General features: G+C 32.9%; 3 protein-coding genes and 1 pseudogene across 4 annotated transcripts; 1 reads left to right on the top strand and 3 right to left on the bottom strand.

The window, feature by feature from the left end:
- Positions 1–10,913: 10,913 nt before the first annotated feature.
- On the top strand, positions 10,914–14,173 carry LOC143573692 (uncharacterized). Its single transcript, XM_077058503.1, has 10 exons — positions 10,914–11,005; positions 11,120–11,190; positions 11,273–11,322; positions 11,413–11,486; positions 11,581–11,643; positions 12,720–12,807; positions 12,884–12,946; positions 13,041–13,120; positions 13,205–13,276; positions 14,028–14,173. Exons 1-10 carry the CDS (start codon positions 10,974–10,976, stop codon positions 14,107–14,109), a joined length of 675 nt encoding a protein of 224 aa, XP_076914618.1. The 5' UTR covers positions 10,914–10,973; the 3' UTR covers positions 14,110–14,173.
- A 7,522-nt stretch (positions 14,174–21,695) lies between these two features.
- LOC143573682 (ABC transporter B family member 25-like) lies at positions 21,696–27,755 on the bottom strand. The gene is made up of 17 exons (XM_077058496.1): positions 27,646–27,755; positions 27,499–27,567; positions 27,366–27,401; positions 27,196–27,270; positions 26,162–26,286; positions 25,985–26,084; positions 25,722–25,893; positions 25,508–25,626; positions 24,760–24,870; positions 24,322–24,466; positions 24,100–24,232; positions 23,668–23,743; positions 23,502–23,567; positions 23,305–23,412; positions 23,121–23,228; positions 22,846–23,043; positions 21,696–22,068 (listed from the first exon to the last, which is right to left on the bottom strand). The coding sequence occupies exons 1-17, from the start codon at positions 27,721–27,723 to the stop codon at positions 21,865–21,867; spliced, it is 1,923 nt and encodes a 640-aa protein (XP_076914611.1). The 5' UTR covers positions 27,724–27,755; the 3' UTR covers positions 21,696–21,864.
- Positions 27,756–43,951: 16,196 nt separating this feature from the next.
- Positions 43,952–47,669, bottom strand: LOC143573662 (GDSL esterase/lipase 6-like). The gene is made up of 4 exons (XM_077058481.1): positions 47,289–47,669; positions 45,727–45,872; positions 44,569–45,061; positions 43,952–44,215 (listed from the first exon to the last, which is right to left on the bottom strand). Exons 1-4 carry the CDS (start codon positions 47,545–47,547, stop codon positions 43,980–43,982), a joined length of 1,134 nt encoding a protein of 377 aa, XP_076914596.1. The 5' UTR covers positions 47,548–47,669; the 3' UTR covers positions 43,952–43,979.
- Positions 47,670–49,168: 1,499 nt separating this feature from the next.
- Positions 49,169–54,912, bottom strand: LOC143573651 (GDSL esterase/lipase 6-like; annotated as a pseudogene). Its single transcript, XR_013142469.1, has 4 exons — positions 54,690–54,912; positions 53,773–53,918; positions 49,775–50,258; positions 49,169–49,416 (listed from the first exon to the last, which is right to left on the bottom strand). The product of XR_013142469.1 is annotated as a GDSL esterase/lipase 6-like (transcript).
- Between the last annotated feature and the right edge of the window lie 3,156 nt (positions 54,913–58,068).

The following is a 58,068-nucleotide window of genomic DNA, read 5'->3' as shown; positions in this document are numbered from 1 at the left end:
AAAAGTTAAAACTTGAAAGAGAAATTCAAGAGCTTAACAAAACAAAAAAATGAGTTCTATATCTCAAAAGCTAGAACAAATATTTGACAATCAGCTAGAGACAGGCTCAGCTGAACAAATACATGAACTAGTCCAACTAATGTCACTAAGTGATAAAGAATGCGAACAAAAATTTGCGGAAAATAAAAGTCTTAGAGACAAATATTTTCCAGAAAAGGTTTTTACAGTAAAAGAACCTAAAATTGAAAAATATATAACACCAGAACTTATAACTGAAGATGAAAGTTCTTCTGAAGAATATACTCCTATGTACAATAGTAGAACAAATAGGGCTAGTACAAGCTATACTAGCCAGAAAAAGAAAAATGTAGAATTTTCTATGCCTTATCACAAAGGTATACCAAATTCTAATAATGTAAGTTCAACCACAATTGACACTATTAAAATAGACTGTATCTTCGATCTTGAAAAAAGAAAAGAAGTTATAGACAAATGGAATACTGAGATTAGTCTCATTATCCAATTCAATCCAGAAGAGTTCTCTAATGCTAAAGCAGTTTCATTACTAATAGAACATAAATCTTTCGGAATTATTCAAGATTTCATTAAAGGTACAACCTGGAATGAAAATATGAATGGTATAGACCTCTTTGACGAACTAATAAACGCCATATATATGATGTTTTTAGGTCTTGATTTTCTTACAAATAAAGATCAAGAAAATAAAAAATTGCTGGAAAAAGCAAGACAAAATCTTATGAAAGCACAATTATGTGATATATGTCTTTTAGACAATTTCACTTGCTTATTTGAGCAAAACTTGTACAAATTAAGTACGGGTGAATATCATTCCTGGATAGAAGCCTACTTAATGAAAATCCGCATAGTATGAGAAAAAGCCAAAGAAAGATGGAATAAAGAAAAGAATTCTTTTACTATGCATTCCCTCGGATTTGCTACAAGAATTGTTAAAGAAGAAATAGCAGTCTATTGTGATTTCTCCAATAAACAAAAACAGTTAAAAAGATTTAACAAAAAATGTTGCAGTACTTTAACTGAAACACCTCAATTATCCTTTGGATGTGACCCACCCAGAGATAAAAAATACTTCAAAAAGAAATATAAAAGAAAATATAAAACAAAAAGAAGGTTCTGGAAAACCAAGAAGAAAAAATTTACGCCAGGTAAAGAAAAACCAAAAATCTGTCCGCAAGGAAAGAAAAAATGCAGATGTTGGATATGTTCTGAAGAAGGACATTATGCCAACGAATGTCCTAACCGACAAAAATTCCCAGAAAAAAAAACAAAGCTCATTTTAGAAGCTGAAGAAGAAGGATATTTTCCTTCTGAAAACATTTACGATGGGTATACTCAGGTATATTCATTAACAGTCAAATACGACTCTTCTGACGATTCTACTGACTCAGAATGACTACAACTCATAAGCGAGAAGAAAATGAATTAGACAAATTACGTTTTTGACAAAATATTTTAAAACAAGAGGAATTGGTCTATGCTAATATAACCAATCCCAACTCTATTTATATCAAAGGAAAAATTTTTCTAAAAGAATATAAAACGATAACTTTACATTGCTATGTTGATACCGGAGCAAGCCTCTGTCTAGCAAGTAAGTACGTTATCCCTGAAGAACTTTGGGAAAACACACCCAAGGACATTAAGAAGTAACTATAGCTAATGAAGAAACAATCAAACTAAATAAGGTTTGTAGAAATCTTATAGTTTACTTTTTAGGAGAACCATTTCCTATTCCTACCATTTATCAGCAGGAATCAGGAATAGATTTACTCATTGAAAATAATTTCTGTCAGCTTTATGGACCCTTTACACAATGGTTAGACAGAATATCTTTTCACCTTAATCAAAAAATGATTCTGATTAAGAAAATAACCAAAGCACTTGTGTTGGGAACCCCGATTTTCTTGAGTCAATGAAAAAAGATTAAAAAATAAAGCAAATACCTGGTACTAATATAACTCAAGAAGTTATAAACCAGAAGAAAAATATTTCATAGAAATACAAAAATATCAAAAAATAGAAGCACTACTTGAAAAAGTATGCTCAGAAAATCCCATTGACCCAGAAAAATCCAAAAACTGGATGAAAGCGTCAATAAAATTAATAGATCCTAAGACTGTAATCAGGGTAAAACCAATGAAATACAGTCCACAAGATAGAGAGGAGTTTAGCAAACAAATTAAAGAGTTACTTGAGCTAAAATTAATTGTTCCAAGTAAGTCACCTCATATGTCACCAGCGTTTATAGTTGAAAATGAAGCTGAAAAAAGAAGAGGAAAAAAGCGAATGGTAGTAAATTATAAAGCGGTTAATTCAGCAACAATAGGAGATAGTCATAATCTTCCGTGTATGCAAGAATTACTAACCCTCTTAAGAGGAAAAACCATATTTTCTAGTTTCGACTGCAAAAGTGGTTTCTGGCTGGTACTATTAGATGAAGAATCTCAGTTGCTAACTGCATTCACATGTCCTGATGGTCATTATCAATGGAAGGTAGTTCCTTTCGGATTAAAACAAGCACCTAGTATATTTCAAAGACATATGCAGAATGCTTTAAGAGGATTAGAAGATTATTGTACCGTCTATGTAGACGATATCATAATATTTTCTAACTCTGAGGAACAGCACTATTTTCATGTTTTATCTGTTTTAAAAACAATTGAAAAATATGGAATTATTTTGTCAAAAAGAAAGCAAATCTTTTTAAAACAAAGATAAACTTTTTAGGTCTTGAAATAGATCAAAGAACTCATTGTCCACAAAAACATATTTTGAAAAATTTACATAAATTTCCAAATACTTTAGAAGACAAAAAACATCTGCAAAGATTTCTTGGTGTTTTAACTTATGCCGAAAGCTACATCCTGAAGCTTGCAGAGCTCAGAAAGCCGCTACAGGTAAAATTAAAAAAGGATTATGTATGGGATTGGAAAGAAGCCGATACAGATTACATTAAAAAGATAAAGAAAAACTTAAAACGTTTTCCTAGACTTTATCTTCCAAAAGAAGAAGATTTTCTTATAATTGAAACCAATGCCTCAAATGATTTTTGGGGTGGGGTCTTAAAGGCAAAAACAGCTGATAGAGAGGAAATTTGTAAATACACCTCTGGAAGTTTTAAACCAGCTGAAAGGAACTACCACAGTAATGAAAAAGAATTACTGGCGGTAAAAAACACCATTTCAAAGTTTTCTATTTATCTAACCCCTATAAAATTCCTAGTCATGACAGATAATAAAAACTTCACTTATTTCCTAAAAACAAAAATTTCAGGAGATAATAAGCAAAGACGCCTAGTCAGATGACAAATGTGGTTTTCAAGATATTCCTTTAATATTGAACATCTTGAAGGACCAAAAAACGTGCTAGCTGATAGCTTGACACGTGACTTTCAAAATACATAAGCATTGACGTAATCCTTTTCTATAAATAGAATGCGTCTCTTTCGAAAGTTCATCACACCCTCATTTAGAAAAAGAATTGTGATGGAAGAAGAAAAAGAAAAAATCAATGCCTTACGCCTAAAAGAAAAAACTCTTTTAATAGAATTACAAGCTGTGCAACAGCAAATTGTGTTATACAATAAATTGCTTAACACCAAAACTGTAAATTCTGTACAGGAAGACGAAAGTCTAAAAATAGAATCTATTCCTTTACAAACGGCTAAAGGTAAAGAAAAATCAAGTCTGTTGATCCCTGATGCTTTGGGAAAGAGCATACATGAGGCAAAAGATGAGCCACAATCATCTTCTAGTCCGGAAGCAAACAGCTCCGGTAAAGACAACTCAAATCCGTTTACGGCTGATAGCTTGCCAAAAACTATTAAAACCACCTATGCTCAAAAGGTGACATATCTAGGAAATCAAAATTCAAGATTCTACGTCATTTTTTATGGGGACCACAGAGGAATTTATGCAGACTGGGCTATTGTCTCAAAATATGTCCATAATACATCAGCTCCCTACAAAAAATTCAGCTCCTTGTTACAAGCCCAACAAGAAGCCACAAGATTTTCTGCAGAATTTGGGAAAAAAGAAATTCCATTAAGAATTTCTATCTTTCCTACACCTGTAGTAAAGACGACAAGAACATCACCGGTTAACTTTTCAAACTTACCATTTGAAAGAAAATCAGAAAAAAGAATAGAGATTCAGAATGAAGAAATCGACCTAATAAGTTTGGACGAATTCCGATCAGTCTGGTCTAAAGCTAGGGCTCTTAGCCCAAACGACTTTGAAGTCGAAAATATATACACAAAAGACAAGACATCAAAAAGTCTATACAACTTCTGTCCAGGATCTGATCCTCATTTAGTTTCTCTTGCATTTTCTGCTGGACTAATTAAATGTATATATCCCTTGGCTAATTTACAAGAAATTAACTTGTTCACAGAAAGCATGAATAAGGCTATAAAAACCTTCAGAAAAAAGATTGCAGCTGCCAAAGATGCTAACATTTATATTGAATGCACCTCTGCGTTACCAGATTGGTATCAAGGAAAAAGCTTTCCCGCCTTACATTTATTAGAGGTTGGCTTAGCTAAAACAAGAAATGTCCAACCTTCCAAAGTCATGGAAGAAAAAGAAGATATCAGCAATTGGGTCTCCATTCGAGTTAATGGGTATCTGAAAATCTTAAAGACTCTTCAGCAGATTAAAGTTGGAAGTTTTAAGAAAATTAATTACTGCAGCCAAAACTGCATAATTACTAGTTACAGTGGAACCCCCCTACCTGTTCATGAAAAACATGCAATAGAGACCATTGAGCAACGAATCATTCTCAATCAACTTGATGTAGGTCCGGCCACTAAAAAATTATTGTGTCAAGAACTGGCACGCATAATAGAAAATCATGCATGTGAAGAGTGCAGAGAAAGTGACATCCTCTCAGACGAAATGATGGAGGATACACGTGAATTGGACCCTACACATGGGTTCATTGATTAAAAGCAAGCATGTGAATAAAGCAGGCAAAGCGACAACCTCTCGGTCAAATAATGGAGGACACGTAATTAGGACCCCACACGGGTTCAATTATGAAAATAATCACGTAAGCACTTACGTAAACAAAAAGAACTTTACGTTCATTGTTTTTCCTATATAATGTAAGAATTGTAAGGGATAGAGGCATTGAATACTCTCCCGAAAAATTTAATTTCCTTGTAATCTTAGCTATGTGTGAGTAAGCTCCCCCCTTAGGGGAAAATGATGTAAATATCTAGAAGTTCTTCCTCCGGGAAGAATAGTTATGAAATAAAATATTCCTTTTTATCAACATCTCTGAGTTTTGTTATGAAATCAGGAGTCCTGGAGTCATTTTTATTTCCGTCAAGGCAGGAGGCCATAGGAAGATAATGATTGGATTGATCACTCATCACAAAGGTTCAGAGACAATGGAGATCTAAGGTATATCTGTCTCATAACTGTTATACTTCAATGATTTTACTCGTTTTTTCTTAAATCAAAAAACTATAATCTTTGAAATAATTTTCAAAAATCATGAAAACAAGATATCCGCACTTTTGGTATCAGCAATAATTTTCAAAAGTCATGAAATAATTTTCAAAAATCATGAAAATCATGAAAACTATAATCTTTGAAATAATTATTTCAAAAATCATAAGACCATCCACCACGGATGGTCTTGGTAACAAAAAATGAGGAAAACCCATAAAAAATCAGAATCAAAAGAGTTCTTGTGCGTCACCTACAAATACACGAATCATATCGGGGCTCATGACATAAAATTGTCGCTTCTATTTGTCAACCGATAAATACAACTTGTTTAACACCCGTGATAACTAGCCACCTATTAAACATCAATCTTCTAGTTTTCTATTTCCATGGCTGCCCTTCGTCATCCAACTAATTCATAATTCATATGATTTCATCCATAGAAAATCAAGTGTTGTGATTGGCTGACGTATTGGTCACTTTCACAATATTGGTTGAACCACCTTATTATAGCGTATTATGTTTGGATACCTATGATACTGACATTATGAGTTATGATTCATGTGATATATGTAAATGTAAAATATTTTCTTGGTTGCAAAACATTCTTCAATATATGAAAGGTATTTCTTTTACATATGGTATTGGATATTGAGTTATGATAAAAAGAAAGAAAATAAAACATTATAGGTAGAAGTCGGAATATATGTAGACTACTATTTGTAAAACCTTTTTTAAATCATTTTCGGTACCAAATTTATTTCTTTGATATGTTAATTTTTTTAATTATAAGTTATACAAGTATTAATACTGTTTTGCAAGTTGACGAATTATTTTGTTTTAATTTAGAGCCGATGGTTTTTCTGAAAGCCACCTCTCTATTTTATTGGATAGAGCCTAGAGGTACGGTGTGCCTACATCCTATCCTTCCCAGACCCTACTTATAGCTTTGCTATTGGCGGGATCCACTGGGTATGATTGATTGATCATAAAGTAAGATCACATGTAGTGGTAACTAAGCACATAGGGGCGTTTTTGACACGTGACATTCCGATTGACTAGTTTGTAATAGGTGGCTAGTGGTAAAATGCCTCGTGACATCTTTTTAATCATTACACAATTATTACTTCTTAAAATTTATAAATATACATATAAAGGAGGCCGTTGTTAACTTTCTTACGGATCTGTTTGAAGGGAGGTTCATTTACGGCCAGTTGATATTCTTGTGTTTGGGTTAGCATGGGGAAACACATTTGTGCGGATTTTACATAAGTACCTCTCATTGTTGGGCTCAGAGACCGTGAGTTTGTTGTGGGTCAAGCTGAGTTGAACACGAGAAAACTTGTTTAGAGAACCAAGATGTATTTCTCCCATTTGCTTTTGATACATTTGGTTTTATGGCCACGGAGGCTATGAATTTTTTTAGCAGGGTTTAGCGTGCCGTGCATAATACTCTTTTCAGCTCCCAAATCCCAAAGCTTCGTTTTTAGTATGATTGACTTTGCTATTCAAAAGTGGGTTGCAGCGCAACTTTTTACTCGTTTGCCTGCCACTTCATTGTAATCCTTTTGAGTTTAATAAGAAATCATATAAAAAAATATAATAAAAAATATATATATAAATACAAATATACAGCAAAAGACAAAAATATGTGATTGGTCCAACCCCACCACCGTGTCTACACAACGAAGGGAACAAAACTTGCACCAAAACAAAGGGGCACAAACAATAGTGTTCACTGCGCTTTGAACCTTGTTTTAGACTCCAAAACAATTCACTGCGCGCGATCTAACCCTAACAATCGAACATATGTTAATGCGCCGCTGTACCCAATATTGTTGAGATCAGATTAGACCTGCCGGTTGAACCTGTTCATCCGGGATTCAGTCCACCGACCGGTCCGGTTCTATGCAGTTCGTTCGGTTCCCAGAAACCTGTCTATCCGAACCAGGTCGCCGGTCCGACCGGAAAACCGGACTAGTTGAATCGGTTTACTATGAATTTTTTTTATATATATTTTTTTCAGTTATAACCGTCATTTTCGAGGAAAAAATATTCGTTCGGTTGGACCATTAAACTGATTAAACTCGTTGTCCGTTCGATTTAATGTCCGATCCAGTTATGAAGACATTGGCCGTAACGCCACAGGTAAAAATATAACAAACAATTAAACAAGTTAAATTAAAAAAAACAAAAGTCAAATTTCCCGTCTCGGTAACCTATGACTACTCTCATTGGTGAATTAGTTTGAGTTGGGACACTATTTGAAAATAAAAAGAAAAAAAAAATCACCAAACTTAACCAAACTAGTTTTTCACCACAAACTAGATTGCCCATTACCATCATGGCCACATATCACTAAATTATTGGTTCACCTTTTAATTTATTTTTTCTTTTCTTTTCATACTAATTAATTTTAACACTAAAAATGTTTTTCCTTAATAACTTTTAATAAATAAGTTTTAAAAAAATCTAAAAACACAGTATTGTTTAGTTTTTTTTTTGAACACACAGGTATAAATTTTATTAAAAAGCATAGGATTGCAAAAAAATATATTTTTTAATATTGCAAAAAAAATTATTTTTTAATAAACTAAATATTAATTATTATTGATATACATTATCCGATACTTGTCAACTCCGTATTAGTTAATAAGATTTTCGGATAAAACTTATTATCTAAACAATCTAACATTATCTGATTATATAATTCATTATCCGACACTTGTCAACTTCATATTGATTATTGTTAAATAAAGAAATTATTTTTTATATTTATAAACACTTTTAATAAAAAAAACAACAATTATTAATAAAAAAAACAATTACAAATTAGATTTATTTAATAAAAAATATTGGAGTTTGGGTTGCTAATGAGTTTGAAATGTTTGGGTTTGGTTGAGTTGGATATGTGGAAGAGGGAGAAATTAATTTTATAATAAAGTTTGAGTTGATTAGGTTTGTGAACGGGAATGGTCAACAAACAACAGCTTACAACAACTACTACACAACGTACAAGCTTTCAAAGCGTATACCTTCTGGAACAGCTTATCTCCGGACAACTAATTTTCAAATTTCAAAAATATCTAAACTCACGGATATCCTCTACCGTCCGATCTACCCGCCACCGTTGACCACCTGCCACGTGTCCTCCCAATTTTTCAGGTTTTGTTGTTCTTATCCACACAAATTACATCCTTCTTCACTTCATTTTCAGATCTTCAATTCCTCTGCCAATTATTATTCATCAGGTACGTGCAAATTCGATTTAAATTGATATAATCTGTCTAATAAAATGCTTAGTTTTAGATTCCACTACAGTCGGTGTGATTTGTTAGGTTTATTAGGTGTTTGACGGAAACGTTACTTAGATCTGACTCGAGTATATTGATTATTAATTGATATAATATGTGTAATTGACTGCTATATATATGAATTATGATCTTCCGTTGTGTAATTGTTCGAATTTGTTGAGTTTACAGTAGATCTAGTAGTTCCGTTAGGTTTACTAGTGATTAAGTTTGATATATAGGTGTTACTTAGATCTAACTCGAGTATATTGATTATTAATTGATATAATATGTGTAACTGAGTGCTATATATATGAATTACGATCCTCTGTATGTAGATCTAGTAGTTCCGATAGGTTTACTGTGATTAAGTTTGATATATAGGTGTTAGACGGAAATGTTAGTTAGATCTAACTCGATTATATTGATTGTTAGTTGATATAATAATATGTGTAATTGAATGCTACAATGATATGAATTATGATCTTCTGTTGTGTAATTAATGATTTTACGGTAGATCTAGTAGTTCCGATAGGTTTACTAGTGATTAAGTGTGATATATAGGTGTTTAGGAGGTGACGTTAATTAGATCTAAGGCAAATTAGTTGTATAATATGTGTAATTGAATGCTATATATGAATTATGATCTTCTGTTGTGTAATTATTCGAATTCGTTTGAGTTTACGGTAGATCTAGTAGTTACGTTCGGTTTACTAGTGATTTAGTTTGATATATAGGTGTTTAGGAGGTAACGTTCCTTAGATCTAATGCAAACATGTTGATTGTTAATTGCTATAGTCTGTGTAATTGAACGAGTAGTTTCGGTACGCACGATGTGATGATATATATGATCCTCTTTTATGTATATATAATTATATAGGATTCCATTTGGTTTTATGTAGATCTACTGTTTGTGTTAGGTTTACTAGTGATTAAGTTTGATGTATAGGCGTTCAGACGGAAACGCTACTTGGATCTAACTCGATTATATTGATTATTAATTGATATAATAATCTGTGTAACTGAATGCGTAGTTTCGGACTTTCAATACGCACGGTGTGATGTTATATATGATTGATGTGTAATAATTGGAATTTGTTTGATTTTACGGTAGATTTAGTTTGGATCTAACTCGATTATATTGATTATTAAGTGATATAATAATCTGTGTAACTGAATGCGTAGTTTTGGACTTTCAATACACACGGTGTGATGTTATATATGATTGATGTGTAATAATTGGAATTTGTTTGATTTTACGGTAGATCTAGTTGGTCTGTTAGGTTTACTGTGATTCAGTTTGATATATAGGTGTTTAGGAGGCAAATTAGTTGCTATAATATGCGTAATTGAATGCTATATATGAATTATGATCCTCTGTTATGTAGACCTGTTAGGTAAACTGGGATTAAGTTTGATATATAGGTGCTTAGGCGGTAACGTTCCGCAAAAACACTGATTACCGTGTATATCTGACATAATGAAAGTTATTATTTTAATTTTGATTTGTTAATTGGTGTAATCTGTGTTATTGAATGCGTAATTTCTGGCTTTCGGTACAAACGGTGAGATGTTATATATGATTGATCTGAAATAATTGGAATTCATTATCCGTGTAACTAAATGTATAGTTTTGTTTGATGTTATGTAGATCTGCACTTTCTGTTTGGTAGACTGGGATTAAGTTTGATCTATAGGTGTTCAGGTGGCAAGGTTCCTTAGATCTAAAGCAAAAACATAGATTATTGAGTAAATCTGATATAATGACAATCTAAATTGGTATTTTAGTGAATGTTTGATGACTGAAGAATGATATTTTTCATTTGATTTGTTTATAGTTATGATAAGGTTATGCTGTTAAAGTCACACTTTAAACCTCTCTGTTCTGTGAACTACTGAACTATGAAATTCTATTTCATTCTTAGGCCACCGAATCGAATGATCTGGTGGTTTTACTTCTCTTCTTGCATTTTTGTCTGAAGAATTTTTCTTGTCAAGCATCAAAACATTGATAATGGATATTTATGTATATCTTTATTGTGATCTTGTATGTTTCTAACCTTTTGGAAGTACTAGTGTACTATTGTATGTCTATAACTCTATATGACCGTTGTAAATTGTAACAGACAGTTTAAACCTTTTCAAACGCGCACGCACATTAGCATCTGTTGTATAAGTATCATTGATCATCATGAAGTACTTGGAATACACCCCGTTCGACCGGTATTTTGTTCTTTAAAATCCTCATCAATTATGGACTTTTTCAAATTTCTAGTCTTTTTGTATATCCATTGAATGCTAGAGTTGAATTATCAGTATATCTTGCTTCTTCAACAGAATAAATGCATTTCTAGATCAACTAAATCTTGGAGAACAAACCATTAAGGGATGCATTGAAGCTTACTCCTGTGAGTAGAATTTATCTTATGCGATAATCACCAAGTTCATACGTAATAACTTAATTTTTAAATTTCTTCTGCACTTTATTAGGCAAGCATACTGTGTCAGACAAGAGGCTATCTCTTAGCTTGGAAAACGAGGCACCATTTCTAAACTTGTCATACTTTCTCTGTTCTAGTACAATACGACAATAACAAACATCGAATAATCTGATTCTGTTGCAAATTTAGATTCTTAACTATCTTGGGAACTCTCCTGACGCTGACTCGTCTTCACCTGTTAACTATCTATCTAGTAGATCTAGGTAATGATTGCACGTGGATTGGCTAAAGTGTTGGTAAGTCTAGTGACATCAAGTCTGAATTGTCTAATTTAGGTTGCTTTTATTTTTATTCCAGCCGAAAGATATTGATCTATCTGATTCTCACATTATATCATATGTACCCAGACTATGATTTCAGGTAACTTTTTAACCGTTTTATATAAAATAAAGAGGGTTATGGGTAATGACATTGTCAGCTTTATTGGCGACATGGCAACCCGCTAATAACCCTTCTTTAATGGCACTGGGAGTGTTGTCAAATGGTTTTGACAGACAGTTTTGAACTGTTGCTCTGAGTGGAGCTGAGAGTTCAATTCTCTCCATTTCCCAAAACTTGGTTTCTTTATTGAAGCTGTATCATCTGCAATTATGCTAATTTATACAGCTTCTTACAAAATGCAACTAAAATCCTTAAGTTATTACTAGAAGACCAAGGAATTAAGATTATGAACTTGTCTTTCAAAGTATGACATACTGATGATTTGATTTTGTTGAACTTAGTGGACACAGAGACTGTCAGACTGTGAATAAATGCTGCAATTTTGACCCCTTTACTTTTAATGGGTCACTCGAGCTAGGGGTGTGCATAAAACTGAATTAACCGACCCATAACTGAATTATAACTTACTTAACCAAGCCAATATAACTGAACCTAATCAAAAACCTATGGGTCGGTTTTGACTTATTTTGAAAACCAAAGTAACCAGGTCGGTTATGGTTATTCTTATTTGCATAACCGACAAAACCGAACAAACCCACACCCATGAGGCCATGATTTAGTAAGCTGTTAAGTGATGGACCCACTACCTCTAACTGATCCTAACTTAAAATTTCATTACCAGTTCTAGTTCACGGTTAACTGACTCATAACCTTACTAAATCAACTTGTAACACCGATTCACCATAACACATCGATTATCATTCTGCGGTTAACCTATTGTTCAGTTATGGTTACGGTATTGGGCCAGAACAGTCCCATGCCCACTTCTAATTTGAGTTGGGTTAAACTTCTAACTCTTTAAACAGGTATAACAAAAATAGTAGCTTAAAAGGAAATGTGTCAAAGGTCCCTTGTAGTGTATTTTCAATTGATGATACTTCTAAATTATTTTCTTAAAAAAGTTATGAATTGTTTCTCAGATAATTTAACATTTTATCATATGATATTTGTTTGGTAATCCATAATATTATCAAAATATTGTTTTCCGTTACTAGTGCAGTGAAAGCCCACCAGTTTTTCACAGTGGAAACATGGCAAGGTTTTAAGCAAATATTCGACAGCTACATGTCTGATGCATCCAAGGTATTATGCATAACACTGTAGAAGCTTCCAAGGTGCATTTTTTGCTTGTTTCATATTATCCAACTTGCGATTTCAGGTATGGAATGAGTCTGATGAAGATGGCTCCTTACTAGAAACCTTGTACAAAGCTTTAGACGAGGTAATACATTCTCGAACATTCTAGAACCATCAACCGTTCTCAACCTCTAGTTCACGCGGTTTGATGGTGATTTGATTTGGTTGTGAAATTTCAGGTTATCAACTTAGCAGAATGTGAAATCTATAGCTACGACCCGAATTCTGATGCGGACCCGTTCATAGAAAAAGGAGCTCTGTAAGAATATTCTTCAGATTTTTTTAACTTTTTTTTTTATCAATTTCTAGATTATTCGGATATGTTTACTGTTTATTCTTACAGGTGGTCATACAATTTCTTCTTCTACAATCGAAAACTCAAGCGCGTTGTGAGCTTCCGTTTCAGCTGTTTAAGGTAACACATCAAAACCTGTGTCTAAAATTGTTATTTTTGTTAACGATTATAAGAAAAGAAAGCATCAATTTTTGTTTTGGGCTGTTTCATTTAACTCGTTTAGAAAACAGGTCTTGTTTGGTTTGACTGGCTTACCCATTTAGTTGGGGTATGCATGAAACCAAAAAAAGAAAAAAGAAAAATCCGTATACGAATCCAAAATAATCAAACCCAAACGAATCGATGGTTTAGTTTTATGTATTCGTATCTGAATGTTGGTTCGGTTTCGGTTGTGCATGCAATAAAAACCGAAAGGACTGAACCAAATTTATGGATTTACCTTTTAATTTTGACACTTAAGTCATTTATAAAAACTTAATGAATGGCATAAACAAATATTTTTGTCCGGTGTCTAATAATACGTTAATCATTGATTAACAAAAAGATTTAGGCCCGAATTTGTTTTTTTTTTGTGCCGATTTTTTTGGTCCAAAAGTTTTCAAAGCCCAAACAGTAAAACTGTAAACCGAAACCACCCAAACCGGAAACCAAAACCAAAATTTTGGTTTGACCCAAAACTGACCCAAACCGACTGATGAACACCCCTACCGTTTAGTTAAACCGGCCATGTCTGGTTGACATGTTTAACTTGTTTAATTAAACACGTCGACTCGTCAACCCGCTTAAAACTGAAATATAAGAAAAAGTTTTAAAGTCAACCCTCAACCTGAAACCATTCATCTAAACAAGTCAATAAATATGTTTGCTGCAGCAATTTGGTGATGGATGGTTTTCCAACTGACGGGATTTACTACGAGGATGATGGTGAAATATTTGACGAGATGGACATGTGATGCGGAACAAAGTTGGTACATACCATGTTAATATTGTTCTAGGATGAATATAAATGCTGGTAGTTATGTGCAGTGGTTAACTAGTTTGGGATAAAAGACTTGGTTGCTTAGTATTGTTGTTAGTAAGCTTTAACGCGCGGTTTGGTGTTGCTGCATCCACTTTTGTGTGGTTAACTTGCTGTGACTATTGGCATTGTTACTTTAATAATTTGCATCTTCTTTTTAAGTTTTAGCAAGTATATTTTTTTAATATAATATCTTAGTTTGATATCTTGTGTATACGAGATTTTTCTATACAAAAACATAATTTGGACATACTAATCGTAGCCTCTAAAGAATAGAGCCTTATTATGATAAAAAGAATTTTGATTCTGCCACTGCTTCAAACCATTGTCATTTTACGAGTGGATGTACATAATACGTGAAGCATATAGACCAGAGGGTTTAACATCTTTGACAAGGTATAGAGAACTGTAAAGTAGGGGTGTACCTTGGATTTTTCGGGGCGGGTTATTCGCGTTTCAAAGTTTTAAATCTTGACCCGAAACCCCAAATCTCTCATGGGTTTTTCGTGTTCGGGTAATTTGGGTTCAGGTTTTATCAGGTTGGGTTAATCGGGTTTCGAGTATTCTAGAAAGAAAAGACACAAAAACAAAAAAAAATAAAAAAACTACAATGCTAAAATTAAAATCACATATTCTTCTTTGCTTATAACATACATAATCAAATAATAAACCAATATAACTTGATAAAACAACTCAAAAGAACAGTAAAACTAACTCGAACCATAATGGTATTCAATCGGGCGTGATTTGATTGTTTGATTACGGCTGCTATTAGTAATAAACGGAAAACATAAATTAATAAAAAACAATTGATTAATAATAGTTAGAATGACAACAATCGATTAGAGCCAAATTCTCATAACTTTAGTGGGTAAATTTAATTTCAAAAATTAAAGTTTATTCGGGTTTTTCGGGTTGACCTAAAACTTATAAATCAAACCCGAATTACTCCGGTTCGGGTTAGTCTTTTCTCGGGTTCAGGTTCAGGTTCTTCGGGTCGGGTTAGTTTGGGTTCGGGTACAGGTTTTCTCAGGTTGAGTTTCGGGTAAAAGTGACAGCCTACTGTAAAGTTATAAGTTATAACCTAGTAAAAATGCCTTTTTTTGGGTGTCAAAAATAATTTAAGTTGAGCCATTAAAATGTTTACTCATGCTATTTTATGGTTGTTTTTCGTTTGGTAATAATCACTTGTGCGATAATTTTAAAAATTATACATTTTTTTTAATCGAGAACATGAGGTATCTGCTACTTACATTTATGAGCATTTTTCTAGCGAGGTTGAGCGGCATGTATGTGTAATGTGTGTATGGGTCGACTTTGGATTTAAATGGAACAAAAACCTAAACGTTGGCGTTTTGGTTTTAGGAAGCTAATCGATTTTGGTTTTACGTATGGGTACGGTTTAATTCGATATGTGCTAGTTTTTTGTTTTACATTTGGGCTTGAAATATTTTTGTCTGAATATATTTAGCCTAATATAATGAATTTGGGCCACAACTTTTTACAAAATTACTTGCTAATAAGCATTAAGCTGGACCACTAATCAAATAAAAAACAGTCAAACAAGTCCGTGCGGTTTGGTTCCCAAGTTTAGTTCGGTCGTGAAGTTTGGTTCTTTTATGGAACGAGTTAAAACCGAACCATAATTTTCGATTTTCAAAAAGAATTAGTTTGAGTATGTTATTCCGATGCGTTTTTTATATATATATTAAGGTCAAGTTATTTTGCAAAGGTGGACAAAAATGAGAAGAAACTGAAGCCACACAAAAAAAACCCTCAAAAAAATAAAAAAATAAATAAAAAATCCTATCTCAAAATTTAATAAAAAATAAAAATAAAACAAAAACATAAATGTTTCTACCGTCTTCCTCGTTCTTAAAAAAAAAAAAAAAAACACAATGTTGAGGGAAAAAAATTATTGTGTTTTTTTGTTTATCATTGTGTTTAGTATTTATTTTCGTCATTAATTGTGTCTTTTTTCGTTGGCATTGTGTTTTTTTCTTGATATTGTGTTATATTAAACATTGTGTTATATTTTGCGATTTATTGTGTCTTTTTTAGTTATAATTGTGTATTTTGTTAATTTTCGTCATTTTGTCTTTTCGTTGTGATTTTTTTTTTGAACGGGAATGGCGGGGGAAACATTTTAGTTTTTTAAAAATTTTCGGTTTCTATTTATATTTTGAGTTATGATTTTTTTTTACTTTTTAATATGTTTTTTGTGTGGCCACAAATCCTTTTCACACTTATCATTTTTTGTATCCGTTTATATTTTAACTTTTCCCTATCGGTTAATAAGTTTTTTTTCAGTTTGGAGGAATTTGGTCAAAAGATTGATAGACGGCCAACCAACTAAAAGAGTTTAAACTTGTTGAGATTAAGACCTTGATCAATTTATTTTGTGGGTTAAAAGTGAAATTAGCCCCATTGCTTTCTGCCTAATCAACTTAACCATTAGCACGCTAATACACTGTTAGCAACACATGGCAATACTAATAATTTATTAGTGTACAATAATACATCTTAATCACGGAATGTGTACTTTCACTTCAACTAATTGTTTATTTTAATAGTACATACATAGTAACAACTTTATTGTCAATTTTGGCGTGATCATAGCATTCTCATCTAACCTCTTATCACTAAACCAAAAATTGCAATAAAGCTCATTATATTTTTTCTCTTCATTTCAATTAAATAATACGTTTTTATACCATTATTATTAACTTTCTTCTTTCTCTCACTCACAAGTCACAACCACTTTCAAACAATATTAAAAAATTATAGGGGATGAACAATAACTTTTCAAATATACAGAATAATCACTACTTTTTCTAAAATATAAAAACTCTTCACTCACAACACCCAAAATCACTCTCTAAATTATAAAAACACCCTCACATAACATGAGGGGTTGGATGAGAATGCTCTCACAAATGCCGCATTTTTTGACAACTAGCGTGCTTTTTATTCATCTTTTTGTTTCTAGGGCGTCCGTTAATTTTGTTATTGAAATTCGTTGGAATTTTATTTATAGAAAACTGTAAGATGAGCCCTAATATTGCATCCCTGACCATGAAATTCGTTTGAATTTTCATTATAAAAAGTGAGTTTGTAGGTCACTGGAATGGATCTTGAGAGATTGACACGTTCTACCAGATATGCGGAATCCCTCTTATTAACGCTAACGAATTGTAAACAAGTATAAACGAGAACAATTCACTTTTAACTTCTCTTCTAATGTTTATATTACGATCAACCTTAGAACACGAACTCATGAACCAGATGTTCGTCTTCTCTGGAATATGAGTGGAATGGATGGGAAGATTAACCTAATCACCAACCGAAGGTTACCGAGCTTGTCTTTATATAGTCAGAAACGTTTGTCTCACCCAACCCAAGGGAACATGCTAAGTTCGCTTGGCCCATTAGCCCATCAACTTCGCCTAATACAAACACAAACATATTACATACTCGATTACAAATACGACCTATTTGTTAAGCTATCTATTAAGCTGTTGCCAATTGTCACACATAACATACACCAACAAAGTAGTTTTGAAAATGCAAGCTAAAAGTCCGAATTATAGCCGGAAGAGAAGAAAACTCTATGCTGAATCTTACTACGACTTTGTGAGTCTGTCGTAGTTGGTGTACTGACATATTTAAAATGGTTTATGAACTTATCAATTTGTACAAGTAACAAGTGTGAATGAAGTGATTAAATCTTCATATGAAAAAAGCGTTCATAGTTATATTTAGAAAATTCTACTTTTTATGCTTTTAAAAGTAAAATTTATTATTATTATTATTATTGGGTCGTACTAAATGTACTTTCTCTAATGGTTTTATACTGAATGTACCTATCCCGCTAGTAAATCCGTCACACGACCTCTTTACTTTCATTCACTGAGATGTGCATTCAACATATAAAAGTTACGTTTAGCCTCATCTATTATATCATTTACAACTAGTTTATAAACTTAAACTCTATTACTATTACTACTACTACTATTATTATTCACAAGCATAAAACTTGTATTAAAGTGTATAAAAGCTTGATTTTCTTTGCACACTTATAATTGTATCAAAGATGGATAAAAAGTAAAAAAGTTATAAATAAAAGGTTGAAGGGCAGAAAAGTGTTAAAATTTAATTGGCCCACATAGTAAATATGTGTCAAGCCAAATTTAATAAATAAATATAACTGAAAACCATAAGTAGCATACACTAGTAATTTAGTATGATTAGGAGGGGAATAATAGTTATCAAATTAGTTTTAATGATTACTCATTAATAACACATGTTATCTCTATAAATAAGCTCAATTGATTTGCTAATCAACAACATACTAAGTTTCAATGAAAGGTTTAGCCTCAATTACCTCTCTTCCTTGTTATTCCATTTCTAAGCCAAAAACACAAAGGTTTCTTCAAGTAAGATCCCAAAGCTTTAAAGATGAAGGTACACCATAGAAATATTTATATACCTTTAGAAAAGAATCATATGTTTGATATGATGCAATATGTCAACTATTTTGAATCTTCATGTTTTTATAAAATATATTGATTCGCTTCGTATACACTAGAAACGTTAAGATTACTAAAAGTGAAGGTTTTCGCATATCTTAAATGATCATTGCTTTTAACAATTTGTTCTATGACTAGAAACATTCGTAGTTATCTTTCGTCTTTGTTGAAGTATTAGTAGTTTTTGCTACACACATGTATATGCATGTATAGACATGTATATGGGTATGCGGGTGCGGGTTCAGCAGGTGTGTATGTCTGTTATTTCTATGTATATATATGTTTGTATATACTCTCATCGATTTGGAATTAATCTTTTTACAATATTAGGGTTGTCTTAGATTTAGGTATCTTGAGCAAATATAAATATTTAAGGTGACTATAAAGAACACAAAATCAACATATTATCTAATTTTACATAAAAAAATGTCTCTCAAATTAATTAGTCTCAAATTAATTATAAATCAATTGTATATAGCATTTACTAATTACTAACACTATCATCACATGTGGATGCCATGCGCCAAAATTTTGTTGACATGGATGTCGTGTACATGCTTTTATTTGTCTAGATGTGATCCAAACGGGTTTAAGTGTGAAAAAATAATGATACCTCGATAAAGACATTCACTTCATCAGTTTTGTTTGTTGTTTATGAAAATCGGTTCTTTGGGCACGGTTGATACTTGGATAGTTTGTTTAAAATTCCGCCAAGGTCTTTGTTTGACATAGAATGTTACTTCCATCAACTTTTAACCGCTTTATTAAAACTTCACATCATGTTATATCATCAACATAATTTTTGCACACTTACAACTAATCAAATTTTGGCCGGTTTAACTGGTAACAAGTCAACTTTTTTCTATCACAAGTATGTGTTTTATAAACAAGTTCAGGACTTTAATATATAAAAAAGCAGGTTAAGTGGTTTTTTTTTTAAATAATTATGTTGGTTCCTTAATATCAACTTGAAGAAATAAATTACAGTAACAATTGCATTCATAATCACTACTTACCAAAGACTTATGTTATTAGATTATGTGATACATTAATATTGTGATATGATAATATTGAAGCTTTTAATGTTTAATTAGGTTATTAGAAAATATTTCTAACAGGTTATAATTCAACTATAAAAAGTTGCACTAATTATACAAACTTTGCATTAAATTTTTAATATTGTAATGAGTTTTAGGATCAAATACAAATCATTTGTAACATGAAAATAGAGAGAACCAATTTGTTGTTATTATTAGGATTGTTTTCATAAGTGTTTGCTGTTACTCTTTGTTCGCATTTGCTGATTTTCGATTATGAGACGTTATAAGTATTTTTTTATTTGCATTTTGTTCTTATTATTAGGTTTCTTTATTACGCTGTTATAAGTACTTGCTGTTATTATTTTGTTGATAATTTTGATTTTTTTGTTGTTATTATTAGGGTTTTTTCTTTGTTATTATAAAACGTTGCTTATGTAGATTGGCATTGTTTCCTACGTTCTCAATTTTTGGTAGATTGATATTGTTTCTTACGTTCTCATGTTAAGATAATTTTGTACGTGAACCTTCCCCATTGTAATGGTATATGTTGAATGGTTTTGGTTATAGGAAGCTCATCCAATATTGTGGATGCAAACCTTGGTGTGTTGAGAGCAAGAATAGAACAAGTGATGAAGAATGAGAAGTTGGAATATTCAACACCCAAAACAATGAAAAATATTGGGTGGAACCAAAATAATAACTCAATACAATATACCAACTATGAAACTCAAGACAAGAATGGTCATGTAGCCATGATGACTCGAACCATGGAGGTCGTGGGTTTAGTTGGTGGTTCGATTGGTGTTGTCTTTCTCTTTGGTTCACTTACGATATTCCTCGTTTCTGTTCTTGTTCGTTTGTACTTGTGAAAATGGTGTTGTCGTGTGGTGGCTTTGTGCATACATTTCATGTTCGTTTAACAATGGAGTCCATTAACGTGATAGAACCAATTGAATTTCGTTACACATTCAAAATTAACAACATGATACCAAAAACCTATTTACTTCAATAAAAATTTATGTATATGTATTTATTATAAAACAAAAGTCCCTTAAACAAAATTTTGATACCAATTTTAGAAAATAGATTTATCGGTTTAAACCGCTAAAACCAGCCGAACCATTAACTTGACTAGTTACGATTTGCCTGGAACCCTTTTCAAAACCAGTAAAACAGGACCATCAACAACCCTACTTACTGATGTGCACACTAACAGTAAATAGCGACAAAACAAGTCACAACATGTGTGATTGAATAAGAACTCGTGGACACTTAAGTGGTCGCTGATCATGTCATGAATCGATCTCTCAGAGAAACTTATGTTTGGTTAGAGTAAACTGCAGTTTTTGTCCCTGTGGTTTGTTCAAATATACAGTTTTAGTCCAATAGTTTCAAATTTGCAATTTTCGTTCATGTGGTTTCATTTCACTTGCAATTAAACCCGACCCCACTAACCCCGTTAAGTCTAGTCGTTAAATCCACCATCGTGTCATTCACGCGAGGGAAGTTTTGTCCCTTTTCTCCCCACATAAACCTCAGTCCTGATTCACAATCCCCTCAAGTGAGGGGCTAGGGTGTATTTGGAAAAAAAAAGGACAAAACTGCCCATCACATGAATGACACGCTGATTGATTTCACGACCAGACTTAACGGGGTTAATGGGTCGAGTTTAATTGCAAGTAAAATGAAACCACATAGACCAAAATCACAAATTTGAAACTATTAGACTAAAACAGCATATTTGGACAAACCACATGGACGAAAACCGCAATTTACTCGTTTGGCTATGTACTTGGTTGTTTTAAGTTTTAACACCACAAGCAAACTACTAATCCTGTTAGAATCTGAACATTATGCTTTAGTTACTTGAAATTTAATCGACAAAATCCTATGCATGATCGTTGTTTATATGGATACCGTTATTTTGGAACCCATAACCAACACACAAAGTCTCATCAATCCCTCCGAATCCATATCTATAAAACACTTGTAAAAGGGTCATTGACCATTACAGATGCTTGATTAAACTAGGAGTGTAACCCTAACCCATACATCAAACGCGCAATTTGAATAAAAAACTCGATATCCATCAAGCATATCTTATTTAGTTTAGCATATTAGCTAAAGTTCGGTTTTAGCCCCTTGTATCTGCCTCTTCACTAACGCGGTGTAAATGCCATCCTTACTTAGGAGATCGTCGTGGGTCCCCTGTTCAACTATCTTTCCATCTGATACAACTGCCACCGTATTTGCACTTTTTACTGTTGAAAGCCTATGTGCGATCACCAAAACCGTTCTTCCCTTCATTAAAGATTCCATAGCATCCTAATCATAAACACATTTAAACCAGTCAATTATATATGTTATCAAACAAGGTAGTATACATACAAGTTATATTAATATTATTGAAATATACAAGTTTTAAGGGATTTGATAAATATGAGGTGGAATCTGGTACAAATAAAATTAACTTACTAAACATACAAATAACTAGTGTAATTATAGTTTTGAACTTAGAGTAATTATGTTATAAAAAATAAAATAGTGTAATAATACTTGCTATGGTTCAAAAGTTTGGGGGAGTAATGATAATTGCAGCAGTGTTAACATAATTATTCTAGTTATTTGTACACTTCTCACGATAAAAGTCATTTGTATATGATTCATACACTGATAAATATAACAACAAATTTATGGTAACTAATTTTCAATAATGAGGGTTGGTTAACCAACTTATGGATATTAACTTATTATCAACTATATGCATAAATGAACAATACACAATAACCATAATTTTACCTTTATTCATGTTTTACACACAAATAATCTTTAAAAAAAGTCTCTTAAATCATTTTATTTAAAAGTTGTCATTATTAAAATACATCAAATTTCCATTATCATATTAAACACTAAATTTTTTATAGACAAAATAATTCAGGTCAAACCACCCCTTTTAAAAACCTTCAAAATCATATTTGACACCAAAAACTTAAAGAAAAGTCAATGTTTCGGGTCAACCCAACCAAATTTCACTAGTTGCATATTTGATATTATTATTATTAGCAGTAGTAGTATTGAAGAAAGCAAGTAAATTAAATTGACCTGAACCAAATACTCGCTTTCGGCATCCAACGCGCTCGTAGCTTCATCTAAAAGAAGAATCTTCGGGTTCATCAATAGAGCTCTCGCTATTGCAACTCTCTGCTTTTGACCACCCGAAAGCCTCACGCCACGTTCTCCAACAAACGTCTTATATTTTTCAGGAAACTTCGATATAAAATCATGCGCATTCGCCATTTTCTGTACACATCAACGGTTATGAGTCACGGTCAAACAAAGTCAAACATGTGCAGTTTGAAGTTTGAACAAACACTTACCGCTGCGTTTTCAATCTCTTCTTCACTTGCTTTTCCATCAAGTCCATAAGCAATGTTCTCTTCAATTGAACAGTTGAAAAGTATAGGCTCTTGACTCACTATGCTGATCTGGCATTTTGTTGACACGTCAGCGACTATGGTCAATCTTGTAAAAAATTTCAAGTTTCGATTTTTAATTATTTACCCTTTTGTGTAGATGTTCATGTGATATTTCTACTAAAGGAACTCCATTTATCAAGATTCTACCTTTAATGGGATCATAAAATCTTTCGATCAGATTCGCTATCGTGGTCTGCAACAACAAAAAAAACATTATTCAAATATTCATTTTATTTTGGTAAAAATAATGTTTTTATAATCATTTATTAATTTTCGATGTACCTTTCCACCACCACTAGGACCAACAAGTGCAACTTTTGAACCAGGAGATAGTTTCAAATTTATACCCTGAAATATAATAAAAAATAATATGTCAAAACTCAAAACTATGTCTTTTTTTATTTCATAATTTTCATAATGTATGTTATATTTTAATAAATATAATTACCTCGAGCACCATGTGACGAGGACGGGAAGGATATGCAAACCAGACATCATCCAACTCCACCTCAGCATCTCCATCCCTTTTAATAAGAATAATAAATCGTTTACCGACAAATAAAACATGCAAAGTCGACACTTGCTCAAGTTTAGTGTTTAAAAATATAGTTTGTTAACTATTTTAATTAGTTTAAACAAAAAGTAAAATAAAAGAAATAAAAATCATCATTTTTTATTTATAGAATTATGGCTAGTGATTTAGTGGTTATAATTAATAAAATATTAAAATATTGAATAGTAAATTGAATAGTAACTTTGTGAGCATGATGGAATCTCCTTTATAATATATATATATATTAATATATCTAATTTGTAGTTTTGACAATGTGTATCATTAGGTAAGACAAGATACTTAAGAGGGTGAAATTACTAAACTAACCCCATGGGACACTTCTTTCCTGATTGTGGCATCGAAGAAACACGGTCAAGAAGCTGAAAAACTCTCCTACTTGCTCCTGCAGCTTTCATTGCCACTGTGTAAATGCTAGACAGCCCAGAAACAGAGGTCCCAACTGCAAAAAAGATAAAATAATACTTGGTTATTCGAATTTATTCATCTTATAGAAATAAAAAATTAAACAATTGTTTATGTTTTAAATACCAGTGAGACTATAAAGAATGAAGGAAGTAAGGTTTCCTGCACTCATGGACCCTGCTATTGTTAAATTAGCTCCGTATATCACTACTACGATAACTGATAGTGTTGATGCTGCATTCAGACCTCCAAAGAATAAACCTACTACTTTCTGCAAATAAAAAATGTATTCAAAAAACAAAAGATTATGTTTTTATGCAAAAAAGATGTGTTGAAAAAACAAAGATTATGTTTTTATGATAACAAAAATGTGTTGAAAGATTATATTTTTACGATAAAAAATGTGTTGAAGAAAGAAGGATTATGTTTTTATGTTAAAAATAAGTGTGGAAATATAATGTTTTATGATAAAAAAATGTGTTGAAAATAAAGGACTGTATTTTTAGGTTTTTATGATAAAAAAATGTGTTGGAAAAACAAAAGGAGGGCTGAGAAGGTACTCACAGCATACTGAAGTCCAAGTTTTAACGTTTCGTTGACTTTCTCAGAGTACCTTGAAATCTCATAGTTCTCTTGAGCAAAAGATCTCACAGTGCGTACCGCACCAAAAGATTCCTACAAAGCAAGAAAATTTTCGTAATGGCAAGCTTAATTTTGAGAATTAATATTTCTTCCATCTACTGAGAACCCGAAACAATTACATGAACTACTTGTCAAGTTAAATATTGCAATTTAATAAAACGTTGGGGGTGTGCACAAAACCAAAATAATCGAATCATAACAAGAATAACAGACGTAACCAAACCGAAATAACTGAGCCCAATGACAAAATTGACGGTTTGGTTTTTTGTTTTATAAAAAAACCAATTTTGGTTTTGCTATCAACCAAAAACCGAAAACCAAACCGGATAAACCAAATTTAAGTAATTTAGGTCCAAATGTGTAATAATCAACTAATCATTAATTAACAATAACAACAAGGCCCCAAATTCATTATCTTGGAACGTTTTTTGCCCGAAACTTCAAAGCTCAAATGGTAAAACTGAAGAGTTTTCAAGAATCCAAAAACCGACCCATGCACACACCCTAAATTGAGACTATGGAGCTTGAACATAATTAAAAAATTGGTCTTTCTTTTTCAAGAAAAATCTTGACAATTAACACGTGCTACTTTAATGTTATAGTTAAAAAATTATAAACCTTCAATGGTAATACATTTGAATTTTGAAATAAAATGGATGAACTAACAAACCTCAGCAATTGAAGAAGCAACAGCTGCAGCAGCTTGAGTCTTGTGAGAAACTTCACGGAGATAACGTCCAACTTGGCGTACAGCAATTGAAATACCAGGAACAACAACCAAAGCCAATACTATTAAAAACAATAATAAAAAAAATTATAAGAAACACACTGAAACTGACAAAATGAAAATCAAAGTTAATTTTTAACCAAAACGGTTGCATTACATGTTAGCTTCCATGATGTAGCAAACATGAACCCGAGACCAATAAACGCAGTAGAAAGATTCCTTAAAATCTCGGAAACATTTGAAGTTGCAGCATTTTTAATGATTTGAGTATCTTCAGAAAGCCTGCTAAGAAGCTCCCCTGTTCGTGTGACATCAAAGAAAGCTATTTCCTGCAATAATATTTATAAAAATAAAAATAATAAAAAAAGTAATGAACGGTTTTTTTTTTTTTTTTTTTTTGTAACAGGAAGTGATCTATACTTGATTAATGAGGTGTGTGAACAGGTTCTTTCTCAATGTAGCAACAATTCTTTCACTTGCAGAAGAAAATAACCATGCTCGAAGTGCAGTGCAGATGGAACTGAAAACAGCAAACAGGTCAAAATTGTCGAGACGAAGAATTATTAAAGAAATAAAGCTACTTTAAAATTTTCATACCCAATTATAACAATCAGAAAGATTCCAAGAATGGTTCTGTTGACTTCGCTTACAGCTTCACTTTTCTGTTCAGGTGTTCGGAGATCACCCGAAACTATGTCAATTATGGTCCCACCAAACCTCGGCTGCAATGTAAATAACAAAATCATAATGCTTAACCATATAATCATATCTTGGAATTAATGCATTTCGGAATGTAGGTTTCGTAGTTATCAAAACCCTGGATAATCTCTTTGAATCTTGTATGAATCACTTTCAAATTAAAGAATTTTGTCAATTGACAGTACTTCAAAATCTACCAAAATCGGATAACTCATAAAAAACACAAGAACAAGTATTGTTTTCTATATGAAAACCATACAATAATTCGTATGCAAAAACGTTATGTAAAACACAACAAAGACCTCCTTTTATTAGTGTGGAATATTCAAGTGTTTTGTGGAAACGCGGAAACTTTTCGTGAAAGAATACAAAAATAGTTAGTGCTTGAAAAGAGTTCAGCGGGTCGTGCACAGTAACTCAACAACTCAATGACGCCGAAGAAAGATAACTTTGTTTTCAGTATGATCGGTTTTGCTATTCAAAAGGGGGTAGCGGTGCAGCTTGTTGCCCGCTTACCTTTCTCTGTATTGTAATTGGATCCTTTTATTTTATGGAAAAAAAAAGTTTTACTGATAAAAAAAAAGTTGGTGCTTATAATAAACCTAACGAACACAAAATGGCATGTTCGTGTTCGTTTGTTTAACTTTAACCAGCCAAACACACAAACAATTGAACACGAACAACTAAATGAACGGGGTAAAGAGTCCGTGCTCGTTCATTAGGAAAATGAGCATGTTTATGAACATAAATGAACGAGCGAGACATGCATTCATGTTCGTTCATTTATCAAATAAACGAACATAAGTGAACTTCCCACCGAATGGTTAACAAATGGTTCACTAAACGTTTGGTTCATTTACAAGTTTACTGACAGTTATTCATAACTTCATATGCATATTTTGAACTTAAAAGAGGAAAAGATGCACACATACAATCAATATACTTGATGTCGACGCAATCAACAACGCGATGGTACCAACAATCAACCTCCCCGCCTCAGGTTTCGCCTGTTAAACGATCAACAACCATCTAAAACAAACCGAAAAACACAACACAATCACATACCAACAAAACCGTAAACCGAAAACTCACATCCACTTACCAAAGCAAGCACTCTAACATAACTCACATTAGCAGCCTACAAAGTTAAAACAATTTCAATCAATTTTCACTCAGGCATTTCATCAAACAGCTTATATGCACAAACTTAAACCCGAAACAAGACTCCAAATTACCGGCACTGCGTCTCCCAGTTCAAGATCCCCTTGCTCACCATTAGCCAATGGATCATTTCTCCTCAAACCCTGAAACCAATTATGTTAAAAACAGTAAAAAAATATATAAAAATTGATTTTTTTTATATTTTTTTGGTTAATACATACATTCCTGTTAAGCAGTGGGGTTCTTTCACCTCTTAATGCATGCATACCACCACCACCACCACCACCACCATGGAACATATTATATTGATTCAACTGGTGATTGAATTGATTTGAAATTAATAGTTTTGATGGTGAATTATTATTATTATATCAGTATATGGGAATGAGTATAATATTTATAGAATTTTGATGGTGTGAAGATTGACGTCATTAGTTACGTTAAGGGTTTTGTTGTGGACTGTAGCTTCTTGTATTATAGGTATGGTGTGAATGTAATAATAATAACAATAATATTAATAATAATTTTGATTGGAAGTTTTAATGTTATTATTAAAAGGCCAATAATCATATCTTATCCTATCTTATTATACTATTATAAAGCAACACATCTTTTTCACGTGTCATTTAACTTGATTATCTATATAGGATGCCAAGTATACAATTTATATAAATATATTATCCACCTAAGAGCATTCACGGCCCGTTCCCTATAAATATGTGAGGGAGATTTGTAAATTATATGGTATGGTTATGAGTAGAGGAGAAAGAAAAGGTTTTACGGGAAAGTTAAATTTGGGGTTTCATTGTTCATACCGTATAATTTTTTAATATTTTCTAAAAGTGGTTGTGAGTGGAAGAAAGAGAAAAGATAATGATGAAGGTATAAAAAGTATTATTTAATTAAATAGGAGAGAGAAAAAACAGTGATTTTTAGTGTAATTATATGATATATATGGATATATGGTAGGAAATGGGTTGGGAATGCTCTTTTAAAAACTGACTCCTAAGTTAAATAATGTTTCAAAATAAATAGTTATAATCGGTATAAAAGACAATTAATTGTTTTCATTGTTATTTTCTAAAATTTAAAGACTTTGTTTTTTATTTCTTTTGGATTTTGATAAATTATTTGTGAACGTTTGAATTGGATGTACAGATGTTTGGAATGAAATGGTGGTTGAAGTTACGAAGTTTTGATTTTATTGTTGCTTTATTAACAGTTTAATTAAAATTATAATTGTTATATCTCATTGTTATTTTCATATTTGTAGCATTCTTTATGTTGTGTACTTATATGTTTTATAATTTCAATAAAAATAGTTTTTATAGCACACAACTTATGTTACAACATCTACATGTTTACGATTCATAGCTTACAACATATGATTTCAGTACATGATAAAGTTTTAATTAATATGTTTTTTTATTTTATTTTATGGTATAAGTTAGAAAAATGTTTTAAATTGTTATCTATCTATGTTTTTCTTTACATGTTATTTTTTTTAATTAAAACAACAATGTGATACCTTATATTAATAATGTTAGATTATCTGTCGTTTACAATTCATAAAAATGTATAACACACACACACACATATATATATATATATATAAAGTTTTATATATTTTTACCCATGTGTAACACGGGATCTAACCTAGTTTAAATAAAGAATAACAAAAATCCCTTAAATTAGGCAAATTATTATATAATAAGGTTTGGGTTGTCATATTTTATCTGTTTCAAGTTGGGTTTGTGTTATTGTTTTTATTTAAGGGTCAAGTTGTTATATAAAAAAGGCAAAATTGAGAATGATAAGAAATATTTGTGATAAAAAAAACCTAAAAAATTAATAAAATAAATCATAATTCAAAATAAAAAAAAAACAAAAATATTTCCACCCGTCTTTCTTGTTTTCAACAAAAAAAAATACACATTGTTGAGGGAAAAAAATTATTGTATCGTTTTTATTTATAGTTGTGTTCTTTTTGTTTATTTTCGTCATTAATTGTGTCTTTTTTTTATTAATATTGTGTTATATTTTGCTCGACATTGTGTTATATTTTGCAATCTATTTATTGTGTTTTTTTGTTTATTTTCATCATTGTGTCTTTTTTTTTTCTCGATATTGTGTCTTTTTCGTGCTGGGGGGGGGGGGGGGGTTGAACCAGAAAGACGGGAGAAATATTTTAACTTTTTTACTTTTTTTGGTTTTTATTTATATTTTGAGTTATGATCTTTTTTTATTTTCTTTTTTTTCACAAATGCTTCTCACATTTTTTATTTCTGTCTCACTTTGCAGTTTAACGTTTTCCTTTATTTAAATGTGTCATGTTTAGTTTACCTTTTTAACATGCTAAATTAAACATGTTGGCTTATTTTTAACGTGTTTCTTATAAACCCCGGTCAAAATGTTTGTAACTTGATTATTATCCGTAAATTTGTCAATTTGTTTAAAATGTTTAGATAGTAAAATAAATTGAGTTCAAGTTAATATTTTTGACACAACGTAAGACTCATCACTATGGGGGCGCGGAAGGGGGGGAAGGGGCTCGGAAAGGGGGGGGGACACCATGGCGGGGCGCGGAGGGAGGAAGGGTGGAAGGGACGATGGGCGCGGTGAGGGGTGAGGTGGGGGGCCCACCACCAACGGCTAACTTTTTTGACCGTTAAAAAAATTAAATTAAATTAAATTAACATTTCTATATAAATTTAAACCTTTTTCTCAATTTTACTCAAACAACTTTCATCTTCACACCAAATTTAACCATCTTCACACCAAATTTAACCATCTTCACAACATTCATCTTCACACCAAATCATGAATCCTAACCCAAACCCGAACCCGAACCCGAACCCGAACATGAGCTCAAGCTCAACACTAAACCCAAACCCGAACCCGAATCAAAACCCGTGGGATCCGAGTTGTATGTGGTAGACTAGTTTGCTCGCAAATAACATCGACCTTAGCAACCCTTTCTATGCAAATCAACAACGACCGACGATTCCTCCACCCATGCCATCGTTTACCCCCGATATGTTATTTCGGGCGCTAATGCCGTATACGTCCTCTCAAGTACCACAAACCCAAATACCCAAAACGCAAGTCTGACGTCCAAAAAGAAGTCATAAAAAAAAGAACCCGGGTGACGTTCGAACAACCGAAAAGGGCGAATGACAAATGTGGGAAGCGGACGGGGTAATGGCGTTAGCGTTAGTGTGGATCGACTCTTCCGAAGACTCGATTCAAGGTATATTATAAAAATATTTATATGTTTTCCATGTTATATTTTTTTGTTTACTAACATTAAGCTTTTATATGTATCGAAGGTGACGGCAAACATTCGCCGGAGTTTTGGATACAAATACGCACCAAGTTCTTTGCTTTAATGGGTCGAGGAGAGTATCGCGGGAATGATTCCGTCTACAACAAATGGAAGTCGTTACGCACAATAATAACCGACTTCACAGCCATTCACACCCGCGTGCAGAACAACAGAAAAAGCAGCATGAGCGATACCGATGTGTTGGAGGCCGGCTTAAAACAATACAAAGCCCTTTATAATAAAGATTTTAGCATGTTGGATGTTTGGAGATAATGCATAAGCTCGCCAAAGTGGCATACGGTCCCGACATCATCACCACCGCGACCGTCCAAACGGTCAAAGACAACGTCTACTTCGGCCGATCAATCGCCGTCGTAGCCCATGTCCGATGGTCGTTGTCAAATTAATCTAAACGAGTTGGATCCGGAGTTAATTTTTAACGAACCGAATGAGTTGCCATGGCCGTTAGGAAGAGATAAAGCCAAGGCGGCGATTAGAGGTGGAGGATCTTCGTCCAGAACCACATCCTCTAAGAGTTCCGACACGAGCTCGCATCTTGAAAACTTAGAGCGGAGGCTAGCCGAGATTGCCAACATTAAAAAACGAAGACAGGAGGGCCTCATGAAGGTGCACGAAGAAAGAAAGGCGATGCTTGCGGAATACAAAAGCGATCCACAAGGAGCGAACGAAACAAAGGGAACTCGAGCTCATCACAATCACATCTAGATCCTGTGTTGCGGGCGGTGATGGAAAAAAGAAGAGCAAAGATATTGGCCAAATATGTAAACGAGGACGAGGACGACGACGATGAGTATTAGTTATATTTTTATTTGTAGGATTTTGTTTTTATTCGTAGGGTTTTTATTTTTATTTGTATTGGTTTTTTTGTTTTTAAAAAAAAAATAAAATAAAAAAGGTTGGGCTTCGAAGCCCCCTCACCATAGAGGGGCATTATGCCATGGGGCTTCGATGCCCCCCAGTGTCTACGTGGCGCTGACGTGGCACTGTGGAGGGGATTCGAAGTCATTCGAAGCCTCCCACCATAGCACGCGGCCTAATTGCGTTTTCATCCCACGTCGGACTTTTTTTATCCTAACTATCCATAGAAGATTCCAACCTAGTTTTTAGCCTTTTTAGGGAAGATACTCAACTTATGCATGCCATGCAAGTTATTCACTTTTTTTATCCCAACTAATGCTTGTTGTATTAGAAATTTTTTGTGTAATGTCACTATATAGTTCTATACCTAAAATATACGACTTTCTTTCCTTAGCATATTTTCATAAGCCTCCTCTTATGGAAATAGAATCTTGTCGCAAAGCTCTGATTAGGATAAATGGCGGATCATTATTGGGCCATATCAACTTTAAATTTTTTTTTAGTTTTAGTATCATACGAACGTAACAAATATAAAAACACATAGTTTCGAATCACTATTGGGCCATATCAACTTTCCATATTTCATACAATGCTAACGAAACAAATATATAAAAAAACGACAAATAAATTTAAACACACAGGCTGTAAATTTCTCCTCTTTGGTTTTTGAACGCTTGAAATCGAGCCGAAAGAATATTTGAACTTGGACCGATATTTTTATTTTCTTGCAAATAATTAACCATATTTGAACTTGAAGTTGGAATATTTAAACTTGGTGAGGAACTGATGTCATCGTTTTCTTTTCTTTGACGTTTAAAAATGTTGCTAATAAGAGATTGTTTACTCATCTTCAAAGTTCCCGAAACAAAATTTGAACCAAAAACCTAAGATCAATTCCAATTTACACATAAAACTAAAAGCTAAGTCCCTAATTCATTCAAATTTAAACATAACCCTAAATACCTAATCAATTCCAATTTAAACATAAACCCTAAATCCCAAATTAATTCAAATTTAAACATAACCCTAAATCCCTAAATACAATAAATCTTACCGGAAAGATGGAGGCCGGAGATGGAGCGGCTAGTGGCGGACGTGGTGGTGGCTGGTCTTGTGCGTCAGGTTGCTGAGCAGAGGAATCCACTTCTTTTTTTTTTTTTTATTATTATTGTGTTATTTGGGCTTTTGTTGGGTTTAAGTATTAAATTGGTTGGACTAATGGGCTTAAAATACATAAAGGTAACATTATTTTTTGTTCAGGGGTAACGAAATACAAAAAACCGACCCAAAATTTTTTTTAACACTACCGGTTAAACGTTGAGGGGTAGCGGAGGCTACCCCTCCTAATATGCTACCTCCGCCACTGATATCAACCAAATTCACATTAGTGCACCGCCTGAATCCTAGTAGCTCCATCACAACACACCGAGTAAAACACTTGTTAATTACAAAATTCTAGCCCCACACATGAGAAACATGAAATGTAGACCCACACTCGTAGAAAACATAAAAATATTTCGTCTCGCAAGCTCTCATTTATCCTCATTTGTCATCAACTGCTCATTGTTTATTTGCTATAGGGGTGTGCATGGGTTGGTTTGGGGCGACTTTTGGCCAAACCCATAACCATAACCGATATAGCGGTTAATAGATAACCATAACCATAACCGATCTGTCATGGCGGTTTTGATTAATCGGTTTTAACGGTTATAGCAAGTCGGTTATGGGTAGGTTAACCGTAACCAAAATATTGTGAACACTGAATAGTCGCTAACTGTATTTTTAAATTCAAATATATACTTTTTTTACTGCAATTTATTGAATAATTAAATAATTGAAATGACAATTTGGATGGAAATTCAAAACGACAATTATGGAACATTGAAATGAATATAGTAACCAATATCACCAATATTATTGGCCTAAAGGTGTGCAAATTTTTTTCTGTAACGACAATAAATGTAAAAATATCCCATTGATGCACTAATTCTAATTTCAAAATCCTTATTTCTCGATGAATAGTTATATAAATGGGGCGGTTCCGTTATGGCGGGTTTGGAATTAACCTAACCAAAACCGACTCACATTTGGCGGTTTTCAGAAATTCATTAAACCGACCCACCGGTTATATCAGTTATCGTTTATGTCGGTTATGGTTCGGTTTGCGATTATGACGGTTAATTTGCTCACCTCTAATTTCCTATATGTTTGTGTCTACTTTAAATCAAGGATTCCATTGGTTTTAGAATATTATATTTTTTTACCGATGAACATACACTCTATACTTTATACTTATTTGGTTTTACTCTTAAAATCACAACACTTGTACTTTATTGAATTTGAACATGTTACCACTTGGTTGAAGAATTACAACATCACCACTTTAACACGTTATTATGTTGATTCATAAAATTAATAAAGTAGACATGCTAAAAGAACTATGTATATGATAATGGTAGATGTAAATAAAATGAAATGCTTACCTAAAAAATGTTGTTATTATTATTTTTTCAAAATCAAATAATTAAACTAGTTTTTCATTTTTGAAAATTATTAATGGCTATACTATTCATTGATGATGTGTTACCAACTTACCACTAATCTCCAACACAAACAGTTTATTATAAAGTAAATATATTTAACTGACTCGGATATTACCATCAACAATTAATCATTTAATCGTATATCTACAACTAGATTTTATCCCCCGTATTACGGGGGTTGTTTTATATTATTCGTTTTTAATATTTATATAGGTATATTTGGATTTTAATTTTATTTATTGTAAGAAAGTTAATAATTAATATACTTGAGGTTTGATGATGAAATGGTTTCACAAATAAATGATATGTTATAATCCGGTTTAAAAGTTATCTGGGTTTAGTGATACTCATTACCCGTTTATTTTCTTTATTATAAAATTGTTTCTTATATATAAATAATATATTTTTTAAAAATAAAATAGGATATAAATTTTTAGTATATTCCTATTTTATAGGATTTTCATATCAAATATTTGATGTGATTATTTTTTAATACATTGAGATGTTATAACCCATTTAAGAGATATCTGGGTTTTGTGAGACTTTTACCCTTGAATTCGAGTCAAATGCGTGAGAAGCCTTCATTTACAAATAAAGTAATCTAATGGCTTGAGAGAACGGTTGTTTTACATTTTTTGTTTTTTAATATTAATTTTTTGGATTTTAATTTTCTTTATTGTAAGAAAGTTAATAATATACTTAGGGTTTGATGATGAAAGGGTTTCATAAATAAATGATATGTTATAACCCGTTTAAAAGCTATCTGGATTTGGTGACCCATGACCCGCTTATGTTTTTACTATAAAATTGTTTATTAATTATAAATAATATCTTTTTCTTTTTAAATTGAACATTAAATTTTAGCATATTCCTATTTTGTAGGATTTTCATATCAAATAATTGGTAAGATTAATTTTTAATTTAATGAGATGTTATAACCCATTTAAGAGCTATCTGGTTTTGGTAAGACCCATACCCATGAATTTGGGTTAAATCAATAAGAGGCCTTCATTTAAAAATCAAGAAATCTGTTGGCTTCTATAAAAGAAGGGGAGCAACCACATCGCGACATATAGGATTTTTGAGTTTTCGTTTATATATATTATAGATATTAATAAACTGTTTTATCTACAAAATTGATAAAGTAGACATGCTAATTGAAAAATAGAATTTTAATAACCCTAACTATGACCTATTGATAAATCAACAATAATAATAATAATAATCTATATTTACACTTTAATCAATGATAACAGCTTGGAACGCCCCGGCTCCTCGTTAATCGTATCCAAAACCGGCTTCTTCGACCGGGAAACCAACAACCGGTGAGCAAACTCAGGCGAATCCACCACCAACCTCGGCTGCTCGACAGTCACCGTTTCGGACTCCGGAGATACCCTCCCCGAACCCTGTTTCGGCACATTCTTCCTGGCCAACAAAAACACTGCCATATCCCCCATTGTCACAACCGAATTCACTCGTCTCATCGGAAACATTACATAAACACTTCCCACCTCCAAATCCGCATCCGCGGATAGAGGCAAAAACCTCTTATTAACGTTTAACGCATTCGAATTGACTAAGAAGAAGTTAGGGCAGTCGAGCATGAGCTCGGCTGCCTTAACATTGTCCGGAAAGGCCCGGATATCTCCCGTGGGGAGAATGATTCTAGCCGATGGTTTGCTTGTATTCATCTTTGGTGATAAAAATGTACATGCTGAAATATGGTTTTCCATATTAGTTTGTTTGGACTGTGGTATGAATTGGTGACTTATTTAGTGTGTATTTATACATAGGGATTTTTGTCTGGTGTACGTGTAGGGCTAATTTATAGTTTTTTTTTTTATAAAATAAAAGGTTATACAAATGTTAATTGTTTATTATATTTATTATAATCAAACCAATTAACTTCAGGTTCAACGGTCCAAATCCACAAACCGTGTTGGAACCAAAAGTTTTAAGTTTTTAACAAGATTGATGTCAAATTTATTGGCCATGCATTTTAAAAAGCTTCTGGTCAATGTTTTCGTAACCGGATTGGACAGTGAACCGGACGGGCAACCGGTTGAACCGGTCGGATTGGCCGAACAATTTTTCCTAAAAAATGGCGGTTTGAACCCAAAAAAAAAAAGTTTTCTTAAAAAATATATATAATTTTTTTTCATAGTAAACCGTAGGGTTGTTCACGAGTCGAGCCAGGGTGGTTTTGAGCTCGAGCTCGAAATTAAACGAGGCATCTTAGCTAGGCTCGAGATCGTTTTTGAAGTTAAACGAGCCTAAGATCGAACCATCGAGCCGAGCCACGAGCTGAGGTTGATTTTGGCTCGTTTACAAAATTGATCCAACTCAGCTTTGGTTGTTTTAAATCAAGTTTTTTTAGTTAGTTTTATTTGAGTTTTTATCAAGCGAGCCACGAGCCTGAGCTTCAAGCCATGAGTTTTTGAGCAGCCCTAGTAAACCGGTTGTAGGTCCCCCCGGGGCGTCGCCGATCGATACGAGATCCGCACGAGGTCTAGGAGTGCTGAATCCTCCTAGACTCGTTTATTGGTGTAAAGATGAAGAACACAAACACGTACACGAACAAATACACGAACAAATACAAGAACGGGATAATCAAATCTGCAGATTCTTATATAATAATCAAAACACTTACATACCAAACATGAAAACAAATGACACGGCCGACCCGAGGTGAGCTCTACCTCGGGCCGTCCCACACGGCTCACTCTCTCGGTTTCTCTCTAGCTAATTAATCTTATCACACAATACTCTGATTTCTGGATGTGTAACCCTAAACACGACACACATATATATATATAAACTTCACGGACTTGGGCCTGTAGGCGAAGTTGTTACAACTTCGCTTATGGCGAAGTTGATATAACTTCGCCTATGGCAGAAGTTGTGCTAACTTCGCCTATGGCGAAGTTGTTATAACTTCGCCTATGGCGTTCCGCTGGTCAGAATTGCATAGCGACGGTCACAAAATGCACCAACAGACTCCCCTTTGACCGTTGCTCTCAATTCTAACAAACACGAAAAATCATCTGTTACAAAAACAAGCACCAACAGACTCCCTCTTAACTGATGATCTTCTGTTTGCCCTTCAACCAGCCGTGTCTGAAACTGTCATGTAGCTTCACAAATCTACCAATCACCCAGCGTCTTCCATATCAGATCTCCCCTTCAGTGTAAGCTTCTCCGACTATAACGATTGAGGTCTTTGAAATGCATGCATCCTCGTGCCAATAGATCATCTCAACCAATCACGTGAGTCCATCTGACTTCACCAACACGTGAAGTTGGGCTTCCTCCACAACTTCACCAACTCGTCGGCATACGATAAGGTTTAATCTTCAACTACTCAACATCAAGTGATCAATTTCATCACAAAACCACATTGACAGAATCTAACACATGACCATTAATTAATCCGAAGCATCTTCAATCACCAGGGATAACGATCAAGAACATAAACACTTTAGTTCCCGATTAAATCCAACTTGTTCCAGAATTTTCACTCTAATAAATAAGCATCACGTTTCAGGATCCAATTCTCGAACGTCTTGAAAATAACATAAATAACATGCTCTGACCGCAATCCAGTAATGACAAAAACCTTCAGTTCAATTTGACTTTCTTCAGTTGGTCAACCTCGAACAACAACAATTTCATTGCCCACAAACACCCAAATATGTGTCAATATCCAGTTTCAATCAATATCCCATTCACAAACTCAACTCCATATCCATAGTTGACACGTATTTGTTCACACGTAAGACCCAGAGATAACAAGTTTCACTCGTTGACGGAACAACATCTCCGGTCTCACAATAATCGTGTACACCTGGCCATACAGACGAAAACACCAAAATACTCTTTTTTTTTTTTTAAACTCGTTAACTTCGCCTAAAGTTAACATCGCTCCTCCTTAACTTCGCCTGTCCATAACTTTGCCTGGCTGATAAGCGAACTTGTGAGGTAGGCGAAGTTGTGGATAACTTCGCTTAACCTTATATCTTCGCCTAAACCCTACGAACAGTGACGGCAACTTCGCCTGATGAACAATAACTTCGCCTGCGGCGCTGTTCGGCCAGAAACGCACAGAAACGTGCCAGAAACACCAAAACGCAGATCTCGAACCATAGCATAAGAGCCTAAGGCTCTGATACCACATGTAGGTCCCCCCGGGGCGTCGCCGATCGATACGAGATCCGCACGAGGTCTAGGAGTGCGGAATCTTCCTAGACTCGTTTATTGGTGTAAAGATGAAGAACACAAACACGTACACGAACAAATACAAGAACGGGATAATCAAATCTGCAGATTCTTATATAATAATCAAAACACTTACATACCAAACATGAAAACAAATGACACGGCCGACCCGAGGTGAGCTCTACCTCGGGCCGTCCCACACGGCTCACTCTCTCGGTTTCTCTCTAGCTAATTAATCTTATCACACAATACTCTGATTTCTGGATGTGTAACCCTAAACACGACACACATATATATATATAAATTTCACGGGCTTGGGCCTGTAGGCGAAGTTACAACTTCGCCTATGGCGAAGTTGATATAACTTCGCCTATGGCAGAAGTTGTGCTAACTTCGCCTATGGCGAAGTTGTTATAACTTCGCCTATGGCGAAGTTGTTCTAACTTCGCCTGTGGCGTTCCGCTGGTCAGAATTGTATAGCGACGGTCACAAAATGCACCAACACCGGTTGAACTGGTCCCGTTTTTCGGTCGGACCGGTCGGTTTTCTGAGAAGGACAGGTCGGTGGACCGAATCCCGGCCAGACTGGTTTGACCGACCGGTCCGGTCAAATCTTAACAACATTGCTTCTGTACGTTGAACATTTGAATATTTTTTATTTGAACCGTAAAAGGGTGTCACGAAAAAATATTATGTAAGAATGTGTGTTATATTCATTTCAATGCATATGAAGACTATGTTAACAAGATTCAGAGTCACTTTTTGTTGTGGATGATTAATCGTGGATGACCAGAGATGGATTTGTGATATTTTCTTTTTGTTAGTGTATACTAAAATTGGTCACGTTGTAATGAACAGAGTGAAAATGGATCGGATTATTACGGGTTTGGATAGAAGCTAATGTCATAATCAAAGTATAAGTTAAATGGTTGCTTGATCTTTGTTGAGGTTGTTTTTATCTTTTTGTTAATTTTTTTCTTCCTTTAATGGATTACCAACTTTTCGGCTACATAAGAGCCTCGACTCCTCTAGTCCTCTATGACTGGATAATCAACTTGTCGGCTAGGATAGAGTATTCTCTACACGAAATAGCTTAGGCGTGACGTTGTGATTTGGTAACTTGAATTTGATTATCTTTAAAAGCTATATATATCGCACACATTGTTAGTTCAAATGACCATTTTAGAGATTTTCCGTACATGAAAATCCATGTTCATAGTACCTCTTAGCGGAAGTGCACAAAAAACCCGAACCCGGAACCGAACCCAGAAAAATACACCAGGAACCAGTTTTTTTTTACCCGGGTTTTTAATACCCGTACCTGTACCTGATCCTACATGTAGTATCAAAACCCGTACCCGGAACTGGACCCGATTTATACCCGGTAATACCCTAAAACCAGAACCGGATTTTTCCAATACCCGAAACCGGGTTTATCAAATACCCGATCTATACCCGAAAATAACTGAAAAAGGCCCAAAAAATAACCCTAAAAAGTGCAACCTCTTAAAAAACTCAATCAAAATTGGGTTTTTCCAATACCTGGTATACCCTACACGAGCCCGATACATAAGGTATGGTTTTTAGAGATAATAACCAGACCCGAACCCTACCCGAGTATTGCCAATACCCGATTTTCCAATACCTAATCATACCCGAACCCGATTCCATACCCGAAATCGGGTTTTTGAAAAAACCCAATTTGTGCACCTCTACCAAGGCTCTTTATATTTATAGGAAACAAAATACTTTCAGTTAACAAAATAACTAAAAGGTGTATATTTAATATTTTTGTAGAATTTTATACATGTAATATGCATGGGTATTTGATTAATGCAATTTTAATTCATAACCAGATATTAACTCTTTTGAGTGCTTTTAATGTTTTATAACCATTACTCAACCTAGAACATTGACATTGGTCCACACCATATAGTCTAAAAGTCAAAGTCCACTAAAAAGTCGAAATTATTAGATAGTTGATGACAAACAACTTGGTCGCTTTTGCCGTCGACCAATTGTCTATACATGTTTCTCCTTCCACAAAATTTTAAAACCACTTAGAACGTATTAAATGTTTTTTCTTTCCATGTTTTAATTTCCAAAAAAATGCAATTAAATACTCATGGTCAAGGATAACCGTCCATGTCATATATTTTATACTAGATTTTAACCTCTGTATTACAGGGTTGTTTTACATTATTCGTTTTTAATATTTATATATGTATATTTGGATTTTAATTCTATTTATTGTAAGAAAGTTAATAATTAATATACTTGAGTTTTGATAATGAAATGGTTTCACAACTAAATGAGATGTTATAATCCGGTTAAAAGTTATCTAGGTTTGATGATACCCATCATCCGTTTATTTTCTTTATTATAAAATTGCTTCTTAATCATAAATAATATTTTTTTTAAATAAAATAGAATGTTGATTTTTAGTATATCCCTATTTTATAGTAGTTTCATATCAAATATTTGATAAGATTAATTTTTAATATAATGAGATGCTGTAACCCGTTTAAGAGCTATCTGGGTTTGGAGAGACCTATACCTGTGAATTCGGGTCAAATGCATGAGAAACCTTTATTACAAATAAAGCAATCTGATTGCTTGAGAGAATGACTGTTTTACATTTTTCGTTTTTTTAATATTTTTTTTTATTTTAATTTTCTTTATTGTAAGAAAGTTAATGATATACTTAGGGTTTGATGATAAAAGGGTTTCATAAATAAATGATATGTTATAACCCGTTTAAAAGCTATCTGGATTTGGTGACCCATGACCCGCTTATTTTTTACTATAAAATTGTTTATTAATTATAAATAATATCTTTTTCTTTTTAAATTGGATATTAAATTTTAGTATATCCCTATTTTATAGAATTTTCATATCAAATAATTGGTAAGATTAGTTTTTAATTTAATGAGATTTTATAACCCGTTTAAGAGCTATTTGGTTTTGGTAAGACCCCTACCCATAAGTTTGGGTTAAATCAATGAGAGATCTCAATTTAAAAATCAAGCAATCTGATGACTTCCATAAAAGGGAGAAGCGATCACATTGCGACACGTAGGATTTTAGGAGTTTCATTTATATATATTATAGATAGATTTTAATATGAGACCGACATTTTATTTATAACATTAAAGGTCCTTGTTTTTTCTTATGATGACAAGTTAACAACTACATTGTATATTTGATCACAACACAATAACACTGAGTAAAACAATAAGTTTTTAAGTAACGGATATTTTCTAAGTGATGTCCAATCGGTTGGGTGATTGATGATGAGCGAAGTGAGGAAACTCATTAAGCAGTAAGCACTTTAAAAAGATTTAGTGGTTGCTCCTGTTGTTCAATAGACACTAGTTATATTTACGTTTTCTTTACGTAAGTTTAATTTCTCTAAATTGGAAATTATACGTTGCTAGTTAATTATTATTTATTAGTTAAAGTTACAAATTTTTTATTTTAATTATTTACTTATTATTATTACATTATATTGTTACGTAATAAAAAATGATCCATTTAAGAAAACTTATTAAAAATAATGGAATATGTAATAGAAAAGTAACCAGTTTTCAGTAGTATTTTAATTAGGTTACTCATGTATATTTTTCTCAAATCTAAATCTTCAAAACAAGTCACAACAAATTTTTTGTGCGCTAAGAAAGAAACGGAGGATATGTTGTGAGGATCGAAATTTGCAATATATGTAGTTAAATTTAAAAAAAATTAAAAAAACGTTAATTATATTAATATTTACAAATAAAAAATAAAAAAGTTGATCCATTAAAATAAATATATATTGTAGTGAAGATGACGTGGAAATGTACGAATTCGAAAAGATGATTATTATAAAGATATAACGAAAGTTATTAAATAATTAATAAAAAATGACATAACGGCTAACCATAAACGTTTTTTCGTGAATAGTTTTAAACCTATAATTTTTATAACAAACTTATGCCTTGGTGTTATGTATAATATTCACATCGTAACACATGACGTCCACTCCACTAAATCAAGTATGACAAAAAGATGATACATACATATATATATTGTTTTGTTTGTATGAACATGATAATACTCTTTATCACAACACGGTGCTATATGTGGTTGAGTTGAGTGAATATATTCATGAACTGGATTTCCTCACGTGCTTTTCACCTTTTGGTCACGGACTTGTTTGGTGACTCATGATTGCATTATTTATTACCAAAAAAAATTATATTATTGCCTTCAGATTAATTATTATTATTAATAATCGTTGTTATTATTATTATTATTATTATTATAGCTTTAAACTTACATGCTTAGTATATTATATGATAGATTTTATCCCTCGTATTATGGGGGTTCTTTTTATTTTTCGTTTCTAATATTTATATATTTTTTGGGTTTTAATTTTATTTATTATAAGAAATTTAATAATATACTTAGGGTTTGATAATAAAGAGTTTCACAAATAAATGAAATGTCATAACTCGTTTAAAAGCTATTTGGGCTTGGTAAGACCCATGACCCACTTATTTTTTTTTGACAATAAAATTGTTTCTTAATATAAATAATATCTTTCTTTTAAAAAAATCATATATTAATTTTTAGTATATCCATATTTTATAGGATTTTCACATCAAATATTTGATAAAATTAATTTTTAATTTAAAGAGATATTATAACCCGTTTAAGGGCTATCTGGGTTTGGTTAGACCCATACCCGTTAATAAGGGTCAAACGTATGAGAAATCTCAATTTACAAATAAAGCAATCTGATGGCTTGAGAAAAAATAGGAACAACTAGAGAGTGTTGCCAAGTTACAACTTTTTAACCAAGTATCATAATATAATTGATCTTATTATATTTTTTTCTTTATTTATTAATGTGACAATAATTTATGGTGTCAAAAATAGGGATATATTATTAGGTAGTGGTGATCTATGAATTTCTTTTTGGTTACAAACATTAGGCAAAAATAGATTCGCCAGGCCCGGCCTGGCCCATACCTTACACAGGGCTTGCCCGCATTCTCAGAACCGTTTTCAACGAGGGCCTGCAATTTTAATTTTGTTTTTATATAAGAGCATGAGTTTCTATAAAGAGCCTAAAAATTATCCAAAAGTCTAGTAATAGACAAAATAATGGATTTGAGCATTTGAAGTTCTAACAATTTGGTAACAAATTGGGCCTAATAGTTCTAATTAATTGATAAATGGGATCAAGCCATTTGCAACATCCACGATCGTAATAGGAAACTCAAGAGGCACATGAGCCAAGGTCCAAGGAACACTCGTCTTGGAAAAAAACTATTATATAAGGCCCAATTTTCATACTCATCTTGAACGCCTGAAATCTTAAAGATAGGTCTGGTAACAAAATTATCATAGTTATACACATCATGATAAATTAAAAACATACTGTATATATTAAACGCAACAGAAATATGCCTGATTGTTTATAGTTGTTTTACATATTTGATATCACAATTCTGACAATATAAATCTAAATATCACATAATAACTCCTTTATTTAACCATGGCCTCTTTACAATATCCATCACATAAATTTAAAAATAAAATGGCTTTAAGGAATATATTTGTGACTCGCCAAAGCCTTTAGATTAACAGGCCATATTTCTTCTTTGCCTCCGGCCCAAAAGGTCTTGGATATGAGTGCATAAGTATGCTCTGTGGGATGAAAATAATCCCAAAAAAAGTACTCATTGGGCTTCAAACATATCTTGTAATCCATTAGCCCACACTGCAATGCTCCATTTAAAGGCCCACCCCCACAACATGCATGAGTTATATTGGCAAAGCCTGTTACAATTTGAAAAAGAAAAAGATGTAAAATTGTTATTATACGAATACACGTCGAGTATAGGTGTACGAGTCAAACGGGTCATCGTTTCATAAAACTTTTCGAAATGCATGAATCATGTTCATACAATAATATCATTTTCAAAGCTGTAAAGACATTTGTTGATTGTACTAATAAGAAAAAATAATAGTAAAAAAGTGTTTGCAAGTCAACCTGACAACCTAACTTCACTAATACTAACAGTAACTTGTTTTAACACGTTATTCAACCAGTCTAACTCACCTTTTTCAATCTTTACAATGTATTATTGATGAACTATGTTTAATAAGAGACTATGTGAAAGAAGAAGTACCATAACGTTTTGGGTTATCAAGATACTTCTTTGTAGTGTCATACACCGCTGCATAAACACCTATCGAACCAGGATACATTCTAGGTATATTCTTTACAATACGTTTTAAACCATCGTTAAACTGGCTTGCCATAATGCGCAACTTGTCAATGCATCGGTTAGAAGGTGCACCAGGTATGAGGACTCTTCCAGGAATACACGATACGGGGCCTAATGAGAAAAGAACGATCCTACGACCTCCAGACTTGTAGATTCTACTTGTGAAGCGAACCACTTCTTTCAACATGGCGTCTACATAGGCTTTTGATGTCATCTTCGATGCTCTGGGTAGTAGGAAATACTGAAACACGTCGTTGCCACCCGATACGAGGAAAAATATAGATTTTTGAATTTGTTTTATATGTAAATGTTTATGACTTGAATTTCTTGTTAATGGAGTTTTTCCAATTAGGAATTGAAATTGTTGTTGTTGGACTTGGATTGAAGTCACAGCCTGCCATCCAACATTATACAAACAAAATGAAGCAATAAAAACATCAGTAAAGTGATTTACAATCTGGCACCTTTGAGTTCCATAAATGACAAGTAAAGTCCTTATATTTCATTGATTATTGTATAATTGAAATATTATGTTTGTACAATGTTGAATGAGCAATTCGTACCGAGTATCGTTACCCTACCAATAGAGCTGGTACGATGTTCGGAACCAACTTTTTCAAAGCTTGGTATTGGTATTTTTAGTACTGGTTCGACATCGGTACGGTATTGATCTCATCCATATATGCTTTTGAGCCTTCGGTTTCATCCTTTAGTCACAACAACAAGTGTTGTCATACCGTTAAAAACAAGTATAAACGATTCCCGGGTTAGTATTATAAAAAAACCAACAAACGTTTTTCTTTTATTTTTGTTTTTTTGTTTGTTTTTTTTTAATTTTTCAAAAAGTTATTGAACACGATTTTTATATATTAATGTCTCTAAACATACAAAAAAAACTAAATTTAAATTTAAATTGTCTTGGTATTTTTCAAAAATTGAGTTCAAATATGATCAAATTTAAATTGTCTTGGTATTTTTCAAAATTTGTATTAAATGAGCCCTTTATACAAAAATCATCATTCAAAAGTGCTTGTAAACTAGGAGGGTTGGCTATCTTACTGCATCTCTATTTGTACCCGGTAAAAGTCCACTTCCCGCGCTAGCAAAGTTGAGTCCGTTGGAGGGGAAACTCATCCGTCGGTCATTTGCAAGAAGCTGGTATACCTCTTGATACGGTTTTTGGAATTTAATCCCTAAAAATTGTGCTACAAGACATAATATATATGGTCAGTAGTAGAAACCAAACGTGATGATATGTGCTGTTTAGCGTATTTATTTTGTTTGTTTATAAGGAAATGATAGATATATGTTTTGACACAAAATTGATGTGATCATGGGTCCGTTGCATAGAGGAAAATGGTGTATAAAAACTAAAAAGCTGGGGTGAAAATTCCTAGAGATTTCATTGTCTAAAGTTTGAATTGAGCTAAGCGTAATCGAGTTTGATCATAAATTACACTTCATTATTTAATAAACGAGCTTGACACTGAGCTTCACATGTTGAGCTTGACTAGGCTCGTGAACCTTCTGTTTTTATAAATATAATAATTTCTTTAAATAATAACATTAATTACATAATAAATATTTTTATCTGAAATTCTAATAAAATTAACTTAAGAATATATAATTTGAACAATGATGTTAAGGTTAGTATGTCTTTGTCATTTTCATATGAATTACATTAATTTGAAATGAAACAAATCATTTTATTATATTTTAATTTTCGATTTTATATGTTGCTTGATTATACAACTTTTAATTGTAAAACATAAAATCAATTAAAATTTTTCATACACAGAATATTAATGACAATAAATTTATCATGATCAATTAATTTTAGATTCTAAAGATTCTAATGATGATTATATCATCAAAGTTCAGGTAATATGTTTTTTGGGATAATCATGGTTTTTGGATAAACATGAATAGATGATCTCAATTGACATCATATTAATTGTTTAAAAGGTATGGTATTTTATGTGTATGAATTCTTTTTTTGTTAGTTCATAGATATATTTATCATTATTTAGGGTTAGTATGTACTTGAACGAACCTTATTTGTCACACGGACAACTATACGTGACTATATCAAGAGTTACAAGCAAACTTATATGTTACATTTTTAAGAGTTACAAGAACACATTGACCAACGATTTTGATTTTTGAAATGTATACCGACCAATACAATAATAAACTAGTGTACAAGGACGTTTTTTTACTTATTTATAACATATTTGTGTAACCTTAGTTATGTAATTTTTACAATTTTAATGTAAATTGTAATTGTATTAATAATATATGATCATTTTGTTGACTGAATTTCACTTAGTGACTAGAGTTTAAAATTTTCATCAATTACCCGTGCAATACACGGGCCTCAAACTAGTGTGTGTGTGTATATATAGTGATTTTAATTATGTAAAGAATATATGTAAGAAATATTACACTAGTTAGACTCAAGATGAACGTGGTACTCAAGTTTGAAATATTTTAGTGAGCCGAGCCCAAGTTTTAGACATAAAGCTTGAACTAAGCCAAGCTTGGGCTCGAGGTCTATTTAAACTAAATGTTCCTAGATCGCCTTGAGTTGTTTACACCCTATCAGAAAGCGTTTGACTTACCAACAAAGTCCGGAACAGTTCGGCCATTGGTAAACCTTCCCGTTGGGTGGTGAAAGAAACTCGAACCATAAGGAGTAAAATTGGCTCGAAGGTAGCAATTCTTTACGTATTGATTGTTACCCGGGTCAAACTGGGAGTCCCCAAACACAAAAACCAATTTGACATTTGCATCAACCGACGTCAAACCTATAAGAAATACACCAAGGAAGATGATCAATAGCGGCCTTCTGGCCATCATCTCAATCACATTTGATACCATTTTTTTTTTGGGTAAAATGATGTGAATTTAAGATAAAGAGACTATTAAAAGTTGTAACTGAAGAATAAAGTGTCGGAGAAAAATAAAAAGAGAGAGGAGAAAATGACAAATGGAAATGGAACCGAAAACGTGAGAAAAGTGTAACAAGAGTTTGCAATTATTATCTTAAAATACATATGATAAAAAAGGTTAATCATATGTATCTTTTCAATCTTTTTTACATTTTTACCTAAAGTGACAACTTGTAACTGGTGTGCTTGTTCTTTTCAGCACATCTCAACTTAAAAGATAACTGATATAAATTATGGATGACTCTTTGAATCATGTACATGTTATATATCTAGGGTGTCCGGTGTGAAAAGTGTTAATTACAACCTACAATCAGTGTTGTAAAAATCGCTAGTCGCTAGTCGGGCGGTGCGATGGGGACTAGCGATTAATCGGGATTAATCGGATCGAACTTTAATGTATACTTTTTAGTTTTATATATACATGTACACATTTTTATGTAATTTTCAGTTTTATACATATACAAACATATTTTGGCTGGAAATTGTCTGGAATCTCGCTGAAAACCGCTGGTTTTTGCTGTAATTTCGCCGGAAACCACTGATTTTGGTCAGAATCTCGCTGGAAACCGTTGATTTTGGTCGGAATCACGCCGGAAACCGTCGATTTTGCCCATATTTGACCGTTGACTGATTAATTGGCCGACTAGCCCAAAATTAATTAGTGAGGCGAGGACTAGCGATTAATCGGGTGCATAGTCGGGATTTTTACAACACTGTTTACAATATGTTATTACAGATGTCATTCTTAACTCTTATACAATAAATATACATGTTCAACCCATTTATTTATTTGATTAGGCTGTTCTTTAATAACTTGCGTTTGTTAACTATAAAAACTTTTGAATACAAGTTGTGTTTTATTTGATTTTCCAACATTCATGTAAAAGTTTTGTTGAAAATATAATTGTATTAACAATGGAGTATTTTTTATTTTCATATAATAAGCTATATGGATGTCAGATACCTTTGACGAAAGCTATACCAACAAAGAATATAAGCATAAGCTAGATGTTGCCTTTTCTCAAGGTGCACTTCACGGTTTCTTTCTCTCTATATGCAAAATAAAGGAAAAAAAAAGTTGCGAAGGTTCAAACGAATAATCGTGGGAGCGCTCAACCATATGGGCTGCATCAACATTATTGATTTATCTGCGTTTGTATATTATTTATTTTGTTTATGTACTTATAAACAAGGAAAAGAATTTGGACCTATATGCTCACACTTCCCAGATACCTTCTAGGCCGCCAGTGATTCCATTGGTGTAATTTATGAATCTTAGTTATAACAAAGTTGTCTTGATACAAAAGTTATCAACAAAATCATAGGTCATACAATGTTTTAGTCTTTTATACTTATTTGATTAAGTGTGATCAGGACATTCTTCACTTAAACTCGAACTTTACAAGGTTAAAATACACTTAACAGAAATGCATAATCCTTTATAGTTTTTTTCTAGAAATTTGAATATCAAATGATGACCCTATTATTTAACCAAAGGATTGCCTCTTAACAATATCCATAAATACATAAATTTAAAAATAAAATGGCTTCAAGGGAATGATCATAAGGTACTATTTGTGGCCTGCCAAAGTCTTGAGATTCATGGGCCATATTTCATCTTTGTCTCCGTCCCAAAAGGCCTTGGCGATGAGCTCATACGTGCGCTCCAATGGATGAAAAAAATCCCAAAAAATGTACTCATTTGGGTTCGGACACAACTTGTAATCTTTTGTCCCACATTGCAACATTCCATTCAAGGGTCCATTCCCACAACATGCATGAGTTGTATTGGCAAAACCTGATGCAATTTGAAAAGAAAAAAGAAAGCAAAATTGTTAGTATGCGAATGTAATATTTTTAGGATCGAGTGGCTTAAGAACCATCTATTGTATTTGTAATGCTCTGTGTTTTTTTTTGTTCTAGCTACTTGTTAGGGCTGTTTTTTATTTATAAAATACCGCCTTTCCAAAAAAAAAAAAGTATACGAATACACACCATGTTCAAAAAAAAGTATATGTGCATTATAAAGTTCTAAAAAAAATAGTAAAAAAATTGGTTGCAAGTCAACCTGAATACCCTCATATTAATAATAATTTGTTTTTAACATGTTACCAATTTTCAATCTTCAATAAGAGAGTATGTGAAAGAAGAAGTACCATGAAGTTTTGGGTTCTCAAAAAACTTCTTTGAAGTGTCATACACCGCTGCATAAACACCGATTGCACCAGGATACAATGTAGGTATAACAGTTACAAAGCGTTTCAAACCGACATTATATTGGTCTGCCAAATTGCGCATCTTCACATGGCACTTGCTAGAAGATACAAAGGGTATAAGGACTCTTCCAGGGATACACGATATGGGACCTAATGAGAAAAGAATGATCCTACGACCTCCATACAAGTAGATTTTGGTTGTGAAGCGGACCACTTCTTTCAACATGGAAAGTACATATCTTCTTGTTGTCGGTTTTATCCCTAATTGTGGTAGGAAATAGGAAAACATGTCGTTCCCGCCGGATACAATGAAAAATAGAGAGTTCTGAATTTGTTGTTTGTGTAAACGTTTATGGCTCTTAAATAGATTTTTAAAAATCATGGATTGGAATTGTTGAAGTTGGACTTGAATTGAACTCACACCCTGCCATCCAACATTGTTTATGTAACACCCCAACCCGGAGCAGGCCGACGTGTCACTATTACAGATATCATAGGCCAAACAAAAACCATTTAAATGAAATGAAAAGAATCCCATGGCAACCAAAAGAGTTAAAAACACTGAAAGAAATTCTAAGTCAAATTTATTAAATGCTTAAATAAAAGAAAATTAAATCAAGTCCTTATTCTTGAGCTTCATTTTACCCTCATCACTGATCTCCCCGATTTTCCGAATTACCTGTTAGCAAATAAGACAGATACAAACAAGAAAATACGGCTGAGCCAAAAATTGCCCAGTAACGGAGAGAACAATAGTACAGGTAAAGGCATACATAAGACAACACACATACTGAAATAAAACTGAGAACTATTGCGGATATAAAACACGTTTTAGACCGAACTATAATTAAATGCGAAACATAATCCGATACACGATCGGGACGTAATTTGAATATACTCAAATTTAATCAAATGCATATACACATATCAAAACGGACCAGAAATATAGCGAAACAAAATATAATTACTAAAATACACGACGATGATGTTAAAATAAATAGGTCGTGTAATACGGAAGCACCCAGAGCCTAAACAGAGGGGTACACAGCTAGCTAGTCCATGCACCAAGGAGACGGTGTGGGTGGCGTGCACACATTGTTCCATCTCAAACAGAAGTCAGGAGTCAGGAGTCAGGAGTCGGAGCTAAGATCGATCTATACGCCTCTAAGTGGCCAAGGTACTACATGAGTACTTTCAGAGACGCCGTGAACTTTGATTACGCACTGTCATGATAAGTGCCATGTCGTTGACGCCCCAACGACAAATCAGAAATGCTCGGGTAACAGAGTACTGAACTAAAGTCGTATAACTAAAAATATTTAAACAGGAACATGCAATAATGAATTCAAAATATATATAACCTATTGCATGCTATAAAATTAATATAAACATATATTTCGAATAAACTGAACTAGATCTGTAACTGACAGATAACAAAAATCCGCACTACGAAGTGACGGACATCGAATATAAAATGGACTAGAACCAATACTATGAGTGAAGAAAAAACAGAATCCGTACTATGAAGTAACAAGAAACAGAATCCGTACTACAAAGTAACGGAATAGAGTCAATACTATAATTAAACGAGAACGGAAACCGTATTTCAAAGAAACGAAATATAATTAATACTATGAGAGAAAGAAGTCAGAAACCGTACCTTAAATAAAGCAAAACAGATCATGTTGTCTTTAACTAGATTGAGAATCTACATTATAGTATATAGTTCACATAAGACTTATTGAACTCAAATTACATTGTGTGATTAACCGATCGGCTTCCAACGACAAAAGCTTTTTTATAAAATAATCAAACTACTAACAGTTGGTAATTCGACACTTATTTCCCAAAAACCATGTAATTGTTACTAATATATATAAATAATATTGAATGAATAACAAGAGTGATGAAATTACGACTAATAAAATAATACTATTAGCTAGACTAAAATAACGTATAATAAGTACCAGTATTAATTTAGATACCATTCAAACTTAATTCTTTCAAGCTTTATAAAGAATTTATAATAAATACTTGGTTCATTAATGAACTAACAATAATAAATAGTATGTTAATCGTTGTGTACAAAATATTATTTATAATATGAAGTTTGTCAAAAGACTCTTCTTTAATTACCATATACGAACAAAAGATGCATTACATAAAAATTTGCGTATTAACACAAGTGTATACTTTTATATATTATATGAAGCTCTAATTTTAATCATCTTCTTTATCTCAAACAACCACACCTAAGGTTGTAGTTACAGTTTATACAATATTCATAGCAAACTCACGCAAGTCAAATTAATTATTGTGATTAAATGCTAGTATACTCATAACTTATAATTATTGTTAATTGCCTTTAATAACAAAGTTTCATATTACACTTCAGTCGCCGGAACCGATGATCACCGTAGGCTTAGTCGAAGATTTAAGCAGGGATTGTTAGTATTACCTCAACAGTCGCACAGAACGAGTCGGGTGACGGAGAGGGTGGTCGTACAACACGTCGTCGACAAGCGGCGGCTGCAGGGGCTAAGTCCAATGAGTGGCGCTAGGTCTTGCGGTGGTGATGGTTGCATCCGAAAACAACCGTTAGTGTGGTGGTTTACTTGGAGAAGAACGAAGATGGCTAATCGGTGAAAATTGGAGGCTTTATGGGTATAAATAGGCCAATAAAAGGGTGTGTAACAAAAGGATTAACATCCCATTCAATCTCTAACTTTGTTGCACGTGATTTTCGTAACGAAGGATATTAGTTTTAGGTATAATATTATCTTGACTTAAATTTCAAAACTTATTAATATATCCATTGATATTTTTAAATGTAACAATATGTTAATCTTTATTGATATTCGTTTAATTTATATATATAAGTATGAGTATTACAGTTTATATAAACAAAATATGAAGGAAGAAAATAACAGTTTTAAGTAATTACAATATCCTTCATATTTCATTGGTTATGTTACTCTTGAAATATTATGCTCTCCTTTTGGGCTTTTATTCTTTACACACAAAAAAGGCTAGCATACCATTAGAAGCAAGTATAAATGATTCTAAGCTAATATCATTATCATTAAAAAATAAATCTTATTTTTTATGAAAAATTTATTAAACCAAAAGTCTCTAAACATATAGAAGACCACAAAAAGTAAAAACATTTAAAACAATGTGTCTAGTTACCCTTAAATTTGTTAAAACAAGATGCTAAATTATTTTGTAAAAAAAATTATGTACCATTTTATCAAAACTTTTGAACTATTTTAAGGGTAACAAATTATTTTTCATTATTTTTTCACGTGGTACGTACGTTTTATATAAGTTAGAGACTCTAATATAACAAAGTTTGCCTTAAAAACTTTTTGGTGTTTTGTTACATGTTTAGTATATGAAAATTGAGTGTATATACTATTTTTTAGGAATAATGAGATTAGTTCTGGTTTGTTTAATAACGTATTATTAATAGCAACACATACTGAATCTGATATATGGCATAATGGCCCTGAGTTTATATATAATTGAGACTCAACAAAAAAATTTTTTTTTTTTGAATAACGTTTGACACTACACCCAATACCCGAGAGACTTTTCCTGAGATGGATACTAACCGTCTATATTGCTTCGGGTCCAACTCTTCCAGGAACACCATCAAGGTTTTTGAAAAACCAATAATTCGTTAATATTAAAAATTGATAATCAAATATGATCCAAATTTTAATTGATTGAAAAGTTTTAAAAAATAATATATGAAATTACGAATGAGCCGTTTATACAAAAATCATTTAAAGTAGTCTTTTTTAAGACAAATTTCTTTTACTTCTTGGTAAACGAATCCAGGACCTTTAGGTGTTTAAAAGACTTTGTTCTATTATTGGGTCACCAACCCGAGAACATTTAAAGTACTTTTAAAGTAGGAGAGTCGGTCATCTTACCGCGTCTAGGTTTGTATTAGGTAAAAGTCCGCTTCCGGCACTAGCGAAGTTGACTCCATTGGAGGGGAAACTCATTTGGGGGTCGTTTTCTAACTCTCGGTATACCTCTTGATATGGTTTTTGAAAGTCAATCCCTAAATATTGTGCTGCACGGCATAATATTTATGGTCACTAATAGAAAACAGTCATAACTAGACGTTATATATGTATGATGTTTAACATGTTTGTTTTGTGTATTTGATAAAATGATGTGTATGTGCTTTTGGTTCCCGCTATTACATGAAGTTGGGATGGGTGTAATTCATTGGTAGTGTCTTTAAAAGTTTAAAATCGAGCTAAGCTTAAACAAAGTTAATTAAAACTTATTAAAAATACGAGTTTGAAAAATATCTTCATATATTAAGCTTGAGTAGCTAGCAAACCAACTATTTTCGTATATATAATAATTTTGTTTTAGGTAATATAATAGTTTAGAATACATATTTTGATACTTCCTAGACGCTTATTAGCTTTACAGCCCAAATCCCGATAGTTGATTACGAGGAAAAGTATCTTCCATTTTCATATAATGATTACAATAACCCTAAGATGTTTTATCGGCTTTGCAATCCTAGAATGACTTCAGATAAAGCTTGTGGATGTCATCACCGCATAATCATATGACAAACTTGGAATGATCACATTTACATGAAAATATTTGAAGGGTCCAAAATGCCTAAGGCATTAAAACAATACCTCGAGATGTTTGTTATATACGGTTTAAAAAAACTGGTTGTATATGCCGTAATCGACCCAGCAAATATTTCGAAAGCAGAGGTATAAGTATGAAGTATCTAGATGTGCGAAGGTTTTACAGTGAAAAGCTAATAAGTGTCTAAATTTTTATAACTGATCAAATAGAAAGAGTTAAGACTTACCAATAAAATCCGCAATAGTTTGACCATTGGTGAACCGTCGAAAGAAATTCGAACCATAAGGAGTGAAATTGGCTTGAAGGAGGCACTTCTTTAAATATCGATTGTTACCCGCGTCAAATTGAGAGTCCCCAAACACAAAAACCGACTTGAAATCTGTATCGACCTATTCCAAAGCCATAAGAAATACACCGAGGAAGATGATCAATTGTGGCATTCTCTCCATCATCTCAATCAAACTTTGGTATCATTTATTTCTTTATTTATATCCCTGCCAGAGTGTGCGGATTAAATCTTACTAATTTGTGTTTAATCAATAACTTTATTATATTAATTACTAAGAAACTTTCCCGTTATTATAAGAAAGCATATGTTTGGACATTAATAACTAAAAATGTGTTATCTTTCGTGAGGGGAAACTATCTCGATCATGCTAAGGACATGAGAATGTGTGATAGTATACGAAAACAAGAATTTGATCGACGAGCGTTAGAGCATTCCCAACCCCATCTACATGGGAACAAAAACAATTTAATAACACACTATTAAATAATTTATAGTGTAACTTGGTATTGGATTGAAGTCTCACATGTGACAAAATAGGGTTCAAGATTCAACTTTAGCCCCAATACTTTTATTTTTACTTTTTAAAAAATACGCTTTAGTATTTACGCTCATTTTTGCAACAACATACCTTTTCACTTATTTTCGTATATACCGTTGCTAGGTGAGAATCAAACCACCGCAACTTGCAGCTAAAATTAATATTTTTTTTTTAAATGCAAAGTTTTAATTATAAATTATAATACTTTTGAAATGCGAATCTAGACATGTTACAGACGTTGTTTCCTATAGAGAATGACAATATTGTAACGAACCGAATTAATACTGATCGAGTTTCCGTCGCAATGCGCTCATTTAAAGCAACTTGTTTGTATTATATCTTAATAAAATCCCTTTGGTCAAATTTCTAAAACCCAATTATAACAAAATAGCTGATAATAACCAACAAGATTGCAAGGCATTCTTGGTTCCAGACTTCCAGTGGTTGTTACACTCATTAGTATCAGGGTTGGTTCTTGTGGCCGATCTATGTGGGGCCGGGGGTGTCCAAAATACCCCTCATCTTTCTTGGCGAAATGCAATTTTATTTATCGATCATATACCCCAAGATTTTATGATTCGCCTTTTTCATATAACAAAACCCTTTATATCATAAACAAATTATAGGATAGCTCATTTTTCTTTTAGATCCTTCACTGGTTGGTTCAGTGCGATTCACACATTCTCCGATTTAACCCAAATCACATTTGATAAAAATAGATTAATTTCGTAAGCATATAAGTATTACACATTCAAGTGACATAACTAAAATATTTATTGATTTTCACATCATATAAACAAAACTAATAAACTTGCAAAAATAATTAACTAACTAAACATAAGTTCCTAACCATTTGTAGTAACTATTTACATTTATAAAATAATCATTACAGTAGCCAATTTGATATAATAGCCCCTTTATTTAACACTTGATTCTTGAATAAATGTATAAACACATAAATTTATAAATAAATGGGTTCAAACTTCAAATCAAAGGTGTGGTGGTAAGATAATCTTCTTGTGGGCCAAAGTCTGTAGATTTATGGGCCAAATCACATCTTTGCTTCCAGCCCAAAAGGCCTTGGAGATGAGCCCATAAGTATGCTCCGTGGGATGAAAATAATCCCAAAAAAAAGTACTCATTTGGGTTCAAACACATCATGTAATTTAATTTCCACACTGCAACAATCCATTCAAGGGTCCACCCCCACAACATGTATGTGATATTGGCAAAACCTGATACAATTTTTATCAGAAAAGATATAGCAAAACTGTTACTAAATGAATACACATACAATGATATCATTTTAATAATTATAAGCACATTGGTTGGTCATTATATCAGGCCCGGCTCCGAGAAAGCAAAAAAAATTTTGGGCTGAAAACAAAATTTTTTTTGGGTCTTAAATAAAAGGAGTATTTTGTTGGGTTTAAACAATTCAATTTTGATATGGACCCATGGTTATAATTTAGGTTGTGTAATAAACTTTTGTATAAAAATATGATTAAACATATCTCAAATGAGACTAAAACCCATAACCTTTTGGTTGGGAGTAATACATCTTTGCCACTAGACCAAGTTAATGTTTATGCAATTCAGTTTAAACACTAAATATACATATTGTTTTAATAAAAATGCATATAAATTTTTTAAAAAAAAAATCTGAGCCTAGCGGAGTGTCGGGCCTATGGCCGTCAACCACCCAGCCCCCTATAGGCCGGCCCTGCATTCTATTAGACCAAGTGTACTAGGGTGGCGCCCCCAACCACCTTCAAGCTTCAGCCAACCCATTCCACATGTGAGCCCTATGGGCTCTAACACATTAACGGGCGGAGGGGCAAAAGGTATGGGGCCAAGGTTTTTTCCAATTAATCAAACTATTCCAGTCACATTTTTATATAAAGAAAGATTAAATAATAACTATTTTTCAGTTAAACCATTACATGTTTTTGAGTGAAAAGTTAGTGAGAGCTTCCATGTTCACGTGGCAATGACGTGACGGGATTAGGGATGACAATGGGTCGGGTTTAGGTATTCCCAAGCCCATACCCGGTTATAAAAGTCCATCCCAAACCCGCCGAGTTTTAATCGGGTAATTACCCGTCGGGTTTCAGGTTTTCCCATCGGGTTTTGGGTTTTCTATCGGGTTTTGACAAAATACTTGTCGAGTATACCCGGCTCAAAACCCGTTAGGTTTCTACCGGGGTTTTGACAAAATATAACTAATCGATTACAAATATAGTTACCATAAAAGTAAAATATCTCAAATAATTGACATAAACAAGTTTCGACAAATAATATATTTGGAATATAGTATATCTATAATATAATAAGCTATATTGGGTACATCGAGTGTATAATCGGGTGAATGGGTTTATGTTATTGGGTAATCGGGTCGGGTAATTGGGTATATTAGAAATCCCAAACCCGTCCCAAACCCGCGAAAAATTTCAAAAACTATTCCCAAACCCGTCCCAAACCTACCTGTCCCATTTATGTCGGGTTTCGGGTTTTCCCATCGGGTTCGGGCTTCATTGCCATCCCTAGACGGGATATTTTTCATATTTTTAGTTAAACTACTACACAATAGTTAAAATAAGTGTTTGCAAGTTATCAATCGCGTCTACTCATCCATTTTTCAATCCCTACCACACATTCTTGATGAGCTGTGTTCGACAGAGATTATGTGAAAGAAGCAGTACCATAAGATTTTGGGTTGTCACGATACTTCTTTGCGGCTTCATATACTCCTGCATAAACACCGATTGCACCAGGATA

This window comes from Bidens hawaiensis, unplaced genomic scaffold, assembly GCF_021521415.1.
Source record: "Bidens hawaiensis isolate Kalapana, Puna unplaced genomic scaffold, B.hawaiensis_p1.1 tig00001382_1, whole genome shotgun sequence".
Lineage (NCBI taxonomy): Eukaryota > Viridiplantae > Streptophyta > Magnoliopsida > Asterales > Asteraceae > Bidens > Bidens hawaiensis.
The sequence above is the reverse complement of the archived record's forward strand: the minus strand, read 5'-3'. Positions and strand labels throughout refer to the sequence as shown.

Bases quoted from the DNA above. Each gene is read 5' to 3' on its own strand.
- LOC143573692 (XM_077058503.1), top strand. From the start codon at position 10,974: ATGAAGTACTTGGAATACACCCCGTTCGACCG. The intron at 11,487-11,580 runs GTAATGATTGCA...TTTTTATTCCAG, and splicing joins TATCTATCTAGTAGATCTAG to CCGAAAGATATTGATCTATC. The intron at 13,277-14,027 runs GTAACACATCAA...TGTTTGCTGCAG, and splicing joins TTCCGTTTCAGCTGTTTAAG to CAATTTGGTGATGGATGGTT.
- LOC143573682 (XM_077058496.1), bottom strand. From the start codon at position 27,723: ATGTTCCATGGTGGTGGTGGTGGTGGTGGTGGTATGCATGCATTAAGA. The intron at 25,894-25,984 runs GTATAGATCACT...ATATTATTGCAG, and splicing joins TCACACACCTCATTAATCAA to GAAATAGCTTTCTTTGATGT. The intron at 22,069-22,845 runs GTCAATTTAATT...GTTTATGATTAG, and splicing joins AAAGCGAGTATTTGGTTCAG to GATGCTATGGAATCTTTAAT.
- LOC143573662 (XM_077058481.1), bottom strand. From the start codon at position 47,547: ATGGTATCAAATGTGATTGAGATGATGGCCAGAAGGCCGCTATTGATC. The intron at 45,873-47,288 runs GTAAGTCAAACG...TATGTCTTGTAG, and splicing joins AACTGTTCCGGACTTTGTTG to CACAATTTTTAGGGATTAAA. The intron at 45,062-45,726 runs GTAAGATAGCCA...GTTGGATGGCAG, and splicing joins CGGGTACAAATAGAGATGCA to GCTGTGACTTCAATCCAAGT.